Source organism: Ceratotherium simum, chromosome 14, assembly GCF_057802395.1.
Source record: "Ceratotherium simum simum isolate JZ-2026a chromosome 14, ASM5780239v1, whole genome shotgun sequence".
Lineage (NCBI taxonomy): Eukaryota > Metazoa > Chordata > Mammalia > Perissodactyla > Rhinocerotidae > Ceratotherium > Ceratotherium simum.
Genome location: NC_141913.1, coordinates 21,923,721 through 21,995,809, shown reverse-complemented (window position 1 = coordinate 21,995,809; position 72,089 = coordinate 21,923,721). Strand labels below are relative to the sequence as shown.

Genomic DNA, 72,089 nt, shown 5'->3' with positions numbered 1-72,089 from the left:
ACATTTCTTTCGTAAAACGAGGAGTCAGACCAGATTAAATATATAGTTACTTTGTTATAATTTTCTATGATTCTATGTTAATTAAATATGAGTGAAATGATAATTCAGTGTTAGTAAAACATTGATTTCCAAAGATCTCCTAGTCAAAGAGATCGTATTTCAAATGTTTGTGTGGTGTGGTGTTGTGTCAAGAGTGAGGCAGGGTAGCTGCATTAGTTTGGTGTTAGCTCCATGCCTACGTGAAGCTGGTAAAGCCCTGATAACACGTCTTTAATGGAAAATGCACAAGTCTCAGTCTTGAAGTCTCGGGACTCTTCTGATGCTTTGATTTGTATTATTTGTCTGGATATGCACCTGAAACTCAATTACTTAGGAAGTTCCCTTTTGCTTTTTTTTGGGGGGGGGGTTGGCCCCGTGGCTTAGCGGTTAAGTGCGCGAGCTCCACTACTGGCGGCCGGGGTTCAGATCCCGGGCGCACACCAACGCACTGCACGGGCCATGCTGAGGCCGCATCCCACATGCAGCAACTAGAAGGATGTGCAACTATGACATACAACTATCTACTGGGGCTTTGGGGAAAAAAAAAAAAGGAGGAGGATTGGCAATAGATGTTAGCTCAGAGCTGGTCTTCCTCAGCAAAAAGAGGAGGATTAACAGGGATGTTAGCTCAGCGCTGATCTTCCTCACAAAAAAAAAAAAAAAATTTTTTTTTTGTTTTGCCTGAGTTCCTTTAGGAAAGCTTCCAATAATATTTTTGGCAATTTTTAGTCTTTTGTAAAATCTTACCACTTTTTCATAGCCTCAATGATCTCATCATTTCTTTTCTTCCTCAGCTTAAATTTATTTATTCCTTGCTTTAATCCATTCCTCTGTAACTCTCAACTTCCTTTCCCTTCTCGTCTCCTCTGCTATCACTTGGCAAAACCCCATCACCGCATAAACCCCATTTACCACCTATTTCATCACTTTTATGTGAGCCCTGGAACATGGCTCAAGAAAAAGGATTTAACCATGCTGATTTTCAGTCCTGATCCACAATTCCATCCTGTTACTTAAGTTCAGGATTTTTCAAAAAGTGAGACACGGCCAATTGGTTGACACATAACCAATTAATTTGAGGAGTGGCAACCTGTCTAATTAATGAATTAGAAGACAATGAACAGAAACAGTCAGTGTGTATTACACGGAAGAATAGTAAGTATTGTTTGTGAAACTTTGTTCCAGATTACATGTATGAATTGTGTACCAGTTCACAACATTAAAAACATTTCTTATTGTGGATTAGAGCCAAAATTCAAAATGCTGACATAGTCAATTTTCTATTTTACATCTACTCTCTGCTCAAATCTCTAAACCACTTTCCTCATGTAGCAGATAACTTTGCATCTGATTTCAAAGACAAAATAGAAGCAGAAGAGAACTCCCTCATCTTTCCACCACCAACTCTATCAGACTACCAACAGCTATACCGTATACTTTGACCTTCATCCTTTATAACGGATGAATTTTCTCTGCTCCTATTTAAGGCAACGTCTCCATTAATACACTGATTCCCATGATCTTTTGCTTCCTCAAGATCCTTTTTCATGAAATTAAACCTCTGTTTCCTACATCATCAATTAAATGCTCTTGCCTGGATCATCCCAATAATAAACAGAAATACTTAACACAAGTAATGGTTAACATGCATGTAGTAGTTATCGTATGCCCTATCCTATTGTAAAAGCTTTACATACATTAATTTTTTATCCTCACTTAGATCAGGAGCTATTATTATTCCCATTTTATGGATGAGGAAACTGAGGCACAGAAATGTTAAATAACTAGTTCAAGGTAGCAGTACTAGGCTGTGACAGAATCAGCATTTGAACTAGGCAATCTAACTCCAGAACTGACTCTCTAACCACTATGTAATTTGTTCCATTCATGTGAATAAAATAGTTGACCTCAAGTTGTCCTTCAGCTATTGTCTCATTTTCTCTGGCCTCCCTTTATAGAAAAGCCCATATAACAGAAACCCAAATGATGCTGTTACAGATGGCTTTGAGCTCCACAGGACAACCCCTCTGTGCCTGATTTCAGCATAGCTGAGGTTGACAGCTCCACACATCTGCCAGTGCTCATCTGAAGCTCCTGCTTCAGTGTCTCTCAGTGTGTGTATAGGTGCAGCCCAGAAAGTCAGAGGAGCTATTGCTTCTCAAGGTCCACCCCCACCCAAAGGGGAACAAGAGTCAGTGGATATATGGGTTCTATTTCTTAAGGCGACCCTCCAATAGTTCCTTGCCTTGTGGTATCCATGCAATTGTGTAATCTCCTCCAGTGGAATGAGGGAAGGACCTGTGACTTGCTTCTAATCAATAGACTATAGCAAAGGTGACGGGATGTCACGTTGTGATTATGTTATATAACATTCTGTTTTAGCAGACTGGGGAAAGATGTTTTCCTTGCTAGCTTGCAGTAAGCAGCCATATTAAGGAAGTCCATGTGACAAAGAACCGAGGTGGCCTCTAGAAACTGCAGGTGGCCTGTAGGACTTAAAGGTGGCCATCATCCAACAGCCAGCAAAAAGTAGGCCCTCAGTTATACAGCCATAAGGAAATCTGCCAAGAATCTGAATGAGCTTGGAGGTGGATCCTTCCCCAGTTGAGCCTCTAGATGAACATGCAGCCCAGCCAACACCTCAACTGCAGCCTGGTAAGACTAAAGCAGAACAGCCAGCTATCTCACGCCCAGACATCTGACACACAAAAACTGTGGATAACAAATGTGTGTTGTTTTAAGCCTCTAAGTTTGTGGTAGCTTAGAGTTACCTGGTAATACACTGTCTTTCCAGAATACAACTCTGAAGTGCAATGTAGATCATTTCTCAGAGTCACCAGTGGGATAGAGCCCACTGCATTAATCAACTCAGTAACACACCCTTTATCGACTTTTGTATTGTCCCAGTCTCACTTTTCCATTTCTCTGATTCTGTCTCCAGCATTATCTCCTAACAGACTAGCTTCTCTCACATCTGTGTTTCAGACTCTGAGTTCAGGGGAACCAAAACGTGATAGGTGGAGGGAAGCAATGATCTGAGAAAGAGTTGTCTCTGTCTCTATTTCCTCATCACCTTGCCTAGCATCTCTTTGACTCTCTGCAATCATGCCTTCATCACCACTACTTCAAGGAAACTCATTTTCTCATCAACATCAATGACTTATTCATGTCCAATCCAATGTTCAGTTTTTAGTCCTAATCTTACTTGACCTTTCAAAAGCCTATGCCACAGTTAATTACTTCCTTCCTGTTGGCAAGCTGTCTTCCCTTGGCTATGGGACCCAGGTTCACGGAGTGTTCCTCCTCACTCACGGTCACTCCTCCTTAGTCTAGGAGAAGCTGGTTCCTCTTTCCTTCCTGATTCTTGGAGTACCTCAGGGAATCTATCTTCACTCATTCTCTAGATTTTCTCTTTCAGTCCTAACGTTTTAAATAATACATCTTAACTTGGATATATAATCTCAAAATTTACAGGTCCAAATAAAAATCCTTTATATCTTAACCCAAACCAGTTCCTTTCCCAATATTCCTTATTCATTCATTCATTCTGTTCACATTCTTGCTTAGTCCAAAGCCCTTGGTAGGCTCTCTTGAGTCTTCTCTTCCACTCACCTCCCATCTCCAACCTATCAACCAGTCCTGTGAGAGTCTAACGTCAAGCTATACCACAAATCCAAATTTTATCACTAGTTCTATCACTACCTTTATAGGCCAAGCTACCATTGCCTTTGGTCTGAACTACTATATCCGCCGATTTTGCCCTCTACAATCTGTCTTCTTGTAGAAGCCATAAGTGATTTATAAAATGTATGAATCAGATCATGCCCTCCCACCTCAAAGCCTTTCAATGGCTTCTTATGAACAGAGGGGATTAAAATAAAACCTAAACTCTTTAACAAGGGCTACGAGTGTTTTGTTTTTGTTTTTATATTTTTTGTTTCTTTTTACCACTTCATGTGCTAGTACCCCTCACTCCACTCCAGTACCTGTTGGCTTCTCTGTTCTCTGAACATACCAAGCTGGTTACTTCCAGGGCTTTTACACTTGCTGTTTTTTCAGGCTGGCAAGCTTTTCTTCAGGATCATTGGTCCCTTCTATCATTCGGGTCTCCAACCAAAGTTCACATCTCAGTAAACCTTTCCCACACAGCCTCTATAAAATATCCATTTCTTAAGCTATTTAAACTAGCTTGAGTGTTAGGACTATTTGGTCTTCCTAAAAGAGGTGTGAAAGAAAACTTGTGGTTTCAGCAATCATGTCTTCACCACTGTCAATTATATGTGGCTTAAGAAAATTTTTATTGTCCCGGTTCAGACTGTGGGATGGAAAGACAAAAAAATAGGTAAAGCATGAACTAAGGAAGACATTACAAACAAAAACAAAACCCACAACCTCCAGGTAAAGATGAACAGAGCTATCTCAAAGGGAAGTAGGATTTTGTTTCAACACTGGCATAAACTGCTAATTCACCAGATATTGTTTTGCAGGCAAAGGAAACACCTATCTTTGTCCCACGTTTACTGCGTCATGATGCTAAGTCTTACATGATAGCTTTGGCTTTCCAAGTGGAAAAAAAACACCAAAATTATACGGGGATTTTTTTTTTTCTTTTTGACAGTGTCTACGGACATTAATGTAAATTGTAAAAATTGTGTCTATTGTAAGCAGAGGAAAATCTTAGTGACATAGACAGTTTATCTGGAAACCACTTAAAACACCAAGCCCCAAGAGTTAGAATAAATACTCCTGCCATTGAGGTGGGAGATCAGAAGCATTGGAGGCTTTCTAGCATGAATGTTTCACCAAGGATAGGACACATCTAGACTGGAATGGGTGTGTAGGAGAAATACTTCCTTGATATAGATTTCTACTGGAATTTACTTAAATCAAGGGAAAGACTTTTAAAGTAAGAATAAAAGAGTACAGATAACAATAGTCTAGGCAATAAATGGGCCAGAAACTGCAAGATATTTCATCATGCCTACCATGAAAGGACCTGATGAAATACACAAAAGCAGACTTCAGCCTTACTTGTTAAAGCACAAGTTAGATTATAGAAGTTCTGTAAAGAGTTCTAATTAAAAAATTAGAAATGAAGATGTTATTTCTAAATCAAAATGAAATATTTAACAAAAAATTATTTGAGAACCTCTATCGTAGGAAAACCCAGAAACTTGAATTCTTCCAAAATTAGTCTCATCATTTCATTTGTTTTGTATCTCTGTAATCACATTTCAGGATGAGCAAAGAACCTCCAAGTTGCTAGTGGTACATGTGCTACAGGTCAGGAAACCACATTTTGAGAACCGCTTATCTTGAGCAAGAATCTCATTCCCGACCTGCACATTAGAATACTCTGGAAGCTTTTAAATAATACTCTTAAGAGAGCCCCTCTCCCAGAAATTCTGATGTAATTGGTCTGAAGTGGGCCTGGGTGTTCATGTTTATTAAAAGCTCCCTTGGAGACAACAACATGCAACCAGAGTTAAGAACTACTATTGTTGGTGATAATGCTCCTAAATTTGGAGCTTGACTAACGGAGGTAACAGACCTTGGTCAGTCCTGGCCCTGTTGTAGCCTTTTTAAACTTTTCAGTCAATTGCAAAGCTGGGTCTTTCTCTTACATGACTATACATTTCATCTTGCATCCAAAAAGAAACTTTAAAAGGGTCCTATGGCTCAAAAGATTAGACAATAATAATGTACTAGAAAGGTGCCCTGGCCTCCGTCTTCCTACTTGCAAATCCAATCTATGAAACAAAGATTTTAATAGCTCCTGTGACACTGGAACCACTTTTATAATGACCATTAGCCCATATAAAGATGAAAAGGAGGAGGAAAAAGAAGAAAGATCTGAGTTATGTTTTCAATAAATAAAAGATAGTTCTATTCAAAGTGTACAAAATTCGAGATTATTTTAATAAATATTTAAATAAGATATATTTATTACACATTATATATAAATAATTTAAATATTTATTAATATGTAGTAAATAGTATTACAAAACAGTAATGAAAAGACAAACAACCCAATTGTACTTACAAATGACTAATAAACACATGAAAAATTGCTTTACATTATTAGTCATCAGGGAAAAGTAAATTCAAAACATGAGATATCACTTCATCAGAGAAAGTAAATTAAAACATAATGAGATACCCATAGTGGTGGCTAAAATGATAAGACTGACAAAACTGTGTTGACAAGGATATAGACCAACTAGGACTCATATATATTGCTTTGGGGAATTGGTCTGGCAGTTTGTATTAAAGTTAAGTATAGCATCTGCCTTATGACCTGGTAATTCTGCGACTAGGAATATACAGGAAAGAAAGGAAACCTTATGCCCACAAAAAAACTTGCACATGAAGGTTTATAGCAGATTTATTCATAATAGCTAAAAACTAGACGCGATGTAAAAGAGAACTAAATATATTGTGGTACACTCATATAATGCAAAACTACTCAATAATAAAAGGGGCAAGCTACTGATATACACAACAATATTAAATGAATCTTTAAAATGTTAGGTTGAATGAAACACACTAGACACAAAAGCATACATACCATACTTAGCCTCTAAGATGGTGCCCAAAGATCTCTGCCTCCTGGTAGTCAAGTCCTTGTGTAATCACACTTCCTTGACTTTGGAGTGCTCCCATTGACTTGCTTCTAGCCAACAGAACTTGGCACAGGGGATAGAAAGTCACTTCTGGTATTGGGTTACAAAAAGACTGAGGTGTCCATTTTAGGCACCATATCTTTCTCACTGGTTCTGAGGGAAGCCAGGTACTTATGGCGTGGGCTGCCCTCGAGAGGCCCACGCAGAAGGAACTGATGTCTCTGGCCAACAGTTATGAGGGAAAGGCTGCCAAAAATCACATAAGTGAACGTAAAAACAGATCCAGTGGAGCCTTGAGATGACTGAGCCAGAAACAGCCAGCTAAGCCATGCCTGAATTCCATAGAAACTGTCCGAAATAACAAGTCCTAGTCGTTTTAAGTGACTAAATTGTAGAATAATGCAAAAGTGATGTACAATAGATTAAAAGTGATGCAATGTCATAGAGAATTAACACAATGTGTGATTCCACTTGTGTGTAATTCCAAGGAAGTCAAAATTACTCATTATTGATAGAAAGCAGAACGGTGGTTGCCTCAGGGTGGAGATGGGTGTAGACTTGGGTGAAGAAAATGTTCTATATCTTGATTTGAATGATGGTAACACAAGTGTATATATTTGTCAAGACTTACTGAAGTGTACACTTAAGTTCTATGAATTTTACTCTATGTAAATTATACCTCAATAAAGAAAAAAAAGTTCGGGAGCGTCATTGTTTGACCTGCTAGGTGAGGTAAATTGGGACCTACTAATGTGTATAGATCACTATAATTGGATCAAATGGAAAAGGAAAAATCTTTCCCAAAATTCTATGTTTTTACAACATGGATAAGCCAGAGATTGGAAAACTATATGGACCTACCCCAGGGCGATTATGTCAAATACGTTAACGGACAATTTAAATCTTCAGCTGGAATCTCTAAACAGATGGAGTTAGAGTACCAGGTCAGGTTGACTGAGATCCTTGTTATTTTTGGACTAAGTCTCTTCATTTTACTAACATCATGTTGTTGCTGAAACAGTCTTTTATTTTGCCTCAACAATGGCCAAGTACAAAGATTTATTGTGAGCTAAAGAACAATGCCCCTAATTGTTCAAAATTAAAAAAAGGCACTGAGGGGAGGAATAAGCTAGAGGCCTTGGACAAACTTGGGGGAAAAAACCTGACGTATTTCTGGCCAATTGGCATAATAATAGTACTTCCTTCTTCTGTGAATAGATGAGTTTGGAAAACTGTCACTGGAGAGTCTGGTAGAGCAATGCTCAGACCACCTTTCTCTCAGGGAATAATTTACAGGTTATAATAAGGGAATGTGGCAGAAAATACGATGTTCTTTGTCTTATGTCATAAAAACTTGTGTATGCTTATCACTTTCCAATATGTCTCTGGAGAGAGAAAACTTGACTCTCAGTGTACCAAATGAGAAAGGAAAAGTTGAGATTGGGTGACATTGGTGTCACTTACCTTGGGAATATTACAGAAGGCAGGCCACCATAAAGGAGAAAAGATGTCATAACCATGTCATGTCAAGCCAGGGGCTTATCCATTCCCAACTTCTTTTTGTCCACCCATCCTAGGATGAGAGGCATGAGGGGTGGCACTGGTCTCCAGTCTCTGCTTAGACTTTTGGAACAGTACAGCAGTCGAGATCAGATAATTCCTCATCAGACAGTTGAGACGCTGTTCCAGATAATATCTAATCACTACTTAATGTTGTCTTGAGTAGAAAATAAAGACATTCTTACAGACGCTGTCTCTTTGAGTTTGGAATCATTTATTCTAAAACTTATTAAAAATATTTATTTATCACTTTGGGGGTCTGGCAGGGAGATTTTAGTCAAAGATTCTCATTTTAGAAGTGAAGTATTATAGCTAAGATTAGGACTTTCTCTGACAACATCTAAACAGAACTTGGAATCTGGGAAAAACAGTCAATTTTATTGAGTATGTCAGGAACACTGCAATCTTATTAGAAAGGGGCAGCAAAATAGCCTTTCTGATACATGCCTACATGCCTGCCATGAATATTACTTCAGTTTTTTTTTTTGGCTGAGCTAACATCTGTTGCCAATCTTCCTCTATTTTTTTTCCTCCCCAAAGCCCCAGTACATATTTGTATATTCTAGTTGTAGGTCCTTCTAGTTCTTCTATGTGAGCTGCTGCCACAGCATGGCCTACTGACAGACGAGTGGTGTGGTTCTGCACCCAGGAACTGAACCCTGGCTGCTGAAGTGCGGCATGCTGAACTTTAACCACTAGGCCATCGGGGTTGGCTCTCTTCTGTTTTTTTTTTTTTTTTAATGTTCAGGCAGGACCCTTGCATTAAGTTTGTTTAGAGGAATAGGGATCTTGTATAACCCTACATAGATGTGTGCAAGTTAAGACTAGAGCTTATCAATTAGAGAAGTGTGTAGCTTATTATAACACTGAAAAGCGAACACAAGTATGATACTTGAAAGCAATGCAGGAAAGAACCAATTGTTGTGGCACTGGCCTGCTCAGTGGACACTAAATAGCTAATTGGTGGAAAGCTACTCCACATCTAGTGACAGAAAGGGCTTGGGAAACTGGGCAGGCTGAAAAGAAAAGACAAATCAAGATTAATAAATCTTGAGTAAATAAAATTAATGAATAGATACTTAATAATAAATAAAATAATCAATTAACAGTAAGAAATTAATAAATGCAGAATTAAATAATTAACCATAGGGAACTAGTGAGAAAAGCTTCTTTTCTATTCCTGAGCCAGTTGATAGGCATTTGAGCTGGGAGATATGACACTTCCCCAAGCTGAAGCTGAGGGATGGTCCCGTTAGACTTCTGGGAAGAAAGAAGGCTGATGGAACAGTGAATCAGAGAATGACGTGGGGATAAATGACACATGGGATCTGGAAGTCAGCCCTCTCACACCTGTAGCCTTCATGCTTGAGCAATGCCCTTTGAACAGACAGACACACACGATGAGCTCTTGGGGACGTGAGAATGTTCTGGAGAAACTACAGCCTCACCCAATGGGAGGAGATTTTCACTTTGAAGCAAACTGAAGTGAAGGATTATGGGATGATTCCAAGATGAGAGGAACTAAAAATTCACCCTATACCAGGGCTTTGTTATACTGCTGTTGTCCGGTTACTGTAAGAAGTTATCACTCACACAATGGGGTTTTGTTTTCTGTGTGAAAATCGTTATTCCTTCCAGCCCGGTGAGAAGTTACCAGGAGACTATTCCTCTCTCCTTAAAAGCCCTGCTTGCAGGAGAGAGGATATTTATAAGGGCTTCTGAAGATTTTATTGGAGGAAGAGTTAACTCATTTTAACAGTTCTTGAATCATTAGTGAATAAGGAGAGACTGAAAAGGAACCTTTCTGAACCTGTTACACCCCATCCAGATGGGACTATTGTCACAGTATTACTTATTTTTTATTTTATTTTATTTTTTTAAATTTTTTGTTTATTGCAGTAACATTGGTTTATAACATTGTATAAATTTCAGGTGTACATCATTATACTTCTATTTCTGCATAGATTACATCATGTTCATCACCCAAATACTAGTTACAACCCATCACCACACACATGTGCCGAATTATCCCTTTCGCCCTCCTTCCTTCCCCCTTCCCCTCTGGTAACCACCAATCCAATCTCTGTCTCTATGTGTTTGTTTGTTGTTGTTATTATCTACTACTTAATGAAGGAAATCATACGGTATTTGACCTTCTCCCTCTGACTTATTTCACTTTGCATAATACCCTCAATGTCCATCCATGTTGTCACAAATGGCTGGATTTCATCGTTTCTTATGGCTGAGTAGTATTCCATTGTGTATATATACCACATCTTCTTTATCCATTCGTCCCTTGATGGGCACTTAGGTTGCTTCCAAGTCTTGGCTATTGTGAATAACGTTGCAATGAACACAGGGGTGCATGTATCTTTACGCATTGGTGTTTTCAAGTTCTTTGGATAAATACGCAGCAGTGGAATAGCTGGATCATATGGTAGTTCTATCCTTGCTTTTTTGAGGAATCTCCATACTGTTTTCCATAGTGGCTGCACCAGTTTGCACTCCCACCAGCAGTGTATGAGAGTTCCCTTCTCTCTGCATCCTCTCCAACATATGTTGTTTCCTGTCTTGTTAATTATAGCCATTCTGACAGGCGTGAGGTGATATCTCTTTGTAGTTTTGATTTGCATTTCCCTGATAGTTAGAGATTTTGAACATCTTTTCATGTGTCTGTTGGCCATCTGTATATCTTCTTTGGAGAAATGTCTGTTCAGGTCTTTTGCCCATTTTTTAATTGGGTTGATAGTTTTTTTGTTGTTGAGATGCGTGAGTTCTTTATATATTTTGGAAATTAAGCCCTTGTCAGATGTATGGTTTGCAAATATTTTCTCCCAATTGTTAGGTTGTCTTTTTGTTTTGTTGATGGTTTCTTTTGCTGTGCAGAAGCTTTTTAGTTTGATGTAGTCCCATTTGTTTATTTTTTCTATTGTTTCTCTTGCCCAGTCAGACATGGTGCTTGAAAATATGTTGCTAAGACCGATGTCAAAGAGCGTACTGCCTATATTTTCTTCTAGAAGTTTCATAGCTTCAGGTCTTACTTTCAAGTCTTTAATCCATTTGGAGTTAATTTTTGTGTATGGTGTAAGGTAAGGGTCTACTTTCATTTTTTTGCATGTGGCTATCCAGTTTTCCCAACACCATTTGTTGAAGAGACTTTCTTTTCCCCATTGTATGTTCTTGGCTCCTTTGTCAAAGATTAGCTGTCCATAGATGTGTGGATTTATTTCTGGGCTTTCGATTCTATTCCATTGATCTGTGTGTCTGTTTTTGTGCCAGTACCATGCTGTTTTGGTTACTATAGCTTTGTAGTATATTTTGAAATCAGGGAGTGTGATACCTCCAGCTTTGTTCTTTTTTCTCAGGATTCCTTTAGCTATTCGGGGTCTTTTGTTGTTCCATATAAATTTTAGGATTCTTTGTTCTGTTTCTGTGAAAAATGTTGTTGGAACTTTGATAGGGATTGCATTGAATCTATAGATTGCTTTAGGAAGTATGGACATCTTAACTATGTTAATTCTTCCAATCCAAGAGCACGGAATATCTTTCCATTTCTTTGCGTCTTCTTCAATTTCTTTCAGCAATGTTTTATAGTTTTTGGTGTACAGATCTTTCACCTCTTTGGTTAAGTTTACTCCTAGGTATTTTATTCTTTTTGTTGCAATTGTAAATGGGATGGTATTCTTAATTTCTCTTTCCGCTACTTCGTTGTTAGTGTATAGAAATGCAACTGGTTTTTGTATGTTGATTTTATATCCTGCAACTTTACTGTATTCGTTTATTACTTCTAAAAGTTTTTTGGTGGATTCTTTAGGGTTTTCTATATATAAAATCATGTCATCTGTAAATAGTGAGAGTTTCACTTCTTCCTTTCCAATTTGGATCCCTTTTATTTCTTTCTCTTGCCTGATTGCTCTCGCTAGGACTTCCAGTACTATGTTAAATAGGAGTGGTGACAGTGGGCATTCTTGTCTGGTTCCTGTTCTTAGAGGGATAGCTTTCAGTTTTTCACCATTGAGGATGATATTAGCTGTGGGTTTGTCATATATGGCCTTTATTATGTTGAGATACTTTCCTTCTATACCCATTATATTCAGAGTTTTTATCATAAATGGATACTGTATCTTGTCAAATGCATTCTCTGCATCTATTGAGATGATCATATGATTTTTATTCTTCATTTTATTAATGTGGTGTATTACGTTGATTGATTTGCAAATGTTAAACCATCCCTGCATCCCTGGAATAAATCCCACTTGATCATGGTGTATAATCTTTTTAATGCATTGTTGTATGCAATTTGCTAGTATTTTGTTGAAGATTTTTGCATCGATGTTCATCAGTGATATTGGCCTGTAATTTTCTTTTTTTGTGTTGTCCTTGTCTGGTTTTGGTATCAGGGTAATGGCGGCTTCATAGAATGAGTTAGGGAGCTTCCCCCCCTCCTCAATTTTTTGGAAGAGTTTGAGAAGGATAGGTATTAAGTCTTCTTTGAATGTTTGGTAGAATTCACCAGGGAAGCCATCTGGTCCTGGACTTTTATTTTTGGGCACAGTATTACTTAAACCAGATAATTCTGAATTTGAGAAATGTATAAATGTCCCAATGTTGTATGACTGTTGCCAAGGTTATAGTGAAATGCTACACCTCTGTGGATGGGAGTGAATTTTCTCCTAAAGGGAATGGATAGTCCCACTTTCAATTACTCTGAGTAGAAATAAATCCTACGATGAGATCTGAGGACCTGAGAGACCCAGGGCAGGCTAGGAGGAAGAGGAAAATTCTCTTCCCTGGGAAGCCAGGGTCATTTTTGGTCTAGACTTGGGTTCTTTTTGCTGCCGGGAGCATTCCCATGGGGGTGGCATTAGAGCTAGGAGGTGTGCTTGCCATGGGAAGACAGGAGAGGAGGGAGGCAGACAAGGATTCTGGGATGGCTCTTGTTCTGGGTAGCAAGGCAATATTGAATGACTTCAACTTTCAGTTATCCCCAAGTCTCCAGCAGTCTTTGTGTGTGTATGTGTGAGGAAGGTCAGCCCTGAGCTAACATCCAATGCCAATCCTCCTCTTTTTGTTGAGGAAGATTGGCCCTGGGCTAACATCCATGCCCATCTTCCTCTAATTTATATGGGACGCCGCCTCAGCATGACTTGACAAGTGGCGCGTCGGTGTGCGCCAGGGATCCGAACCTGCGAACCCTGGGCCGCCGAAGCAGAGTGCCCACACTTAGCTGCTGTGCCAGGGGGCCGGCCCCACCAGCAGTCTTTTTAAATGACTAAAAAGCCACGGCCATTCTCAGTGGTGCTCTGCGAAATTAGTGGAGAGCCTCCAGTGGCACTTTGGGAAAGGTGGTCCGGGAAGAGCAGCGTTCTCTCCTGGAGGCCAGGAGTTGGGGTGAGGGAATCCAGCCCCATCTGCCGAGTTCCCAAGCATGAGGGAGGAGCCATTTCTAAAAGACCCAGTGGATACATTCAGGGGAGCTAATTTCTAAAAATTAAGTCTGCAAAGGCTCCTGGCAATTGAGTACGTATTTGTACAGTATTCCTCACTGTTGCTCCAGCAAGTAATTTGTTCAATTACTGTTTATTACTGTGACTATTATCCAAAATAATATTCTAAGAGTGCTTCTGAACTAACATCTCATGGCAGAATTCATTTTGTGTCACAAGAAGGACTATTCAAAACCAATCTTTTACTTGGTTTTAATTTAAGTTTTCATAAATTTCTCTTCTTTTACTAGCAAATTTGTTCCAAGCATCATACAATTGTTCTGGTTGGATTTTATAGGCCTGTTTGAGGAGACCCACACTTGCCACGTCACCACCCATGTAAGCCACGGAGGTGAGTAGGTGTGTGGGACCGGCACCTGTTGGCGCTGAATTGTGCAAGGCGGCCTTCTCAGTGGGCCGGGAGTCAGCTCCCACCTCCTAAGGTCATTACCCTTCCTGTGGCCAGAGATTCCTCCTAGGTACAGAGAACACTTCTTAATGGTCTTAAGTTTGCTTTCTACTGAAAATTTTACAATTCACTTGGATTCCTGAAGTTTTGTTTTAGCTTACAATCACTTCTCATTTTTGATCCTTTATTATTGCTTCTCTTACTCTTTAAAGTAAGAAAATAACAAGGGAAAATAATAAGTTTCTTTCCAATTTTTGTACATTATCCTTTTAGTGATGACTTCCAATCAACCTTGCAATTTGGGGAATAGGGTACTAAAATAAAGACATTGCTGAATAACCTTTAAGCTTTATGATACCTCGTGATGATTTAAAACTAATTTTATTATAGAAGGCATCCAGTTCTAACTATGTTCAAACTGAAGCTCATATTTAATTTATATCCATGTCATATTTATGTTTTAACTACCTATAAAGATTCTTCTCTAAATTTTAAAAATGCACTGCTTTTCATTAAGACTTAGACTAATATACTCATGATGGACAAGTACATGTTATAGCAAACAGGAAATTCCAAGATAGTTACTAATACTATATCCAGTTATCATTCAGTATTCATATTGCACCTAGAATTTTGCAGTACAGATTGAAAATATACCAATATGCTTTCTTATAGCATTTCTGGAATAGATTTCTATAACTTTTAATTTGTAGAAGCTAAAAATGGAAGCTCAGAGTAACTGTCATAAAGCCAGTAGGCTTACCAATCTCCTCAGTTACACAGCACAGCTGAAACAACCAGCTAATAGCTCTTATAGTTTTAGTCACTTGGAAGACAGTAATAATCAGGTCAGATTCTAGTAGATAAAGTTGAAATCACTGAAAAACTAGGATTACCTAGAATAAAGAAAAATACTTCAAGACTTTTATTCCGTGAATATTAAGGGAAAGCCATATCAGGGCATAAGCAGGTTCATTAATGAAGTTAATGATTCATTAACTCAGCCAAAGTGACAATTCTTAACTGTAGTTAGTAATCCTTTTTACAGATTGGGTGAGTAGTTCTCTATCTCTTTCAGGATGAAATTCAGCTCCTCAGCCTGATTTGTCATGAGCCTATCTTTTTATTTTTTGCTGAGGAAGATTCGCCCTGAGCTAACATCTGTTCCAATCTTACTCTATTTTGTATGTGGGTCGCTGCCACAGCATGACCACCCACGAGTGGTGTAGGTCCACACTTGAGAACTGGGCCCCACCCCCCAAAGCAGAGCGCACCAAACTTAACAGCTAGGCCACGGCACCAGGCCCCACGAGCCTATCTTTTTAACCTAATTCCCAGCCACAGGATTTCTTCTGTCCAGTGGTTCTAAATGAACTCCGTCTGTTTTCTTGGCGTGGGATGCCCTCACAAGACTCTCCAGAGCTTCACTAGCCGTATTGCTTTTGCCGGGCACATGCACCTACCCTTCCCCTTTTCTCTGTTGGTTCTTATCTCAAGCATTTTGCTTCTGCAAACTTTAGATGACTTGGATCCTCTAAAATTTCTTAACACTCCACCCCTTCGTACCTCTCTAACAGTGAATTAGGGTTGGGGGGCAGAAATTAGTGTTTGCATCTCTTTTTCTTATCTGTATTAGTCAGCTCCGGCTGCCATAACAAAATACCAGAAACTGGTGGCTTAAACAACAGACATCTGTTTCTCATAGTTGTGGAGGTTAAGGGTCTGAAATCAAGGTCTGGCAGATTTAGTTTCTGGTGAGAGCTGTCCTCCTGGCTTGTAGATAGCTGCTTTCTTGCTGTGTCCACACATGGTGGGAAAACAGAGAGAGAGAGAGACAGGGGGTCCTTTGGTGTCTCTTCTTATAAGGACTCTAATCCCATCTGATCAAGGCCCCATCATTAAAACCTCATTTAACCTTAATTACTTCCCTATAGGCCCTATCTCCAAATACAGTCATATTAGGGGTTAGGGCTTCAACACACGAATTTGAGTGGACACAATTCATAGCATCATCTAAATTACAGGAAATCCATGATCCACCTGTGTTTCTAGAGGCTAGCTGGGGCCAAACTTTGAGAGGCTGTCCCTGAGGTCACTGGTGAAGGTGAAGTTTTGTCCGGTGGGAGACAAAAACAGTTGGAGTGGAGAGAAGTTTGGAGAACTTTCTCCGAGATTGGAAGGGCTCTTCCATACAGAGGTCTCTAGAGTGAGAAAGGATCTCTGACGCAGGCCCCGGATGCCTCAGAGATGGGAATGAGAAGCTAAACTCAGTGTCTGAGTCCTGATAGCTGGGGCCTGTGAGTTTCAGGGACACCCCTGTCGTTAGGAAAACACTTTCGGGACTATCTGAGGGTCCTGGCCTTGGAACTTGTGCATGGACTTTGAGGAGCAGCAACCTATATCTAAGAAGGAGCTTCTCTGGAATCCAGCATGTAGGGGCTTAGCCGGCACAAAATTCAACCCACAGAGAAATACAGGGCTGTGCTGTTAGTGTTGTAAACTACTCTCTATTAACAAAGTTTAGCATCCTGGGCTTTGATTGCCCTTATTCCCTCCTAGAGTTAGATTTGCTTAGGGTAGGAACTGGATTTTTTGCGTTTGCTTTCTTCCAGCCCCTCACACAGTACCTGGTCTACTCAGGGCCCTGATACTTGTTTGTTGAATGATATTGAATTTGTAAGCCTCATTTCTGAGTAGAGTTTTGGGTGGATTTTCCTTTTACCACAAACTGAAAAATTGCATCTCAGTACAATTACCATGTAATTACTAAGTCAACAATTTACATATAAGAACAAATTATTTCTTAGAAGGCTCGTATAGGGCCACAAAATTGGCAGTAAGAAATAGCTCTAGGTGTAATCCCTCATATTTTGGGTGTGTAAAAATGGTCAGATATCAGAATTTCTTTTCCTTGGTTTTAGTTTCTGGTATACCAAATGCCAGCTTATTCATGCCGCTTGGGATAATTTTCCCTCTGTCGTTTATCTTATCACGTTGGTCAAATTTGGAAAGAATACATATATTTTGTATTAACCAGGAGCCATTGCCCAGAATTTGATCAGGAGTGGAGGGAGGAGCCGCTGATCCAATCACAAGGGTGTTCCTGGCACCCAGGAGCGCCCGTGTTGGGGCAGGGATCCCCGCGGGCGGATTTGGGCTCTGCAGTGGGAATGCGGTCGCAGCGTCGGCAGGGAGGACGCGGCGGGACGATCCGGGCGGCAGGGCCGCGCGGCGGGAAGGCGGGGCGCAGCGCCGCGGGGCAGACGAGGGGCGTGGGAGAGCCGGCAGAGGGTGGGCCCGGGACCGCTTTCCCGCGAGCGAGCGCCCGGCGCGGCCGCCGGGGAGCGGAGGGGCAGGCTCGGGCAGCTCCCCAGCGGCTCTCGCGGTGATAAAACTTAAGAAATAACAAGGAGGGGCGTCTCGACGTCTCCTGGGTCCAATCCCATCTCAGGAGCGAACACGTTCCCGGGCAGGCAAGCGTGAGAGAGGCCGTGGCGACTTAAAGACGAGCAGCGGCGAGAAGCGCTCCTCCCGCGCCGCTGCACCCCCGCGGGCTCTCGCCTCTCGGCACCCCGTGTCCTCCTTCCCCGGCCGCGCGCCCCGATGGCGGCCTCCGGGCCCCGGAGCTCCGTGCGCGGAGCCCTCTGCAGGCTGCTGCTGACCCTCGTGGTGAGTGCGGGCCCTGGCGGGGCCCGGCGCAGGCAGCCACCCGGAGCCGGGATGGGGCAGGGTGTGGATCCGCCCTGGTCCTGCGCGGGGGGCGGTAGGGATGAAGCGGGCCCAAAGGCGCCGTCCACGGCGCAGCTCAATCCTGCGGGACAGGAACAAACCCACATTCAGGCCCGAAGGGGTGAGGATAGGAAACTTGTCTTGGACGACGACTCAGGATTGAGCCTTTTGTTGGCGACATCACGTTCGATTGTTTGAATGCGGCTTCGCTGCGCCGTTACGGGCGGGCAGGGGGTTGGGGTTCGCGCTCCTCCCTTGGCTCCCCGGGCTAGTGATAGTGGTTGGGGCGAATTTGGGGGAGACGGAGGAAGAATATTTGGTCCGGTATTTCAGGATCCCTGAGTGGGCAAAATAGAAGTGAGATGGGGTTCAAGGGGCTTCCGGCTGGGGACGTTAGTGAGTGGAGGGGTTGGAGCAGTGCCCCTGGGTCCCAGCGTGGAGTTGTCTTTGAAAAACGGCTTCCAGGTTTTGCCTCCGCGAAAGATTTTTCAGCCGCTCACCCAAGCTGACTTTCCTCGCCAGCCACCTGGCCGGGGGGCGGAGTGTGCCTGAGGCACCCGGGGGTGGAAAAGCTGGATCAGGGCTGGGGTTGCGGTCCGTGTGCGATGGGGGTGGCTTGTGGGAGGCAAAGGGGGTAGGGTCAGGGTGGGTGGGGTGGGGGCATAGGCGTGGGTTGGGTTGTACTTTGTCTGGCTCCGGGGAGGACTGCACAAGCCCAGAGCCCAGCCTGGGGTCTTCTGTACCCGGGAAACCTGCGACAGAGGATGAGATCCGCCTGGAGAGGAATTTGGGGACAATTGTCCGAGACCTCAAGAGACATAAAGCGAAAAATCGAGACCTCTGACGGCGGGATTACGCGCGGAGCTTCAGACGAGACCAGGGTTGCTCTGAGGACGTGCTGCGGAAAGGAGCCGCGGACCCGCGACTTCCCGGCATCCAAGGACAGGCGTGGGGTCTGGCGGCGAGAGCACCTGCCTGGCTGGGGAGAAGGTCGACTCTGGCTACACAGATTCTTGTTGCTCCTCCGCCCCCAAGCCGGGCGAATGGGTCTAAGCTTTGTGGTCTCTGAATCAGCGAGTTATGAATAATGGCTTGGTAGTTATGATCTAAGATATATTTATGGACAAGGAATTGTACAAATGAGCGCATCGACCTGCCAGGCAGCTGTTCCAACAAAATGTCTGAGCTGATGAAATGACTCTTTATAAATGGGAACTGCTCTTGACGTGTATTCTATGATATATTTGAAAGCGTTTCCGGCTTTTGTGGTTAAAAGTATGAATTTAGAGTTTGGTGTTTTCTCTGCGAAACGGTTTTGAGAATGGGGAGGAAAAACTGCGGAGGTGCTGTGTTCCCAAGATTTCCCATATTCGCTGGAGGGGAGGGCGTGGAAGTCAAGGAGCTGTCGGATGACAGGCGGTGGCGGTGAGGGTGCTGGGGTGTGGCAAGGCAAGAGGGTGCTTGTAAATCTACAGAGAGATAGCATCAGCTCTGGTATATGACATACTCTTTTAGGATTATTTTAAAAAAGAATTTCCTAAAGTTTAGATTAAATGGTTTGTCTGGAGACTTGAATACTGGAGAGTGTATATAGAATAATTTCTTTCATCCCCAATTCCCGGTTAACAAACACCTTCAATTTCTGTCCAGATGGGTGAATTAAGACCTTTATTGACCATCCTCCATCTATTTCGTTTTGACTCATACGACCCTCAACTTTTTAGTATAGTATTAATGGCGTAACATTTTAGAAACATAGTTCTCATTTTATAGATACCTTAATGGATCTCTCAAAAACAATTCCTTGTTTGAAGTGAGAGCTCTTCAAAGCAAGTCTTTAACACAAAACTGAGACTTTTAACATGTCCGCCTTCCCACTGAGCTGTCCTGTAGATTGAGGCATCTTCCCATTTGTGCTTTTCTCCTCCTGCATCTGCATCCCTTTCCCACTCCTCTATCATCAGTACACTCTCAACTCCTACATCGAAGATCAATACAATTCCTAATGATCCTCCCCCTATGCACAAAGGAAGGGGGGAGAAAGAAAGAGAGGAGAGAGGGGAAACTAGAAAAGAAACATCAGCCCATCCCACTATTGTTGAAAGTACTGCGTCTCTTAAAATATTTCTCCTCTTAATGTAACGAAAACTGTTAGGGATGGTGAAAACTAATTGGCATTAGCTCAGTTGCTCCAATGTCATCTGCCCAGTTGCAAATAGTGAGATCTTTTTAAATATGTTTTTACTATTGTTCGCTATATCAAATCCACTTTGGGAATTATATTATGTTATCTATTATGTAAGTGGTATGTACTTGAACACATTTAATCTACCATTTTGCTAAAAGGGTTCTTCTTCAAAAGGAATTGAAATAGTGTTTTTCTTTATAACATACTTTTTCCCTTGGAGTGTATGAATTCTACCTGCAACTTATGTGGACAAATGGGCATTCTATCTTTTCAGATTTTATAGCGTTAATTAATGATAATAATTTGACTCCTTTACTAGACTTTTATTTTTTGTTGATCTTGATAATATTTTACATATTCATTTTTAAAAATAAGAGTATAATAATTTCTGTTATCTTTTGCATTAGTGAACAAAAAGATTAAGGCAAATAAAGGAAGGAAATGAGAACTAGTTTATTTTAAAACCATGATCTTAAGGAAGTCAATGTTTTAGAATGTATTTAGATCAGTGCATTGTCAGCTACCTTTTTAGAAGGAGATTGTTGATGTTCATATTGAGATACAGCTAGATCCTGAAGCACCTTCTGAGTCACTAAGTAGACATAAGCCCATGCACATTTTTTGGTCCTGTTGTAATCACCTTGGCAGTTGGCATTCCATATATGGTATCTGTGGGACCTTTGGTTAATCATGCTTTCCATTTACCTAGAATCTCATCTTACAGAGTTTGGTTAGAAGGAAATTTAGTTGAATCATCAAAGTACTGAGAATACAGAAAGGTAAATCTTACAATTTACCTTTGAGGTGGTAAGAATTTGAAAGGTAATATTTCCATCTTGTGGAAGGCAAGTGTTCATAGGAGAAATGATGAATTTACAATTCCATAACTGTTATGCTCAGTCAAGGAGATCCCCTTTATTTTTCAGATATTCCATGAATTTCTGTTCTTTAGCTTCTTTTTCCTCCATTGAAAAAGGGTGTCATTTTAGAAAGCCTACCTGGTGTATTCACTGTAAAATTGAACAACAGCACAGAAGTGAACCAATTGCAGATAACCCCTTTAGTTTCACTCTCCCTTTGGCATTAGATTTTTCTGTCAGGATTTAATGATTTGTATGATAAGCTTTCTATCATACAATTAATAAAATTTGTATAGTACTGTAAAATGAAGGAAAGCAATTCATTTTTCCCAGACTGCAGTATGCAATACTTTATATTATCATTTTTTTAAACTTAATTTGTTATATTTTAATTTAAAGTTGCTTGCAACTCAGGGTTTTGTAAATCAGATGTTTAAAGTTGCCCTGGAGTGTTTTCCATTAAAAGAGATTTTTTCGTACCTTAAATAGTCAATCCATAATTCATCAATCTTTAAAAAATCTTTTTTTGTCTGTTGTGTTTTTTTATTGGGCACTCACCTATACAAAAATTATTTTAAAAGTAACTTTAAAAGGTATTAGTTCATCATTGCTAATCTAATGGTGCCTTTACATTTTTTACTTTATTTTATTGTCAGTAACATATCCAATCCCCACAAATATAGTACCAAATTACTTTATAGTTTCAAGAAGCATGACATAACTGAAATCTATATATCAATATCATCCCTTTCAAAAATTATATTAATGAATTAATTGTACATTCTTTCCAATGATGTGCTATGCAGCAATGAAAATGAATGGACTACTGCTATATACTCAGCATGGATAAATTTCAAAAACATAATTTGAGCAAAGAAATCAAGTTGAATACAATTACCATATGACTGCATATATTTAAATACCAAAAATTTGCAAAATAAGCCTGTGTCTTTAGGTATGCATACACATGGGTAAAATTAAGCAGAGCCAGGGAAGTAAATTGATTAACACAAAAATCATCCATTAGTGATTACCGGAGTTTTGGGGGTTGAGAGAGGGAAGAAAATGCAATTGGAGAGAGATGTACAGGGATTTCGAAAATAATAATGTTCTATTTCTTAACTTTCAAGGTGAGTATCTTAGTGTTCATTTTATTATTTCTTAAAACTCACCTGTATGCTATATATAGTTTTTGTATTTATAATATGTTATACAAAGAACATTAAAAAAAAAAGAAACAGACAATAGAGAGGATCAACAAAACCAAAAGCTATTCTTTGACAGTAAAGACAAACCCTGCTATGATTGAGTCAGAAAAAAATAGAAAAGGCACAGATAAAATAGTATTAGGCATAAAAAGGAGGCACAGTTATCGAAAGGACAGATGTTTTTAAAAAATAGATAATAATATCAATCAATTATTCCAATTAATGTGCAAACAGACAAAATGGGCAATTTTCTACAAAATACAAATTACCAACATTGACTCGAGGAGGTATACAAATTCTAAATAGGCCTATAACCATTAAAGACATTGAATTAGAAGCCAAATGTCTCCACACACTCACCCCTTCACATCCATCAGGCCCAGACCTGTAATAGATGAGTTCTTCCATAATTATATGGAACAGATCATCTCTACCTTATATAAATTATTTCAAAGAACAGAAAAAAGCAGAACTCTTCTTAACTTATTTTATGAGGACTGTACGAAGTTGAAAAGTAGTAGCCTGAACTTGCTTATGGATGTGTATTTGAAATACTAAAATAAATAGCAGCAAACCAAACCAATAATATATTTAAAAAATTATAATCTCCATGTGAGGTTTATCCCAGGAATGGTAAGACGGTTTCATGTTAGAAAATCAATTATTGTATTTTAACATAGTAATATATTGAGAGAGAAAAACTATATGTTCATTTCAAAATAAGTGGAAAGTTATATTTATTGTTATAAGAAAATTCTTAGCAAAATAGGAATATAAAGGAATGATCTTTAACATAATGAAGCGTACCTAACAAAAATGAATGAATGAGAAAGACAGAAAGACAAAGAAAGGAAGGAAGGAAGGAGAGAGGGAGGGAAGGAGGGAGGGAGGGAGGGAGGAAGGAAGGAAGGAAGGAAAGAAGGAAGGAAGGAAGAGAGTAAAAGAAAAAAGGGAAAAAGGAAAGAAAAGAAGAGACTCAAAATTAATGGTGAAATGGTAAAAGCATTCTCTTTAAAGTTAGAAACAAATCCATAATGGTCTCTATAACATTTCTATTTGGCATCCTACTGGAGGTCCTAACAAGCACATAAATAAGATACAATATGTAATAGCAATAATGAAAGAGGTTAAGGATCTAAAGAAGAGAAATCTAATTGCCATTTTGCCAGCTGTAGGGTTAGCTACATGGGAGATCCAACACTATCTTGACAAACTGCTAGAACTAACAAAAGGAAGCAAATTTCCTAGATAAAAAAAAAACCTAAAAGAATTTTTCATGGAATTGGTCAGCTTATCATAAAAAAATTTGTGAAAGAGTAGAAGGCTAAAAAAAGCGAAGATACTTAAAAGATGATGGAGAAGATGATGGAGATCAGGATCACCATAACAAATACCAAGACTTGTAGTAAAGCTGTATTAATTAAAACTATGTAGTATTGATGTAGAGATAAACACATATACTGATGAAATAGTGCAGAGAGCCCAGAAATAGATTCTGTATTTGCCATGTCATGTCTATGATGGATGTTGGATGTTAGTTAAGAAAGGAAGAGATATTCAGTGATGGTTCTGAATCAATTGGCTAATCATATGGCAAAAGATAAGATTAGATAGCCTCAGTGAATCGTACACAAAATACAATCCAGATGGGTAAAAGATTTAAAAGTTGGAAGTAACTTTACAATTTATAGAAGAAAATATCGGGTAATATATTTATGATAGAGAGAGGAAGAGTATACAAAAGTATAAGCCAGAAGAGATGACTAATAAAATTGACTACTTTAAAAACTAAAAGAAATGATTAATACATTTGACTGCTTTAAAATTGAAGCACTGTTTATCAAAAGACACCACAAAAAGAGTGAAAAAGCAACCCACATAAGCCTACAAGTAAAAAATAATTTAAAAAGGGAAAACAATACAGAAATGATTAAAGGAGAGAAATAGAAATTTTATGGAAGATAAATGGCAAGTAAACGCAAGAAACAATGCTCAGTCTCATTAGGAATTAACAAAATGCAAATTAAAAGTCATAAGATTGGTAAAAAATTTAAAAGTCAAGTAGAGTTGATAGTAGTAGAGGATATGAGAAATAGATCTAATATTCTGGGGGCATTAATATAAGTGATATTAGTACTTTGGAGAGCAACTTGGCAAGAGTTAATGAAATTATGGAGATGCTCCTCTGTTTCTATTGCAGGTATATATCCTGATTTCTTGCACCTGCAAAGTGGTTGGTTGTAGTATCATTTGTAATAGAGAAAATAGAAAACAAGAAAACAATCTAAATGACCATCATAGGGAATGAGCAAAATAAACTGTGGTATATTCATGGAAAAATCTTAAACATATTGAGTGAAAAAAGCAAGTTGTAAAAGGATGTGCATAGACACGTACTACACACAAAATCAGCTTATATTTTATGGGCACATGCATATATAACAAAAGTATAACACCTACAGAGGAAGTATAAAAATCAACTTAGAAGAAACTATTCCCTGGAGAAGAGAAATGGAAATGAAATAGAGCATAGGACTCTAGCCATGTCTGTAAATTTTAATTAAAAATGAAGCAAAAATGACAAAATTGTAATTAAAAAAAATCTGAATGGGTACGTGAGCATTTATTATATTATGTTCTATTTGATTTAAATATTGCATAGTTAAAATATTTTTTAAAAAGTTGTGGTTAAAATATAGTGAACATGACTTTCTTTTGATATTCAAAAATACTATAGAGTTGAAATATATTTGGACCAATGGGTGCATTATTGAAGAAAACCATTTTTCACCCCAAGGTAACAATTATATTCTTAAGGATAATATTCAATTGAGCATACATAATATGGTTGAATGTTTTTAAGGCCAAACAACTTACTATTTCATTATCACAGTTGACAATCAGATTATAACTTTCTGAAAATGCCTTTTTGGCTTATTATATTTAAATTAAACAACACTATTACACATTGACCTTATTTGTCCATATTTTTGAGTTGTTTTCTTTTACCCTAACTAATTCAAGCAAGAGTAGTGTAGATCTTAGAGAAGTGCAGTAACATTTAGAGCAGATACTAGTATAACACACATTGATTATGTGTGTGTGTGTATATATATATATATATATTTACAGTTATGTTACCATGACTTAAAATCTTTTAATTTTGTACAGAAGTCTCTTTTATATTTGATTATATCAGAAATGAATACTTCTTTGTGGTTATTATTTGATTTTATTTTGCTAAAATTACTTATGTGAATTTGTAAATTTGAAAGAGCCTTTCCCTGCCAATTTGTAGAAGTGAGTGTGGAAAGGATCATTTTTATATTAATGAAAATGTATACTTTTTTGTTTTACACAGCTTTATGAAGATATAATTTACATTCCATAAAACTCACCCATGTTAAGTATACAATTCAGTGAATTTTAGCAAATTTACAGAATGTACAATCATCACCACAATCTAATTTTAGAACATTACCATCACCTTAAAAAGAAACTTCATGCCCGTTTACAGCCACTTCCCATTTCTATCCCCAGCCCTAGGCAACTAATCTACTCTGTTTCTATATATGTGCCTTTTTTGGACATTTCATATAAAAGAAATAATAGAATATGTACCCTTTTGTGTCTAGTTTCTTTCACTGAGCATGATATTTTTTTAGGTTTGTCCAGGTTGTAGCATGTATCAGTACCTTGTTTCTTTTTACAACTGAATAATATTCCATTTTATGGATATATCATGTTTTGTTGATTCATTCATCAGTAGATGAACATGGGGGTCATTTCTACTTTTTGGCTATTGTGAATAATGCTGCTGTGAATATTAATGTACAAGTTTTTGTACATACAAGTTTTGAGTTGACATAGGTTTCCATTTCTTTTGGGTAGGAGTGGAATTGCTGGATCATATATTATGTTTATGTTTAAGTTTTTAAGAAACTGCCAAACTGTGTTCCAAAGTGGCTGTGCCGTTTTATATTTCTACCAGCAATGCATAAGGGTTCCAGTTTTTCCACATCCTCATCAACACTTGTTATTTTCTGTGTTGTTTGTTTTAGCTGTCCTAGTGGGCATCTCATTGTGGTTTAGGTTTGCATTTCCCTAATGCCTAACGATGTTGGGTATCTTTTCATCTGTTTATTGCTTATTTGTATATCATCTTTGGATAATGGCTATTCAGATCTTGCCCCCATTTTTTCTGTTTTTTAAATTATTGTTGAGTTGCAAGAGTTCTTTATATATTTTTATGTATTTTGGATACAAGTCCTTTATTGTTATGTGATTTAAAAAAATTTTCTCCCATTCTGTGTGTTGTATTTTCACTTTATATTATCTTTTGAAGAGCAAAAGTTGTAAATTTTGCTTAAGTTCTATTTACCAATTTTTTTAAATTGCTTATGCTTTTGGTGTTATATCTAAGAAATCATTGCCTAACAAAGATCATGAAGATATGCTCCTTACTTTTCCTCTAAATAGTTTTAGTGCTTATATTTAGATCTATGATCCATTTTGAGTTAATTTTTACATATGGAGTGAGGTAAGGGTCGAAATTCATTTTTTTGCATGAGGATATTGAATTATCTCAGAAGCATATGACTATTTCTTTCCCTTGAACTTTCTGAAAGTCTTTGTCAAGTATCAGCTAACCATAAACATCAGGGCTTATTTATGGGATTTCAGTTCTATTCCATTCATCTATATGTTTATTCTTATGCCAGCACCACTCTGTCTTGATTATTGTAGCTTTGTAGTAAGTTTTGAAATTGGGAAATGTAAGTCCTCCAACTTTGTTCTTTTTTTTCAAGTTTATTTGGGTCTTTGAGTCCCCTGTGTTTCCATAAGGATTAATTGTCAATTTTTTTAAAAAAGCTATTTGGAATTTTAACAGGGATTGAGTTGAATCTGTAGATGAATTTTAGGAATATGTCTTCTGATACATGAAGATGGGATAACCATTGTGAATGGAATTATTTGCTTAATTTTGTTTTCAGATTTTTCATTGCTTCTGTACAGGAATGCAACTGATTTTTGTATGTTGATCTTGTATCTTGCAACCTTGCTGAACTCATTTATTATTTTTGATAGTTTTTTTAGTGGATTCCTAAGGATTTTCTATATACAAGATCATATCATCTGCAAATAGAGACAATTTTACTTCTTCCTTCCCAATCTGGGTGCTTTTAATTTAATTTTTTTGTATAATTGCTCTGGCTGGAAGCCCCAGTACAATGTTGAATAGAAGTGGTGAAAGTAAGTCTCATTGTCTTTTTCCTCATGTCAGAGGAAAGCAGTCTTTCTGCATTAAGCATGATCTTAGTTGTAAGTTTTTCATAGTTGCTCTCGTTCCCTTCTATTCCTAGTTTGTTGAGGGGTTTTCATCATAAGCGGGTGTTGGATTTTATCAATTGCTTGCTCTGCATCTATTGAGATGATATATGGCTTTGTTCTTTATTCTTTTTTTTTTTTTGTGAGGAAGATCGGCCCTGAGCTAACATCTGCCAATTCTCCTCTTTTTGCTGAGGAAGACTGGCCCTGGGCTAGCATCCGTGCCCGTCTTCCTCTAGTTTATATGGGAGGCTGCCACAGCATGGCTCAACAAGCAGTGCGTTGGTGCGCGCCGGGGATCCGAACTGGTGAACCCCGGGCCACGGCAGCAGAGCGCGCTCACTCAACTGCTTGCGCCACCGGGCCGGCACCTCTTTACTCTTTTTTAAAAAACCACTCCATTGAGGTAAAATTGATGCACAAAAAGCTGTACGTATTTAATGTATACAACTTGGTGAGTTTGGAGATAAGTATATACCTGTGAAATCATCACCACAATCTATGCTATAAAAATATCCAACACCTCCAAAAATTTCCTCCCACTCCTTTTATTTTAGTATTATTATTTTCTTGTGATAAGGACATTAACATAATATTTACCCTCTCAGCAAAAAATTTTAAGTATACAATACAGTATTGTTAACTATACGCACTATGCTATACAGATTGGATAACTGAAACTTTGTTCTTTATTCTGTGTGGTACTAATGTGACCTTCTTCATTCTAGGTCTTCAGTTTTACTTGTGAAGCCTGCAAAATGGTGACATTTAATATACCTTCTAAACTAGAGGCAGACAAAATGGTCGGCAGAGGTGAGAAATTTCAAAACAGTATTTTTAAATCAGAGATTTAGTTTACCTATGCTGGAAAGATAATGTTATCTGGTCTTTGCCTTTTGGAGTTAGCCTGAATCTATCTATAATTAGATATAATTCAAGATAAGTTTAAATATATGTTTCTATTCTTTATAATTCCATTGAATTTTCTGTGGTTGATTCTAGTACAAATGTGCTAAGCCGTGATTTTGTAGTCATTTATATTTTAACAGTGTAAAAAATACATAACAATTACTTGTAGAACATAGCCCTTTCATTGCTCAAGGATTCTGGCATTAGAGAACTACAGCTAAGGAGCTGAATCAGGGCAATATTTTTATCAATGCTCTAGCTGCGTTGAGGAACATAACAAGGTGAGCCATTACATTCAAAACTAAATTTAATCAGCTATTTGCATACTGAGATGTTGGGGAAACTCAAATTTTCCCAAAGCTGGGAAGCTCTGCCCAGGTTGACCTTCCATGTGGTACAGAGAATATTGGAGGAAAGTAGCATGATTTTTTTTTTTTTTTAAGACATATAGCTTGTCCTAGAGACACCAAACTTACTTTTCAACAAAGCGTCCCATTTCTGGTTAAAGTGCCTCATTTAATTTTATTAAACACGTGTCACTATTATTCCTATGGGAAGGAGGAAAGGAAAGGATGTAAAGAGTGGTCAGGGGCATTCCTCTAGGGAAATAGACCAGAGGTTAATATTCTGCCGAACATATGAAGATGAGAGAAATATGTCATTACTCCTAAAGATGTTCACTTCTTTTTGATTAAACATTTCCCTCTGTGACAGATTAAAACTTTATACATGGGTCACATATGAATCCTTTGAGAGATTATTACTTGAGAGATTATTACAGTTTGGTTTCTGTTAAAACAGATAGTTGAAGAGTGGCATGGATTTGATACTTTTGATATAAGTATCAAAACACTTATATTGATACTTATATCTTATTACTTTTTACTAGGGAAAATTCCCAGGGAGAGAAGACCCCATATAGAGTTTCAGTGGGGAGCCCTGGAAAGCTAAGGAATGGGAACACAAAGAGAACTGCAGTTCCAGGGGGCAGGGGTGGTGGGGTGGAGTGTAACAGAAAAGTGCCAGTGGGAAGAATTCAAAGATAGATTTTTCTTACGTGACTATTTGCAAAACTCATACACTCGTGTTGCTCTTTGGGCTTTGCTCTTTGGGCTCGTGTGTATAACTTAGGGCTGAAGACAGGTGTCTCTTAAAAGACTCAGATTATATTAAGAAAACTTTTCTGTTTATTCAGGCCTGTATGGGAGCGTGTAGCTCAGCTTTGTCATGATTGCAACAAGCACACCTCTTTAACAGGAAGATCATTTTCATAAGTCTTTTAGAAGCATATAAAGGTTTATTTAATACAAGTATACAATCAAGAATTATTATTTTTTCCTTGAAAGTAAGTGATCAATTTTTAATACATGTAAAGAGATTGGTTAAGATATTTGGTAAATGCAAAGTGATTGGTTTATTTCATTCCACTTCATGATTTTGAAGAAGATTGGATAAACTTTTTAACACTTTTTTCTTTCTGCATGTGTTTCTACTTCACAACTTGGAAATTTTTACTTGCAGTTAATTTGAAAGAGTGCCTTGGGTCTGCAGACCTCATCCAGTCCAGTGACCCTGATTTCCGAGTTCTAGATGATGGGTCGGTATACACGGCCAGTGCTGTTGAGTTTGATGAGAAAAGATCATTCACCATATCGCTTTCTGATACGAAGAAACAGACACAGAAAGAGATACCTGTGCTCCTGGAACATCAGAAGAAGGTATTCAAAGTGCATTGATATTTTCAGATCATGTTTTCCTTTTCATTTAAGTATTGATTAAAAATTGCAAAAAGAGGGGCTGGCCCAGTGGCATAGCAGTTGAGTTTATGCGTTCTGCTTAGACGGCCCGGGTTCACCGGTTAGAATCGTGGGTGCGGACCTACTCACTGCTCATCAAGCCATGCTGAGGCAGCATCTCACATAGGAGAGATACAACTCTACAACTATGATACACAACTATGTACTGGGGCTTTGGGGAGAAAAAGGAAAAAAGAGGAAGACTGACAACAGATTTTAGCACAGGGCCAATCTTCCTCAAAAAAAAAAAAAACAAAAATTAAAAAAAAATTGCGAAAAGGACCAAAAGATAAATAGGGTTTTTTCCTCTTCTTCTCCCTTCCCATCTATTTGCTTTCCCTCCTTCCCTTCCTCCTCCTTCTCTCTCTCCCTTGCACCCTCTTTCTCCCCACCCCCTTTCTCAACACTGGTTATTCATTGGTTCTGGATTTTGCTTTGTTAAATCTAAATGATGTCTCCTCTGTGAAGGCTTCTCCCACCTCCAAAGTCTAATTGCATTTGTGTGACAGTGTCAGTGTGGTTATCCCTCTATTATAGCATTTGCAATCTTTTATTAGTGCATGCAATTTATCTGTAGTTGCTTGAGGGCATGAATTGATCCCTTTGTGCTTATAGCCTCATACCTGACCCATAGTCAATAGACGTATGCTAAATAATATTAAGGGCAGTGGTTCCCAGTGAATAAGAGGTTGATTTCAAGTGCCACAGTGATTCTGATGTTAAAATGAGCTGGAAACCCTGGAGTATGTGTAAGTAGGAATAAGAATGTGTATGGCACGGTATTAGCCGTCACTTGGGTGACTAATCACTGCAGTTCTAGGTTCCACATGATGAGGAATGCCATTATGAAAGTAGTCACAAAAATGATTAGATGTTTAGACTGGATTACAAGTAATCGATGTTGAGTGTATTAATGATAAAGTTAATTTAAATGACTGTTTAGCACTTTAATAATTATTTAATCAAATTATTTATTAATTAATTCTCAAGAAATAAAATGTCTTCCTTGCTACACCATGAAATGAGACAGAAATCACTAAAAGGTCTGATAGAACTTTTTGCAATGACGGATATGTTCTATAATCTGCTCTGTCTGATATGCTAGCCCAATATTAATGGCTACTGAGCACTTGGCCTGCGGCTAGTGCAACTGAAGGACGGAATTTTGTATTTTATTTAATTCTAGTTAATTTAAATTTAAATAGTCATATATGGCTAGGGCTACCATGTTGGAGAATGCAGATAGAGTGTTAAGGCAGTGGAGAACATGCATTTTCTTGCTGTGGTTCGCCTAAGAGTATGAGGTTTTAGCAGAAAGAACAAGTAGGTGCTGTCTATAGATTGTTATGAAGAGGTTGTGTTCTCTTTCTCTACGGGGGAAAGAACAAGAAGAGCTAAGAGTTCAGGGATGATTTTCCTTACCTGAAAGTACGCTCAGTGTAAGAAAGGTAGACAAGAGGAAATTCTCTAGTTTATGAAAACTTGAAATCTGGTTACATTCATTCTTACCCTTCTACTGCAAAAAGACCTTATTATCTGGTCTTTAGCTTCAGCACGGAAATTCCTGAGACTGAGCGTCCAGGGAGGTGTTAGGATTATCAGCTGTCCACTATTTTACCACGAAGTAGGCTGTGATGCTTTTGTTTATTTATTTTCTTCCTCTAAATTCAGGTGCTGGGGAAAAGACATCCTAAAGAAACTGTTCTCAGGCGTTCCAAGAGGAGATGGGCACCTATTCCCTGTTCAATGCAAGAGAATTCCTTGGGCCCTTTCCCTCTGCTTCTTCAACAAGTAGGTTTTACTTGCCTTCTGAGTGGGAGTGCTCTAATTCCAAGAATCTGTTTTGTTCAGGTTTAACAACTCTTTAAACATTTAAAAATAAACAGATTTGATTGAAGATCTTCATGAAGTATAATAAAAGCGAGTAAAATGAGAAAAAAATCACTAAAAATCTACTACTAGTATAATATGAGAAAGACTGCAGCCATTAAATGATCTTTACTAGTTTATCCATTCATTTAGCAGCTAGTTCTTGAGCACCTAGTATATCCTGTGGAGGGCACTGCTCTAAGTACTGAAGCTAGAACTAAATTTAGTCATGGCCCTTGTTCTCATGTAGTTCATTAGTCTAGTGGGGAAGATAGAAGTAGGCACATGATTACAATAGTGAGTGATGAGTGCTGTGATGGAGGTGGGTTGGGGTGATCTGAGAATTCGTGGGAGGAGCACCAAGTTCTGAGATGAAATGGGGTAGAAAACAAGAAAAGGCTTGATGGAGGAGACATCTGAACTAAGTCCCGAAGGATGAGGAAGTGTTGTGCAGGGAAATCATTGTGGGAGAAGAGGGAGGAACAGAGGTGAAAGTGACCATGACTCCTCAGAGGAGCTCTGGGTAGCTTGGTCTTCATGGGGATGATGGGGGTGGAGCAGGGAGATGAGGCAGAAGAGGCAGGTAGAGGTCAAACCATAATGGGCCATGTGTGTTCTGTTAGGATGTTTAACTTTTTCCTAAAAACAAGGAGAAGTTTTTAAGCAGGGTCAGGTTTACTTTTCATAAAGAGTTAAATGGAACATACAGAGTGCAAACAATTACTCAAGTAGATCCTTGGCATTGTGCCTGCCTTATCCCCTTAAATTTCTATTACCGTCATTAACGTTTAATACCAATGCCGCGACCTGTGTCCTACTTGGATACATTTTTGACTATTTTTCTAGTGTCTTTCACACTTATTTTTTATTCTATCCAGTGCTAGACCCTTGTTTCTTCTTTTTGATTATTGTACTTTAAGCACTGATGAGATATATTAAGAAATTATTTTTGATTATCAAAGTTATATTGATCGTTGTTAATTTTAGCCTGTGTATTCCTGAACCAGTCGCCACCTCTCAGTCCTCATTTCCTTGACATCTGTACCTTTGACACAGCTGACCCCTCCCTCCTCTTTGAGATGCTTTCTTCACTTGGCTTCTAGGCCACCGTTCACCTTGTTTTCCACCTACCTTGCTGGCTACTCCTTCTTAGTAGGTTTTGCTGGTGCTTCCTCATTACCACCTCCGCCACCACCTTCCTCAGTCTCTAAACTTTGGAGAGCGGGGCTTAGTCCATGAACCTTGTCTCTTGCTAATTTATATTCACTCTCTTGGTGACCTCATCCAGTCTCATAGCTTTAATTACTATTTATACATTGTAGACTTAAGACTTCATATTTCCAGCCCAAACTACCTAACTGATATTTCCACTTGGAAGTTTAGTAAACATTTTAAATTTAACATATACAAATCAAATGTTTGGATTTTCTCCTAGAAACATCTTTCCATCTCAGTTAATGGCAGCTCCATCATTTCGGTTGTTGGGGTATTAGAGTCTGATAAAGTTTTAGTTGTAAAGAGCATGTTTCTCCCCAAGAAATTAACAGATAAGGATTTATTACAGTGTATCAAACAGTTCACAGACTTGTTGGGAGGGCTGAAGAAACAAACTTTAGGTTGAACTTTCAGGAAGGAATCCCCAAGATACACCACAGAATTTGCAGCCAAAGGACGTGCTATTTTCTCCATGGTGGGGAAGCCACTAATTCTAGAACCAAAGTGCTACTACCATGGTCAGGAAGCTTCCATGGTCAAGAAACCACCAGTCAGGAAGTGGCTCCTCCAAATGCAGCTCTAGAACACCATCTTAACTGCTGCAATCAATGTCAGCAAAAAGATTGATCCATATGCTCTCTCTCAAGACCCACAATGTTGGTGAAAAACTACCAGAACTTCTGCTGCTGCAGAAAAAAAAAAAAGAAAGCAATCTAAACTATGATGCCAGCAAAAACAGCAGAAGCAGCAAAGATGAGGTATCTACCTCACTTATAGCCTCCAAATCTCATAGCAAGCACATCTGATTGTCCATATTTAAATCCAGACCTCTAGTTTCAAGAGATTCTGGAAAATGGAGGGTTTGGGGTTTGTTTCTGTTTAAATCTTTTTAGCATCTACACTATGAGAGGACACAGTAGGAGGATAAAATAGATGTTGAGCCCCAATTTACCATATCCATCTGTTCTTTTCAGTTAAACTTTTAATTCCAGTATTATTATAAGATATTGGTATAGCTGCATTTACCAAGATCTCAAATTACAGTGGTTTTAGCAAGATAGAGATTTATTCCTCTCAGGTAAAAGTGTCATCTGGGAAAGAGGTTATAATTTGAGAAAACACTAGGGACCCAGGCTTCTTTCCTTTTTAGCTTGGCCATGCCTGCAGGCTCATGATGGCTCATCGCTGTGTCCAAATGAGAGAACACATTCCTTCACCTTCTAGAGCACAGTCTGGATCTTGCATATATTATTTTTGCTCACATCCCATTGGCCTGACCTTTTCCCGTGGCCATACCTAATTACAAAGGAGATTGAGAAATGTCTTTATTCTGGGCAAACTTGTGCTCAGCTATAAATTCTAATACTAAGGAAGATTGGCAGAGTAGATATTAGGGGATATTGGCACCCTCTGACGTAGCGTCATCCTCGACTTCCATCTTCACACCACACATCCAACTCATCGGCAAAGACTGCTGACTGTACCTTCAAATTATATTCAGAATCTAACCACTTCTCACGACCCCTATGGCTACCATGCTAGTCTAACAAACTGTCATCTCTCCCCTGAATTTTGGTGGTAACTTTCTAAATGGTCTTCCTGCTTCTTCCCTTACCCACTCACTCACCCAAGGCTGGTCTTAACAAACCACCAAGTATCACCCTCTGAAAATGTAATTCAGATAATTTTACTCAGGTCTAGATCATCCAGCAGCTCCCCATCTGACTCTAAGAAAAAGCCAACATCCTTGGAATCACTTACATGATGTGGCCCCCTATTGCTGTATTCCTCCTCGTCTCCTACTTTTTTCCCCCAGCTCTCTCTGCTCCAACCTCAGTAGCCTTCTTGCTGCTCCTTGAACACTCTACGCACAACCCTAGGCTGGAGTGATACCTTTGCATTTCCTCTTTCCTCTGCCGGGAAGAGTGTTCTCTGTTTATTCTCATAGCTCATTCTTTTAATTTTTGTCAGTTCCCCTCCCTAAGGAGCATGCCAATTGGCGTTCTTCTCACCAATATATGAGAGTCCCTGTTTGCCTCACCTCTACCAAAAATGGGTGTTATTGTTCTTTTCTATCTTTGCCAAATCACTAGATGGGAAATTATACCTTATTGTTTTTAATTAGGTTTTCTTTGGTTACTATTTATGTTGAACATTGTTTTCATTAAATTTGAATAGTTTTACAAAATCTTTTGCCAAATCTCGTTACTGTTTTGTGTGTTGATGAAGTGACAAATGTGATTGTTATTTTATTAAGACACCTCTTTAAAAATGAAAAATATAAACACATAAGCTGCATTTTTCAAAATAGCATTTTGACTGTAGTTTTTTACATATGTGTATTTTTCCTTTCAGGTTCAATCTGATGCAGCACAGAACTATACCATCTTCTACTCAATAAGTGGGCGTGGAGTTGACCAAGAACCTTTAAATTTGTTTTTCATAGAAAAAGACACTGGAAATCTGTATTGTACTCGGCCTGTGGATCGTGAAGAATATGATGTTTTTGATGTATGAATATTATTGATACACGTGACTTTAGATGATTAAACTGTTACTTCTGATACTCCATCTACCCTTTCTGTCTTCCTGCACTCTCTTCTTAGAGGGTTTCCTAAAGTCAAAGGACATATATTGTGCAATATTTTGCAATACTTGGTCTGCTCTTTATCTCGACTCCTTTTAGGTAAGCCTGAAACAAAGCAAAGAGCTTTAATTGCATTTGGATGTAAATTCCAGTAAATTTCCGGGAGTTGGTTTTGCTTATGAGATACTCATTCTGTCTCTGGTCATGGTACAATTTCCTCTCTCCAGGACGTGGCCACAGTTGATTGGAAGGGCCCTCTTCCCTCTTCTGCTGTAACTAATTTTCTTGTCTTCCTTCCACCTGTACGATTCTCTGATCATGTCTGAGAACTAGATGAGGAAGCAAAAATGGGAGACTAAACCTAAACAAGGGATAATAAGCCAGCATTCTGATATGAAGGAGCTTACAGTCAAGGGGGAACAACTCAACACAATTTTCAATTTAGTATGGTAAATGCTCTGAGGTCATGTGGTCATCCCTGTGGTGCAGGGAGAATGATTCTCCATAGGAAAGAGGGATTCTCTTCCCAGAAGAGGGAAGAGATACTGGGTAAGCAGATGTAACTGATGTCCACCACATGACATTTCTTTGCTTTTGGTTAGAAAATTTTCAACTCTGTTGTAATCACATGCCAAACAGAAATACATTCTATTTGACATTGCATTGCCTTTGATTAATTAGCAATGCAGAAATTGGTAAATAAATTTTGTTATAAAAACTCTTAAAATATGTGACCTATGAGGTAAAACAATAGAAGGGGTTGGTAGTTACAAGATTGGGAATCATTGCTTCATTTAGATGATGTAGTAGGGATTTTTCCCATTGCAGTGAATTTAGTTGTTCTCCCCAACATCACCTTTTGATTATGAATAAGGACTATAATTTGAGTCTCTATATTCACATTTACTTCCTCAGTCTAATGGACAGAGTTGTCCCTGACTTTGCTGTACTCTGAAGTTTTATTTGAAGTGTAGCCATTTCTACCAAATACTGAATGCTCTTTACTATCCTTAAAGTGTTTCTCTATTTGATGCTTTGATGATTAAAAAAACATTGAATAGAAATTTTAAGTGGTTTATTATTGCAAGATTTGCAAAGAAGGTAGTAGATAAAGCATAGTATTCTCTCTTGCTAGACTCTTATATTAATGGACGATTGAACTTGCTTTTTCCTGTTTTACAGTTGATTGCCTATGCGTCCACTGCAGATGGGTACTCAGCAGACTTACCTCTCCCACTGCCCATCAGAGTGGAGGATGAAAATGACAACCACCCTATTTTCACAGAAGCAGTTTATAATTTTGAAGTTCCAGAAAGTAGTAGAATTGGTAAGACCACCTTTTTTTATTGAATTTTTTTGTGCATGTTTTCTGTTGCCATTTGTATTTTGTCTGTTATGAAATGTATGTTCATTTTCTTTGCTCTTATTTTCCTTGGTGTTTATCTTTTTCTTAACTACTTTTTTAATCTACCTAAAAGTGTTCTTTACGTATTAAGGACATTAACTTATTGTCACATAGTAAATATTTTCTCAGGGTATTGTTGCTTTTCAGTTTTATTAGAGCTTGTTTTTGAGGTACAGAAGTTCAGGACTTTCATTTAGTTAAATCTATCCATTTTAGACTTGGAAAGGCCTTTTCCTTTTAGACTTTATGATAAGACAACTTTTAAGAGTAAAAGGTATTATGTTAAATATGTTTGTGTACTTTTTTTGAGACATTGAATTTGTAATACTCAAGGCCAGATCACCCTGAGATAATACTGGACCATTATCTATTTACCAGAATACATTTAATCCCATCAAATCCAAACAATGTGTAACTTACAGGATATTACCAGAGTTTGTAGTGTTGTCAATATTATACCAATTAATTATAAAGGCAGGTAACAGTTATTCAAGTTTTGTACCATATTTGGTTTATATATTTTATTTCATTTTATCATAATGTGGGTTCATCATTATTGTCACCTCCAAGAGAGGACATGCTAGGTAGAATGTACAATAAAACTAAAATCAGTGTATATATTTTTATTAGGTTTTATTTGGGGAGGTGTTGAATGACACCCACTGAGGATATAATTTTTTTAAAGCTCTTATTTCTATTGTCTCTTCTCTTAAAACTACTACCTTACTACTTTCAATTTAGAATGAATACTGGAAATAACTTTAGAGAAACTGCTTATATCACATGCTTTCTGTCTTAAACACTTGCTCTCATATGTGGAAAACCAAAGTGTCTCAGTTCAGTTGGCCTTTAAATGTGGCGTTCATGATGCCTTCAGGGACCTGCAATATGGAGAATAACCACTCACAGTAAAGTTGAAAAGAGGTGGACTCAATCATAAACGATGACTTTGCTAACTCGCCTATTAAGGCTTCTACTAGTTACTTAGATCTTCACTGCATTATTATACCTGCTACTCCCCTTCATATTTTACCTTAATAATTTGATGTCATAGATGTTAAACCTCTTTATTATTCACATGCTACAATTAAAAAAGTAAAAATCATTGGTTTGGAGTTTAGGAAACCTGGTTTTTGATTCAGGGTCTGCTATTAATTCACTCTGGGAACTCGTGGAAGTCCCTTGGAGTTCTCTGACCTGTAAAGTGAGTTAACTACACTAGATGACCTATAATGTTTTTAGCCTCACAAGTCTATGACTCTGTTACATTTTTCTTTTCCCAAAGAGGGATAGTTGGTTTCAAACTCTTTCTTGAGGATTCTGTTCTCTTCAGTAGTAACAGAGAAGAATCAAGGACAAACACTTTGATGCCCAGATTAGCCCAGGTCCTTTAAGCATCTCAGACCAGTAAGTTCAGATCAATTAAGGCTGTGATACTCTGAATTAATAGTTGTTCCTTGAGTTTGCCTTAACTCGCACACAGAAGGTTTGGACAAATGGTGCTCAACTAACACTGAAGTATAGCACTCCCGGAAAGGAATTCTGAAGATTTTAGGAAGATTTTCTATGATAAGTAAAGCAGTTCTGTATCTAGAGGATTAAAATAGAGTTTATGTCTTCCTGACTGTCAATAGAATTGCAGGAAGAAAATGTTATGCCTTAAAAAGATTATAAACTTTTTTCTATGAAAAGATAGATGAATAACATTTATTTTCTTATAATAAGATTATTACTTCATGCCTTCATATTGATCCACTGCAGAAATCTTGTCATTACTTATAAATATGTAATTGGACATCCTCCACTATATATATAAATGTAAATATAATATATATATATTTATTTACACACATATACATATACACATGCATACACATATATAAACTTTAAGGATATATTTTAGTGACAAAATTATTTAAAACTAATATTTCCTTGTCTTAAGGCTTTTATTTCCTTTAAATACAATATTTATGTGTGATTGTATTTCTATGTATTATTCCTCAGGCCAGCCTTATATACAGGGCTAAGGCAAAATGGATCTATATATTACATTTTCATGGGCATTAGAATGCTATTCTTACACTATAAAAATACCACCTGTATGTACTCTTTGATACCTAAAATCCTTTACCAGGGCAATATTCTTACATTCCATAAAAGTGGCAAATATTAATAACTCTAACTGAAGAAACAATTGACTTAAATTCTCTCTGAATGGTAAATACTATGAAATCCCTTCCTGAGGATTAAGTGGGGCTCGGAGCAGTGGGATTTGGGTACTAAGCTGGTGAAAAAAAATGAAGCAAATCAGAGACTAGCAGAAACCAAAAACATCATAGAAAGGAGACTGGGTTGTGAAAGTTCAACTTGACCATCTATAAAATTTTATCCCAAATCAGTCTTAATTTAGCTATTAACCAAAAGTTTAATTTTTAAAAATCTGATTTACTTGGGAGACGTGGCTTGTCTCTCCAGCTGGGTTTGTTATTGCAATATGTGGGAATATGTGTTGAAGTTTTTCTTAAATGCCGTTGAAATAAGTTTTTAGTAACTTACTATCAAACATTTTAAACTGTGAGCAAAGTAAAAATATACCATGATTCTCAGCATCCAAGTGTTTCGTGTTATGAATTTGAAGTCATATTCATCAGTACTATCTAAAGATGAAATATTTCTGGTAAGAAATATATTTTAATTTAGGTTCCCACCATCATTGCTAAAATTTGAAAACTGCTCCTAAACATATTTTGCAGTTCTGGAAATTGAAGACTCTTCTTTTGAACATGTAGGTACTACAGTGGGCGTGGTTTGTGCCACAGACAGAGACGAACCAGACACGATGCATACACGCCTGAAGTATAGCATTTTGGAGCAGATGCCAAGGTCACCTGGGCTCTTTTCCGTGCATCCCAGCACAGGCGTAATCACCACAGTCTCTCCTTATCTGAACAGAGAGGTAGCTTTCACACTCTAGAGAATCTCATTTTCCTGGGAGTTGGGCACCTCCCCCCCCATTTACTGTAATTTGCTATCTATCTGTGGATTAGGAGTTTCTAATTTTATTTTATTTAGGCCTAAGATAATAAGAATTCCTGGCCATGTTACCTGTTTTTTATATTACTTCTATTTCCTTATGTAAGAGAAGCCATAAGGAATAGAAATAGAGGTAAACTGATGTTTAGAAAGAGTGGGAACAAAAGATATTTCTTATGAAAGTTGTTATTATTGAATATTATTTTATTTATTTATTTATTTCCTGTGTGTGGCTGGTTAGTTCCAGCTCAGTAAGGGTGTGTAGGACATTTAGCTTCCTCATGTAGGACAATTAGTTATCCTTGTTCCATGAGTGTAGATCATACTTTGGTCCCTATTCAGATATTGTAGATATGTGCTTTTTATCAGGAATAGATTAGTTGAGACAAGTTTGATGAATTATTAAAAATCTGTAACACCTTTTGGAGTATAGTGTATTGTCATGTATATAGCGCTTTATGTTCAAATTCTTTATGCATAATTTTATTTGATCTTTATAACTTCCTTGTTTGCTAAATGGATTATATATCCAATCTATAGAGGAGAGATGTAACAGTCAGCAAGATTGGTTAACTTGCCCAAGTCAAATTATCACACTCAATCTTCTAATCTTTTGTTGTTGTTGCTCTGTCCGTTTTCTCAGCCTACATTTAACTCAGAGTCATGCGTTATTGACTGAGACACATTAATCAATTTCATATGTCCAAAATAGTTTTATTGGAACACTTCAGTGGTTCCCACTACAACTAGAATAACATAAATAGAAGGATCAATATGACTGGGAGAGATATTATAAAGAAGAAATCAATGAGATTTGATGCCAAAGAAAAAAGAAGGGATGGTGAGAACTTGTAAAAAGGAATCAAAAGTAGTACAGAAGTTTTATTTACTGTTATTTTTATTTTTGTGTATATGTGCAGGCAGGACATTTTATGCGATAAAGCACATAATGGTAATAATGAATGGGAAAGTTTGAAGGAGACAATATGAATGTGTTTTTGTATCTGTGGAATATGTAGAGATGATGTGGTAATCAAGTGAAAGCAAAGATTTTTTCCTCATTTTTTTTTACAGATTGAAAAATGAGGCTTAGAAAAATTAAATAATTTAAGGTTATACAGCTTGTAAGATACAGATTTGGGGTCAAACCCAGGTCTGTGTGCCTGATCAAAAAAAATCTAAGAGAATTTTGTGGAGAACAATGCAAGAAATAAAGAAATGAACAAGGGAGATAAAGAAACAGTGCATTTAGAGGAAGAGAAAACAGGGTATCAGAGAGTCCTGGAGCCTATGGGAGGAGCATTTCAGGGCGGGAATGTCGATTTTCAATGTGGAAGAGAGATAAGTTAAATGAAGACTCAGGAAGAAATAGAAGGAAATAGAAAAATGAAACAACAAGAAGAGTAGCTAAAGAATAGTAAGACAGAAGAGAAAGGCAACCAAGATGATTGTGTCAGAAACTAACAACTCCATTTCATTGTCGACACACCATCTGCAAACTTCATTCACAGAAGTCAATAGTGACCTCCTAATTGCCAAATCCAACAGTTACTTCATGCCCCTGTCTATTGTTGGCACTTACTGAAACTCTCTTCCCTTGGATTTCTGGTTCTCCTCCTTCTTCTTTGATCTTTTGTTTTTAGTGTCCTTTGCTTAGTCTTCTTATTTCCCCCATATCCTCAGCTCTTGTCATCCTTTAACCTCTCCTAGATAATCTGATTCCTGCCATTATTTCGACCGCCACCTACATACTGATGGCTCCCAGACTGGTATTTCTGACTATGATCTCTCCCATAAGTATAGGGCTATATATCCAGGTGCCTTCTAGACGTTTCTCCTTAGATTTCCCATAGCCGCATAAAATTCGATACGTGCCAAACAAAACATTGTTTTTGCCCCTCCTTGCCAACCTTGCTAGTATTCACTTGCTCAGAGAACTCTCTCTCTTTCTGCATTTCCTTTATTGGTTGATGATACCCCCGTATGCCTATCTATCCAAGTTAGGACACTTGAGCATCATTCTTAACCCCTCCTTCTCTCTTAACTTGTATGCAGAATCTGTTATCAAGTCTTACTCTATTGTGACCCCCACCTAACTTTCCTGTCACCCTTATTCTCTTTCCTCATTTTTACTGCCTCAGATTTGGACCACCTGTCTTTGACTCTTTCAGGAACTCTTTAACTGGTTTCTTTGACTTCTAGCTCAGCTCACTCCAAATTATGCTCAACCTTAATTAAGAATATTCTTTCTGAGACTCAAATGTTCTTATTTTGCGCTCTCCCTATGACTCCCATAAAATCTTTCCCTATTACCTGCTGCTTAAGCATAAGTCTAAATTCTTGTATACCTCTTTGTAATTTAACCTCTGCCTACTTTTTCAGCTTTATCCCTGTCTACCAAATTCTTAGTGTGTATGCAAATGTGCAAATCAAATAAAAGCATGGATACTCATAAATAGAAGAGTGTACAACTGAAGTTGCATTTATAAATCTAAACAAAGCTTTTCAAAACTAATTAAATATTTGCTTTGTTTTAAGGTTGTAGACAAGTACTCATTGATAATGAAAGTACAAGACATGGACGGTCAATTTTTTGGATTGATGAGTACAGCAACTTGTATCATAACAGTAAAAGATTCAAATGACCATATACCCACTTTCAGACAAAATGCTGTAAGTATATAATATCAAAATCTAACTCTACTTTGTGTATTGTTATTTGTTATTTAATCTGAATTAATAAAACATTTATCATAATTTGAAATATATGTTTATTTTATAAATAAAATTAAATAGCAGACACATAAATATCTTTTATTTATTCATAGTAGTATTTGTATTATCTCCCTCTTGTTAAAGGCCAGTAACATTAGTCTCCATTGGTACTGAAGTTCTTTCATTTTAAAGATAACCCGTAATGAAACAATACTCTTTGTGATTTGTGGTTTTAAAATAATCTAGGCAAAAACTATAAGAACAAGCACTTTCAGAGTGGAAGAAACATTATACTTTCTTTGTAAAAGTTTTCTTTATATAGTAAGTTTTCAATGAATTCTTTCCTTTTCAGTATGAAGCATCAGTAGAGGAAAATACAGTCAATGTGGAAATCTTACGAATGCCTGTAGAAGATAAGGATTTAATTCACACTGCCAATTGGAGAGCCAATTTTACCATTTTAAAGGGCAATGAAAATGGATATTTCAAAATCAGTACAGACAAAGAAACTAATGAAGGTGTTCTGTGTGTTGTAAAGGTACAGTAATAACAGATAATTGACAACTTGGCAAGTTAAGTTTTAATCAACTAATGATTTAATCAACTAAATAGTTTCAATTCATAGACTCTGCAAGTTGGAAAAGAACTTCGTCTATTTAGTCCAACTGTTCCCATCTAATGTCTGCCTTTCTTCTGTAATTTTTTTTGCCAGTTATTATTCACCTAACTTAACGCTTGAACATTCTCAATTATAAGGATCACCATTGGCAACTTATTCCATATTTGTAGAGCTCTGATTCTCAGAAGTCTTTACTTCTACTGTACCTAAATTATTCTCCTTATATCCCATGTCTTTGATCTGGGTTCTATTGCTAATGCTGTATGAAACAGGTATAATTCTTTTGAAAAAGCTGTTATGTCCATTTGAGACTTACCTTCTCTAGAATAAATATTCCCAATTTCTTTAACTGTTCCCTACATGATATAATTTAGAAGCTCATATTCTTCTCACTCTCTTTGTCTTGAATATATGCCTAGTAGTGTCTAATCCCTTTAAAGGTGCATTGAAGATGAAATATAATATTACATTAGACAGAACTGAATGAACTTAATCTTTCTTCTATGTATTGTATTTTTGGTTGTACTGTTACATTCTAGGGTCCAGGTTATGAGGGCAGAAAAATCCCTGTTTAGGAAGGATCTTTGGTTTTATATTCCTAGCCCAGAACAAGAAAGAAAATTGTCCTGTGGGCAGGTATAGGGGTCATTCATTGAATAAAGGAAGCTTATATGCCAATAACAGGAAGGTGGAGACTTTGGTACATAAATATCTCTATTTGTAATTATTTCCTCTGTAAGAATTTCCAGAAATTGGGTACTAAGACTTGGCGAGTTCTGTCCAGATGTCAGTAGTCAAATATATTGGTTCCAGATGACTCTCAACATCAAACCTCTCCCTATTTCAGTTTTCTATAACATGATCTGCTCAAATTGAATACTAAAACCAACTACTTAAAAAAATGAAGTTTTATAATTGAGAGTAATAGGAGAAGAAATAAGGAAACAGTACTGATCATTTTTTCTCCTCATTGGTCCAATTCCATCCAGTCTTCATTTGGACTCCCCAGAAAGCAGAGCCCAAAACAAAGACCTCAGTGAAGGTAGATATTTAGGAAGTGGATTCTAGAAAGCCAGAGTAAAAATGAGAAAGTAAGACAGGAAAGAATGAAAAGCAATTCAAGTCTGCATTGTTAAGTTAGTCACCTCTGGTGTGCAACCATACAATGAACCGTGTAGAACGTACTTCAGAATTATATCCTCAAAGATTTGTTCCTGGGGCATTATCCATCAGCTCTCATTCTCAATACCCATGCCCCACTGGTTGAAGTTTACCCCAAGGGAGCCTCAACTCTCCTGTACTTCTGGACTGGGCTGTGCCTGCCCACTTTCTGGCTTTGGAAAAAACTTTGAATCTGAAGAGCTGCATCTTGGTGTGCTTGAGATGTGAATCTGTCAGTGTAAATGGGAGGTGTCCATCACAGCTGCAGCTAAAGTCAGGGGTGGCTGAGGGGCTGTGGTGTATAATTCTTTTGAAAAGGGCCGCTATGCATCTATTATAGTTTCCAAAGCTGGATACACTTACGTAGTACAGGCATTCACCTCAAAATTGATGTGATTGGCAACAGATGTTTTGTAAAAGATTTCTTCTGGACATCCTTCTCCATGCCCTACCCCCCATCACCTTGACTCATTCTGGAAATAAGTCAAAGGAGTAGTTTGAGATCTGAGATGGACACATCATGTCAACTGCAGTAGCTCAAGTTGGAGACCCAAGCTCAGACCTTTTAGTGTGCTCTCTAACTGCTGCTTGGTCAGAGGGCTGCTCCTCAGGTCTCTTTCATTCAAAGCCATTAGTTAAACTCATTATTATTATTATTATTTTATCTCAATGGTTTTGTCTTGCTTATAGAGGCAAAATTTAAGTAAGATTAGCAATTAAATTTTTATTGTGAGTTTTTTTGACCAATACAAAATGATCTTTAGTAAACTTTCTCAAAAGAATATATTCTAAAAAATTAAATATGTATATATCAACACATTCAATTTTTTCATACTCAGAATTCCAAGGAGTAGAATCCAGGGAGTGAATTTTTTTCCCCCCAAGGAGTGCTAATCACAGAGATATTAAGATAATATTTCCAAGTATCTTTAGAAATTGTAGCCTATCTCCTAGAATATTTGTCACCCCATATGACTAATAAACATCTGTTTCATTTCTGGTGAACAGCTTCTGGGTACCACCCCAGGATTCCCCAGGAGGGAGAGCAATTAGATGATGATACTTGACTGCTTTGTCTCTGGCTCAGTTTAAGTTAGTTTAACTTATGAAGAATATAGAAAATTTCTTTCCTAATAAAATATGTATGCATTTATTTCCATTATTTTTAAATATAAGATAGTTGCACTTACATTTTATAATTACATCCTAGTTCATACATCTAGGAAATACTTTCAGAATTTTAAAAATAGTTTTCATATACTGAGCACCTTTTATGTCAGAGAGAATGATATTAGGCACCTTTGTGAGTTATAGTTAGTTGTCACATCCCCCACAATATCTTAGGATAAGGTATTATTATTATCCCTATCTTTTTTTAGAACTTCAATTCATTTCTACTGCTCTGCGTTTACTCTTTAAATTTTCTCCTTCCTCTGTCATTATCAGCTCCTTTGCTAATCTTACCTTCTCTCTTTCTTTGAGCCATTCATAGTATTCTCTATGTTTTGGTCAATAAAATTTGCATTTGCCATGTTATGTCATCCTTTCTATATTTTATGCAAACTCTTAGAAAACCTGAATTCATCACAGAGCTCCTTTGATAGCCACACTGGTCTTTAAAGGTATCTTATCCTTTTCCTTGACAAAGATTTGTGTTATAGATTTGTGTTATAAATCTTAAGTTATATCTGCAAGTACTTTCTAACCTTGATGAGGTATATTCTATTTTAAAATAAGCACTGTATAATCAGGGCTTTTGAAATCCATCTTTTTGTCATGTAGGCTACATAGCTGATGATGAATATTCTCCCTACTGGTTAAAGTAAAGAATGACGTCAATGTGTTGATTGCCTTAAAGGAATCCTCCTTTTCCACTGCTCTAGTTCTTCCTTGTTAGCCATGATTATGTTCAGGATAGAGTACACTTGGATTACGTTCAGGATAGAAGTTCACTTCATTCATTCCTTTATACCCTAAAGGATTAAGTAATCAGTAGGTTAAACCAAAGATTGATCAGGTTTACTTCTTTCAATTGAACAAAGCTTCCAAGCATTGCCTCTTTAGTTGGTGTTTCCAATTATTGCATTATATTGGCTGTTAATAAATGCACCACTTTTCCCCTTCGCCTGTGTGACAGCTTGATAGATTACTAAAATTTATAGTGTAAAGCACTTACTATGTGTTCTAATGTTAAATGTCATTCTTACAACATTTGTATGGAAGAGAAAACTTAGTCTCAGAGAGATTAAGAAACTTTCCCAAAGTGACACAGTTAGGATGAAGTAGAGACAGGATTTGAACCTAGGTTTCTTTGATTCCAAGTATATGATCTTAAGCACTATGTCAAATTGCTTTGCATAGCTATGTGATCTTGGAAATTTACCCTATGTATTATCTGTAAAATACAAATAATACTTCTCTCTGTCTCCTTAGTAGCTATTCAATTATAATAAGGAAAATGAAAGCACTTGGTAAACAATAGGATACTATTATTATATTTTTAAAAGTCTTAACATGTTCTTGGGACTAGTGTGTTAATTTTCCATAATAGGGAACTTTCCTGGAACTGTAGAGCATGAGCTGATACAGTCTTTAGCTGAGTCCTGGCTAATCTTTCCATCTCGGTATATTCTTTCTATTTCAGCAGCAGCAACAGCAGTGCATATGGGCTTGAGTGAGGAAGACATTGTTCTCGGTCATTCTCTACGTAGAGAGTCCTCAGTTCCACAACAATACAACATTTCATTTTCTAGGGAGTTGTTAGCATCTCAGTGCAGATATAGGATATTTTTGAACATTCTTTTTCAATTGATGCAACAAAAAGTGATGGAAGAGAATTCATATTTTTTTGTTAATCATTGATTTCATCCCACCAGATTTCAAATCTTGCAGAGTTTTAAGCCGCTAAAACAATATCCAGCTTAAGCACCGAAAAATTCCATAAAGAAATTCTAAGGCTTTAGCAAGTGGCTCTGGATTGAATAACCTCCTCCAGTGCAGCAGCTGTTTCCTGAATCTCCATCCATTTCTCATTGCCAACAGATGCTCTCACTCTCTGCATGATCATGCCAATGTGTAATTTGTGAGATAGTGTTCATCAGCAAAGATATTAATCCTTTTCCCTCTTGACTCTCCTGTTTCTGGGATATTCATAAAAAATCAAAAAGTTTCACATACATTTTGTGGATTCTAAGATTCAGAAATCTTCTTGACTTCCTAGTGGACTCATGTTATTAGTATCTCAGACTGATAATACCTAGGTGTGGGGAAAGGTTTAAAAGAAAACTTTTACTCATCAGTTTTGATTTTGTTCAATGTTCAGCCAGTGATTGTTTTGGTAAGCAGAAAGAGAATCAAAGAAAAGGTGCTTCAACTTTGCAGTACAGTGTAAAATAGTATTTTACGGATTTTGCTTGAGTTGCTGTCTAAAAATCAATTATAATCAAAGAATTGATTTAAAAATTTTTAGAGGCTGGTGAACTAATTAAGCAGCATGGTATAGCTGAGGGATTATAGTGTGGCAGTTAAGGAAATGACTCAAGCCAGGCTAACTGGCTTCAAACTCCAGCTCAAATGAGTATCTTTTGGTCTTGGAAAAATCAGTTTATCTCCTCTTCTCTGCTTTCCTGCTCTGTAAAATGGGGATGATGATAATAATAGTATCATTAGGCACGTCATAGTTGTCTCACTCCTCTGCATTTTCATTATGAGAATTTCGTTGGATAAACTACAGACAACGCTGAAGTATAATTCTCAAATTGTCAAAAATGTATTTCTCATGAAAATAGACAGTGAGCATGGGTAAAAGTTTTATTTAACTCAGTAATGAAGGAATCAGCGAAAAGGCAAAGCAGATTCCTAAGAAGAAATGAGGACCTGGATTGATTTTGATAAAAGGAAAAGCTGAAATAAGATTTCTTAGTTACATGCCTTATAGGATAATTAAAACATACATTTGGAATGTTTTTTCTATGAGAGAGAAAATAAAATCATTTCACTTTTTTGGTTTTGTTTAAGTCAATATCTAATTTTATGAGAGCTATAAAATATCTAGGCCCTAGTCAATAGTAAATAATAAGCCAAAGTTGTGTTCCCCTAGAGAGTCAGATGACCCATTGGGGGGTCTCTAAGGGCCATAAGAACACTGTCATCTTTTTGCATTATCTCCAGGTTCAGAATCACATTCCTTGGTAAGAATGAACTATACAAATATTTCAGGAATTGCTTTTCCATAACTCTATAAAATCACCTGCAGAAACTTTTGGACCACTCTTGTTAAAGGTTTAGTGAAGACTCGCCATTTTTTTAGCAAAGGGTGAAAGTCAATATTGACTAAATGGGAACTTAAAATTTATGCAGCACTGTTTATATTTACAAAAGTTCACTTGCTATTAGAAATACCAAATGTATTTTACACTGATGCTGATATGCATGTACTTTTTTTTAAAGCCACTGAATTATGAAGAAAACCGTCAAGTGATCCTGGAAATTGGAGTGAGCAATGAAGCTCCATTTACTAGAGATGTTGCACTCAGAATGACCACCATGAGCAGAGCCTTGGTCACAGTTCATGTGAGGGATCAGAATGAAGGGCCTGAATGCACCCCTGCAGCCCAATATGTACGAATTAAAGAAAACTCAGCAGTCGGGACAAAGATCAATGGCTATAAAGCATATGACCCTGAAACTAGAAGTAGCAAAGGCTTAAGGTACAAAGAAAACTATAACCACACACTAATACAACTATATTTGTAATAATTGAGACAGTAACTTATTTTAATACGTGTTATATTGCTAACGGCTATTTTTATTTTTTATTAATAGGTACAAAAAATTGCGTGATCCTAAAGAGTGGATCATCATTGAAGAACTTTCGGGATCAATCACAACTTCCAAAATTCTGGACAGGGAGGCCATGACTCCGAGAAATGACTTATATAATATTACAGTCCTGGCAATAGACCAAGGTAAAAAAAAAGTTTTAACATGATATTTTAGAAAAGAATTGGATAATAAACTGCAATTTATTCTTAAACAGAATTATTCTTGTGATAGGTATATAGAATTCTTAGAAATTACTTTAAAGACTATTCCTATTTCTCTTGATCCTCTAACAAGGTGAAAGTGCATGGCAACAAGAAGCCATGTCTTGTTCATCTTTATATCCCCTACATGACGGGACCTTAAACGTTTATAGATCTCTAGGTTAGAGGACAAAGATGAAACTTAAGTCTAGGACTAGATGAAATGGTCTCACTAGACTCTTCTAGATCTCTTTATGTCACTTTAAATTGAGCCTTTAAATAACACAGCTGATTATTAGGTCAAAATGATCCTTTCCTTGAACTCTGTTCGTTCAAGTAACCCAGAGTTTCTCAGCCCTGGCTTCATATTAAAATCATTTGGGGCACTTTAAAAAAATGTCGCTGTGTAGACACTACCTTAGACGAACTGACTCAGAATCCCTGATTCGGGAGCCTGAGCATCATATATTTTATTTATTCATTTATTTTTTGGTGAGGAAGATTGTCCTTGAGCTAACATCTGTGCCAGTCTTCCTCTATTTTGTATGTGGGACGCTGCCACAGTGTGGCTTGACGAGTGGTGTGTATGTTCGCACTCGGGATCCGAACCTGTGAACCTCAGGCCCCTGAAGTGGAGCGCATGAACTTAACCACTACATTACTGGGCTGGCCCCAATGTCATATATTTTAAAAATCTCTCTTGGTGGTGACAGTGTGTACTGAGATGAGAATAACTTTTCTGTAGCTACTTTACTGCTTGGTAACATCTGCACCAGAAGGAACCCAAGGAAATAGAGAGTTTGACATTCAGCCATTTATTTTCATTGTTCGGTAGTAATTTTGGTAAAAGGTTTGTTGGCAGTTGTAGCTGATATTATTAACAGCAGTACTCATTTTAGATGATCTACAGGTTTCACGTATCCATCTATGTTCTTATTTACTGTTTCCTCTAGTAATCAGAGTTTATTAAAAAAACATTATATATAGAATATAGCTGATTTTTTTCCTTAGAAAACTATAAAAGAATTTATAAACTACACTAAACTTTTTTCCTTTCTTCCTAGATGGTAGATCATGTACTGGAACACTTGTAGTTAACCTTGAAGATGTGAATGATAATCCACCAGAAATACCTCAAAATGACCTAGTAATTTGCAAACCCAAGATGGGGTATACTGACATTTCAGCTGTCGATCATGATGAACCTATCCATGGTGCTCCATTTTATTTCAGCTTGGCAAACACTTCTCCAGAAATCAGTAAAATATGGACCCTCACCAAACTTAATGGTATTTAATAAAAAATAATGATGTATATGCTCTGAAATAATGGAGAATAGATTTACTTGTTTACTTTAATATTCTTATTAACATATTTTAGAAGACTAACTTAACCTTTTACAAATATTTTAAGGGGTCTGTGTTATCTATTTTATATAACATGAAAGACATCATAATTTTTACAAAGGTAAAATTTACGTTTACAACAAAGACAAAAGCTTGTTAAAATATTGTTCCACTTATCATTAAGACAAATTGTTGTTGTGTTTTTAAAGCAACTCTAGTGAGGTGAGGAGAGAACAGAAGATGGGCAGTTTAAATTTTACTGTAAGCAAACTCTGGAAATGAGGAGTCTGGGTGTATGGGACAAGCACTCTATGGTATTCTGGAAGGAAAGATGGTGGGGTATAGATAGAGGCATGGTGTTGGAGCTGTCAGGGCTGCCTTCTGTGATGGTGGTTTCTGGAGGGCATAGTATTCCATATTTCAGCCACGGTTCACTGCTGTTTTGTTACTATGCCATGCTCTTTCATGCAGCTGCACTTTTGTCTATGCTGTCCCTTCTGCCTAGAATACCTCTCTTTCCATTTCTTAGCTTGGTATTAATTCATAATATTTATGGAGCACCTACTATCTACCAGGCACTGTTCCAGACTCTGGGGATGTATAGAGAGATTAAGACAGAACTGACTCCGGCTCAGATGCTTACATCTATGAAGTCTTTCTTGACGTAGAAGTGGCACTGTGACCTTTTCCTACATTTTTTATAGCTCCTTTCATGTTGTATTATCATCTATTTACCTTTCTCCTCCAGTACATGTGTTTCTCAGGATATTTATGGTTCATCTGTGTATTTCCAGCACCTAGCCTAGTGCTTAATGGTTACTAACTGCTTAACAAATATTTGTTTAATTAATAATTGATTAATATATATGCATAAAGAAGGAAAATACAAGGGGAATAAGTAATCAGTGTTGTTGGAGTTTAGAAGCTTTTGGTAGGAATGCCGGGAGATTGAGTGGGAGGAAGGATGGAATCTGGTGGTGAAGGGCCTTATGTACCAGGCAGAGGAGACTGACCTCTGTACAGTAGCTGACAGCAGGTATGCATTGGGAGTGTGCTAGTAAGGCAGTGCTGTATCCAGATTTCTGTCTTCAGAAGTTGACATTGGTGACAGTTAGGAGGACTATTTGAGGAGGGCAGAGTTGAGTGGCAAGGAAATTCAGAGGCTGCTGCACTAGTATGAATGAATGAGACATGACATGGCTCAGCTTGTGGTCTTGAGGGAGCACAGGGATTTGAAGGGTTTTACCTTAGGCCCAATATGATCCTGAAGGGTTCCAAATAAGCCCAAGTAGTAATTCACGTGCCTTTGGGGAGCTTTAAGTAGGAGGTGCAGCCAAAAATCTTTAAAGTTCTTAGCAGCTATAACAGTGCGTTTAAGAAAGGCTTAGAGGGCCGGCCCCGTGGCTTAGCGGTTAAGTGCGCATGCTCCGCTGCTGGCAGCCGGGCTCGGATCCCGGGCGAGCACCGACGCACCGCTTCTCCCGCCACGCTGGGGCCGCGTCCCACATACAGCAGCTGGAAGGCTGTGCAACTATGACATGAAACTATCTGCTGAGGCTTTGGGGGAAAAAATAAATTAAAAAAAAAAAAAAAAAGGCTTAGAAATTACAGATGACTTGCAGGAGGTACATTATGCTACTTTGTCATTTCACTTATAGCAAAACTCAAAGGTTGTAATTGTCATTGAAAGTATGTGGAGGGCCGGCCCCATGGCTTAGCGGTTGGGTGTGCGTGCTCGGCTACTGGCGGCCCGGGTTTGGATCCTGGGTCGGCACTGACGCACCGCTTCTCCGGCCATGCTGAGGCCGCTTCCCACATACAGCAACTAGAAGGATGTGCAACTATGACATACAACTATCTACTGGGGCTTTGGGGAAAAAAAAGGAGGAGGATTGGCAGTGAATGTTAGCTCAGAGCTGGTCTTCCTCAGCAAAAAGAGGAGGATTAGCATGGATGTTAGCTCAGGGCTGATCTTCCTCACAATAAAAAAAAAAAGAAAGAAAGTATGTGGAGCTTTTGGTCAGTTGATAATAAAGTCAATAAAATAAGATATTAAGACTATTGGGGAAACATCACAGTTGATAAAAATGTATAGTTATGATATAGATGTATCTGTTTTTGTGTAAGCCTTATACATAACCTGGGTGACATTAATTAGCTTTCTGGTATTGAGATTACTTCCGGAGGGAAGGCATTAATAACAAAGGGTCTATTGTACTTTGAAAAATTACCTTGTACATAAGGATAATGGACAGGTACCAGAAGGTAAATGGATAAGAGAATGTGAACTTAAGACATCCTTATGTGTAACGATTGGTGTTAATTCTTTATAAGAACCATAAACTGTTACTACAGAAAAATGCTTGAAGTGTATGTCAAGAGCAAATCTAGCATCATTAGTTTGTAGATAAAGGAATAGATAAGGGAATATTAATGTTGCTGAAATGCTACTGGGTCATTCCAATGCCAAATTATTTCTTTAAGGCTCTCTTCTAAAAAGTTATATTGGGCAACACATATACGGTAATATTGGTGCTTGAAAAAGTTGAAGGTCATCATCCATTTTTATTCATTTCATATGGCAGGTGGTTCCTTGAGAATAATATCTTTAAAAATAAGTGTGGGGAAACAAATGCCAAGGAGGAATAAATGTTCATTAAAAATATAATTCTTTTATTTTCTTTCAGATACAGCTGCCCGTCTTTCATATCGGAAAAATGCTGCATTTCAAGAATATAATGTTCCTATTACTGTAAAAGATAGAGCAGGTCAATCTACGACAAAAACCTTGAGAGTTAATCTATGTGACTGTGTTTATCCAAGTCAATGTCGGGCGACTTCAAGGAGTGCAGATGTAATCCTTGGAAAATGGGCTATCCTTGCAATACTGCTGGGTGTGGCATTACTTTCCTGTAAGTCCTTTTACTTACTTAAAGTTAAAATGTATAATAAATATCTGAGTGCAAGAAAAGATCTACAAAAAGTAATCTTGTTCAACCATCCATCAGGTGTGAGACCCCTTTACAAATTCCTTTTGTGTTATTATCTGAGTTTTGATTGAATATTTTATGTGAGAGGGAGCAAGAACCTTTTTGAGATAAAAGATTTCATACTTGGACAAAACTGTTGAAAATTCCTTAGATTGTGCCCAATCTGTCAACGTATAGCTTTTATTTCTTGGTGCTAGTACTATCCCTTTTAGGTCTAAATGAAATAATCTAAATCTTCTGCTATATTGAAGTCCACTAAAAGCCACTTTCATTTCATGCCTTCTCACCATTCAGCCACAGACTTATGGGAGACGTTCAGATAACAGCAATATCTCTTCTTGGGTATATCTTGCCAGTTTGGAATTCTGTTAACCTCCTTCTCACCAGTTGTGTAGTTCCCAATGGTATCATATTTTTTCCTCCCTTTTTATTTCTATCCAAACCTCCAGCCTAGATTAGCTGTTGTTCCTTGGTTCTGTGATAGGAGTAGTGGTTAAGAGTAAGATTCTGGAACCAGACTGTCTGGGTTTGTGCCCCAGCCCTATCATTTGCAAGCCATGTGACCTGGGGCAGGTTACTTAACTGTGCTTCAGTTTCCTCCTCTGTAAGAGGGTATAATTATAGTTGCCTACTTTATGGGGTAGCACTGAGGATTAATTGAGTTAATGCATGTGAAGAGCTTAGAACAGTGCATGGTATATTTCCAATAAGTATTCATTATTTTTCATCAACTCAACAAAATAAATATATATTGGATACCTACTACATGCTGGAAACCGTGTCTGGGTGCTTGGGATTCATCCATCAGCAAAACACACAAAAATGTACAAACAAAAACAAACAGTCTGCCTTGTGATGGTAAACAAATAAATTAAATTTTGTAGAGGAAAAAAATAGAGCAAAATAATTAGGATCTGTAGAGCTGTAGAGAGTGTGTGGGTGAGTGCGGGGGATTGGCGCTAGTGATTGCAATTTTCATTAGATGGTTAGGTCAGGCCTCACCGAGAAGGTTACCTTTGATGATTTTTGAAAGAAGTGAGAGTGAACCAAGTGAGACACCTGGGCAAAGAGCCTTCAGTCAGAGGGAAAGTCAGTTCAAAGACGGTAAGATGAGAGTAAGCATGGAGAAATGAAGGAATGACAGGGAGACCAGTGTGGCTAGAGAGCAGTGGATGAGGAGAAGAGGAGTGAGAAATGGAACCAAAAAGGTAACAAGGGGCCACAGAGAATAGGCAGGGGTTGGTACATGTTTTCTGTAAAGGGCCAGATAGTATATATTTTAAACTTTACAGGACATACGGTTTAGTTGTAACCAATCAAATCTGCCCTTGTAGCAAGAAAGCAGCCATGGAATATATTTAAATAATGAGCATGGCTATGTTCCAATAGAACTTTATTTATAGACACTAAAATTTGAATGTCATGTAATTGTCACATGTAATAAAATATTATTGTTTTGATTTTTTTCAACCACTTAAAAATATAAAAACCATAACTCATGGATTATACAAAAACACATGGTGGGCTGAATTTGGGGCGGTGGTTTGGCAATCCTCGGTACAGGGGCTTGTAGAACATTGTAAAGAATGTTGTTGTTATTACTACTAGTTTTATTATCACATATTTCAACCTCCCACAATTATGATGTAGAATGAAAATTCTGAATAGACAAAGTACAAAGTAGGTTTTAAGATACTTGGAGATAAATCTATTCTGGGAAAAAAGTCTGTTTTGTCATGTTTTCCTAAAGGCAAACCATCCTTTTGGGAATCAGTAAATCTCTTTAAAGTTTCCTTTTAAATAAATGTCATTTTTTTAAAAATTTACTACTTAACTCATGATTCTAAGTACTTCAACATGATGGGTAGAATTCAAACTCTTAAAAAGGGCTATAATCAAAATATACATATAATCACTTCAAATTTTAAACTCTAAGCTAAATCATGGCTTGTGAATTTAGCAAGGCCAAGGTAATTCATGGGACACCGTGCTTAGTGGTTTAATTTTCCTCCTGTGTGCCTTAGGTAATAAGAAATAAAAGATGACTATTTTATTCTATATATGTTAACTTTTTTGTTTTTTTTTTTTGTAACTTAGGTGTCTTGCTAACTTTAGTATGTGGAGTTGTTGGTGTCAGAAATAAGAAACATTTTCCTGAAGATTTAGCACAGCAAAACTTAATTATATCAAACACAGAAGCACCTGGCAATGATAAGGTGGTAAGTAATTTTTTTAAATAACTATTTATCTCTGAGTATCTCCCCAAAATTTTTTAACTCATCAAAACTTAGGAGTTAATTTATATTTTTAATTTGGTCAGATTTTGTAGGCATAAGTATTTTATCTGTCAATATTCAAATATTTATGTAGCAGTATTTATTAAACTTCTTAAACCAGATGTATTGTTTTAGTTATCTTTTTTCCACTCTGTAGTGTTATGATTTAAAAGTTGTTCTTTGATGTTGTGAATTTATAACAATCTTTTTGGCTGTTCTCTACAATGTATATTTCCAGATATTATTTGTTTATCTAACTCTTTGACCATTTATAATGGGAAAAATAAACTTGCTAAAAGTTCTCAAGATAAACTAAGAAAAATATCAAAGAAATATATGTTTGAATAAAGTGTGTGTGGGGGTGGGGGGGTAGAGATTGGAAGATTACTGCTACTCTCTTTCCTTGTATATTTCTTGGGACCTCTGAGGAGCTGGGCACCACGCTTCTTGTTTTTTGGGAAGTACATAAAAAAAGTTCTTACAGGCCATGTTCTCCCCCTCAAAAAGATTTCAAATTTATTTATGAGAAATACAAACTACTTTCATGGGAAAAATAAATAGGAACATGACAGTAAACCACTAGCACCAATATGATAGAGCACGGTCTGAGTTCAAAGATACTTATGATACATGAGTATATTCATGTCATCTGGATCAACCAAAGTCCCTGTGAAAGAGGTGCAGATTACTCTATAATTTAAAGAATACGAAGGGTTTGAAAGTGAAGAGATGGTGGGAATAGCTAAAGAGAAGGAAAACAGGCAACAGAATAAGAAAGGAGATGATAAAGTTTAGGGATTATTTAACGAATAGTAAATAAATTGACTTGGAATGGAAGAAGTGATGAGTTGGAATAGAGACTTGAAGATTGAGGTAGGCTTTGAGGGGAGAGGACGTAAGAGAGGAGAGGGAGATGGGACTTTCGTATGTCACACTAAGGATTTCGGATTTATTCTCTTGTTGAGAGAGCCAGTCAAGGCTTTGCACGGAAGTGGAACAATGTGAGCAGTGTGATGCTGAATCAGGAGGGTGACTAACAAGAATAGGACGACATTAGGGATGGGGAAGATAAAAGATTAGGATCTTTTGATAATTTAAGCATGAGATGACTCTATTAGGATGATGGTAATTGGGATATTAAAATAGGGATGGATAAGGAATATTTTAAATGTATAAATGATAAGATTTTTTACTTTTGAGGGACAAAGTAAAAAGTGGAGTCAAAGTGACAGATACTATAGCCAGGGACAATGAGGATGTATTAAGCCTTTTCTATCTCACAAGGCGAAGATGCTTTTCTTATTGACTATTTCTCTCTTTCACCTCATCCCCAATATCGTGCCAAATCATAGCTTTGTCTCCATGTGGAACCCTGTAATTATCTCCCATTCAGAAAATAGTTTCAGTGCCTTGATAGTCCTTGTATAGATAGTAAATTTTATTATATATCTGAGAATGGAATGAATGGGTTTTACTTAATATTTGTTCTTTGCCATTTGAAGCTAGAGCTGATCAGACGCTTCACTGTATCATAGTCACACATATTTACCTGTTCTCTGTTAGGAACACTGCTCAAAAGGACTTGGAATTATTAGTTTATACCAGAACATAATTTTAGACATATTTTTACAAAATGTAACAAAATTTCATAGTGAATATATAAACCCATTTTAGTACGATGAGTAAAGGTGGTGACTAGTTCTGGATCTGAGTTCAAGTTAAAGGCATTCAGATGGGGTTAGGAGTTGGGTGACAGATCAGAACTGGAAAAGCAAATCTGTAAATCACTGGGATGGAGGGGGAGTTGTTGATACCCTGTGAGAATAAACTTTGGGGAATGCACTTGGAGGTGGGTAGGAAGGAAGGGAGGAGAGAGAATGTGAAACAGCACTCTGGGCTCAGCCTCGATTTTAGTTTCTTTTCAATTCTCCTTTCATTAGCTTAGAAATATGACCTCTGAACATGTATATATAGTGACAAAATTGTACCATCAAGGAGATTTGATCATCAGAAGTTTTGTCTTTTGTAATAGAAATTTACTATAGCAGCAACCTAAGCAAACGTATAGGGTAGCGGTGCCACCAACTGGCAAATTCTCTTCTTTTTTTCTGACATTTTTTCCTAAGGCAGTGAGATAGTGTGTATGACATTTACAGATATATTTCAGGTTCAGTAAATCATCTCAACTTGAAAATCTTCCAGTTTAGTTAGAGGATCTGCTTGTTAAATAGGAAAAAGAGTAAATTGGCGAGAAGATGGCACAATGGAGCCTGATTATAATGGAGGTCTTGTCATGAAAGTAACGGTTTAAAATGAAAACCGCCACGCTGAGGTTACCATTGTAACTAAACGTCTCACCTATGGCCTAGAGGGTTGGTGTGAAGTTCCAGCATTACCTTAATGTTTCATCAACCAATCTTTTTCATTTTAAAACATTCCCTTGACTCTGTCTTTCTCTAGTTCCCTCCATATCCTTCTCTTTGAAACTGATCTTTTGGAAAGAAAGATTTATACTCAATTTCTCTATGACATCATTTCCTGTTCACTCATTGGCCACTTTTTCACTTGAACCCAATAGGTTCTTACTTTATTTGAACCAGTTCTTATCCTACGTTGCTTTTTTTCCTACAGTATTGACCTCCTCACCATAATCCTTTGCATGGCTTCAGAGTCGTGCCTCTTCAGTTCCCTCTGTTATCTCAGTGGCTATTCCAGATCAATTCTGTCACAGCTCTCATTCCTTCAGCCACCTCTTAAAATGTGATTTTTTGTGCGTGATTTTATTCTTAACCTTTTCTTTGGTCTGCAATTTTCTCCGTGTGATCTCATTTATTCCCAGGGCTTCAACTACCACCCATAGGGTAATGACTCCAGAATTCTATCTCCGGCTCGGATCTCTCACCTGAGCTCCGGATCCACATATTCATATACTCATCTTGGACGTCCCACAAGTTTCTCAAGTTAACCATGTCCAAAATTGAATTGCTCACCCTCCTCTTGCCCATAAGCGCTTCCTTCTTCCCTATTTCGGTGTGAATTGTACCATCAATCTAGTTGCACAAGCAGAACACATAGAAATGATTCCGGGACTTTCCCTTTGCTGCCTCATCCACCTCACCACCAATAAGCTCTCTATGGAGTCCATCCACTTCTTTTAATCATCACTACTTCTACTTTGGCTTAGATTCTTATCATTTTTCACCTAGAATAATACAATGACCTCTTTGATCTCCATGACACTAAACTTGTCTTTTTCTTATTTGTCTTCCACATTATTGCCTAGAATGATTTTTTACAATATGTTCCTCCCTTGTTATGAAAACTCTTCTTTGAATCCCCATAATCTCCATGACGGTCAAAATTTTTTAGCATGGCATATAGACCTTTATGTCTTCTGGCCTTTTATAACCTTTTCAGTTTTCTCTTGTTCTTTGAACTCTATGTGGTAGCCATTCTCAGCAGGTTGAAGTTGAGGTCCCCTAAAGCATCCTGTTTGCCTTTGTCTCTAGACCATCCTGCAGGTAGTGTATTCTTCCCCGCATTTCTCATAGGAGTCCCTCAGCTCAGAGTTTTCCCAGACTACCTCACTTATCCTTTCTGGGTTTGGATTTTAATGCTCTTTCTCTGTGCTCCTATAGCATTCTGTGTTCACCAATATAACAGAATAATTACATTCTTAAAGTAATAATCTGTTTTCTGCCTCACTGGAATAAGAGCTTCTTGGAGCCACTGAGGGACCATATCCATCTTTGCATTCCTAGACTGGGCACCTAATTGCAAAGTGATAAATGTCTGTAGAATGAATGAGTGAATGAATACAACATTGAGTAAATGTTCTCTCTCCCTTGCCTTCTTGTGACTTTACTTGAAATCCATTTCTTCCCAATGTGAATGGTCTTATATTATTTTATTTCAGTGTTCTGGCAATGAGTTTATGATCCAGACAGTCAACAACTCCAGTCAAGGCTTTTGTGGGACTGTGGGATCCAGAGTCAAAAATGGAGGACAGGAAACCATTGAAATGACGAAAGGAGGGCACCAGACCTTGGAATCGTCCTGCGGGGCCGGACATCATCACACCCTGGATTCCTGCAGGGGAGGACACGTGGAGACGGACAACTGCAGATACACTTGCTCAGAGTGGTATAATTACACCCAGTCCCGACTTGGTGAAGTGAGTTTCCCTAAGTGATTTGACCCCGCAATTTAAATGTCCAAGTAGAGAACAATAGGAAATTGAAATTAGCATATATTTTTCAGAAACTACTTTTCTGTGTTCTTCAATGTGTCTTCTTTCTCTCTCACTCTCTGGCTATTTTGTTCTCTGCTCTTTGATTTTGTTACATTATTTAATATAAAAGGGATTTTACTTCATCTGTCGTATTTCTTTTAATTCCTAAGATCTCATGAAAATTGGAGGTTTCTAATATCCCTCACTAAAGTTACATTTCATTTTTAGGTATGTGTTTACCTCATGAACTCTTTTAATAAATAAAGAAGAATATGAAAAAAAATCTCATTCCTCACAATCACAAAACTCTGCAAATCAAATCTGCATTTCTCTGTGAAAACAAAGCATCTGTACACAATTCTAGGATGAACATTAAATAATATGATCTATATGAACTATTTTTAACGTAAAAAGCACCATGCAAAGATAAAGTATTTTTATTCAGAAGAAAGCAAGGATGAGAAAGGAAGGAGTGGTTAAATAAGGGGCTTTCAATCCTGGCAGCACATCAAAATCTCCTGGAGAGCTTTTAAAAAATACTAATCCCTGTACTCCACCTTGAAAGAGACTGATTTCATTCGTTTGGCTTTTTTTGTTTTTTTAAAGCTCTTCAGGTGATTCAGATGTGCAGCCCAGGTAGAGAACCACTGGATTAAATATTCTTTCTGGTACTAAGTTTTCACTTCTTTTATCAGAGGGTTTCAGTACCATTGTAACAGAAACACTGCACCAGAAGCCCTTAATCCTTTGATGGGCTGCAAATGGGCAACATTCCATGACACGGCTGTAGCTTATTATATGCCCATAGCATAATTTTTTTTTGTCAAATTCAAGTGTTAATCCTTTCTCTGTTTCTAGACAGTCAGTATCATATCAGATCAGGTTGAGAAGGAGTGAGGCTTAAAAAGCACTCTTAGGAGTGTTATTCAATGTGCACATCACGTAATGGGATGTGAGGCTAAAATGGCCATGAAGAAAGACACCCGATAATGTAAGCCAAGGAAACAAGCTCTGGGTTAGAGAGGGATTGGGCACACAGGTGAGAAAGGGAGGAGGCACAGGAGTTGACAAATCGACAGACAGGCCAGTGACAGATAGTAAGGGTAGATGTGGCTGTATGCTTGGCTTCTCTATTCTAAAGGCCCAGTTTTTGCAACGTGGGTTATGTTGATTATTTTTAATTTCCCTGTGCATCTCTCATTTTGTCATGTTTTGGCTATCTTGGAAACTCGATTCCGAAGCCAATGCGACAATTCTTACCTAGTTTATAAATGCATATAATAGCAATTTTGGTTAACATTATTAAACATTTGCTATATGCTGGGCATAATAAGGGTATTTTTCATGCATTCTTATTTTGTCATTTAATAACAATCTTGTGAGACAGTCACTGTCTGTATTCCCATTTTAGATGTAAGGAAAGTGAAACTTAAAGATGTTTGGTAACTTTCTCAAAGTCATAAAGCTAGCTAGTAAAGCCAGAGCTATGACTCAAAATCAGGACTGTTTGACTATCCAAGCTCAAATTCTTAACCACTTTGCATATTGTCACCATGCTGTGGACTAGCCTGGACACTAAATATAAAATTTAGGAATAAGCATTTAATGATGATTTAAATGTACTTATATATATTTGTATATATAATTTTTTATTTGTATAAATGATTAGAAATGTAAAATATACTGACTTTATGGTATGGTTGTGATATCGACCAATCATGTGCATTTTTTGTGTGTAGGACCCCATTAGAGGACACACTGGTTAAAAATTAAACATAAAAGGTAAATAAAAAAATAAATTTTGTGTTCATATGTTTGTGTGTTTAAAACAATAATACAATTCCTTTTCGTATTTTACAGAAATTGCATCTATGTAATCAGAGCGAAAACCACATGCCGTCTCAAGATTATGTCCTTTCATACAACTATGAAGGAAGAGGATCTCCAGCTGGTTCTGTAGGTTGCTGCAGTGAAAAGCAGGAGGAAGATGGCCTTGACTTTTTAAATAATTTGGAAGCCAAATTTACTGCATTAGCAGAAACATGCACAAAGAGATAACGTTGAAGTGCTACAATTAGGCATGTCTTTGCCAGACATTCTGGAGGATTCCAAAAGGGATATCGTAAAATTCAATTTCAATTTCTAATATATATATATGAATATATATAACAGTTTTTCTAAATTGTGAATTGTGCTATTTACCAATTTGTATTTTTATAGCAATTTGTTGCTTATCTTTTCCAAGAAGTTTAAAACGTTAAAACGTATTTTGCCTTTTTTACCACTGAGTACAAAGACAACTAGCAAATCTCATGCTGTAGCGCTAAATTAAGGCCTATAAAGGATCTGCTCTCCTTTACAGATATTTTCCTAATAAATATGTTGGGTAAATATTAGTCCAACAATAGGTAAGCTGTGCATGTTTGAATATAGCAGAACAGCTATCTGGGCTAGAAATTCTCTTCTTGTTCCAGATTTAGATTTAAGTGGAATAGGATTATATCAAACACTATGACAAATGATGTTGGATGTTTTAGTTCTAAAAAGTCAGTAGCACCTAGTCAGTAGCCCCTAAGACTACTAGAATTTTGTTTTCGTTCTGGTTAGCAACAAGATCATGAAGAGTAGTCTTATCTACTCGATTGCTCTAGTAGGGTCTCAAAAATACATAGCCACAACTTGAAACTATACTAGGAAAGTGTAGACCGAAAATTTGTGTTGTTTTTATGTTTTTGAAAGTGTGTTTTATGGTTTACAAAACAATTATTATGAGGAATATGTCTGTTTCCTTATTCTCAAAAAACAAAACTATATTCACCATACAGAGAGTTATTGCCAATATTTTAAATGGAAAAATACTAAGATCTTCTATTGAGATTGTAATCACAAGTCTTAACATTTTTTCTCCCTGAGATTCACGACTGCTGTTGATAACTCGCCTGTAATGAAAATTATGCTGAGAAAAAGCTGCTTTTCTTCTCTGGGATATTGTACTTTCATATTTTCATTTGTGAGCTTAACACGTATGACTTTATTTTCTCTCAGTGGTAGTCATTTGCGATTAGAGTATGTTATCTTGAGGTGGATGTGGTTATGCTATGTAGTCTGAATAAACAAACTCCCATGATAGTTTTGGGTAGCAACGAGGGATAAGCGTGCATTTCCATTCACTATCATTATCAAATAAAATATATTGCTCCTTATTAAACAGGTAAATATTACAAAATGCTGTAAAGAACCAAAAGAATGTAGTGAAACTTAACCCCTAGGTGCAATTTAATACCTTCCAAGATGTTGCTTGAATTTAGTGCTTCTCAAATTTGTTCATGCGATAGAACCCCTGGAAGGCCTTGCAAAATACCCCATAGCAATGCTGTTTAAACTCAAAATAACTAATATCTAATCTTATGATAAATCTAATATCACATTATCGTATACTCATTTCAAGTGACAGTATAAAAAATAGACAACAAATATTTGGTATCACTAGTTGAAGAAGATTTTGGAAGAGAAACAATTAAGACTAAATTAACATAAAAATTTTGCAGCTATAAAGAATTGAGACTTGTTCCCTAACCCCTCACCCCACCCCCAAAAATTTGACTTTGGAGGCTGAATTTATTGAGCTAGCCCATGAAGTGGCAATGTTCTGTAAGAATGTAGTTTGAACTGACTGTATGTACACACATACACATATGTGACAATCAATGCAACATTTAAAATGAAATGAAAAACAAAGGAGATGATAATCATTTAAAATGAGGCTGGAGTCTGTCCTACAATGGAAATAGAGTGTTTAAAAAAGAGAGAGCCTCTCATGCTTAGTTCTTATGTGTTGCATGATGACTAAGAATAGCAGGAAATACTTCATGTACATTTGTGTAATTTGTTTAAGACTGCATACAGCTAATTAAACTTTCTTGGTTTCAGTGGAAAGAAAAGAGGGAACCAGGTGGAGCAGTAGATTTGCCTTGCAGTCTATTTCTGCATCCACAGATTGGGTGCAAACTGGTGAATGGCTATCACAGCTGGGGTTTCCTGACTTCTGGTGGCTAGGTTCCAGAGATGAAATGTTTTTTCAGGGAGCTATTACTAAAAACTTTATGTAAGCTAATTCTGGTGAAAGTAAATCATCTATCACCATTTTCTTTCTCTCTCCTACCAACCAACATTTTAAAAAAATTTAGAGCCAAATAACCATGTCCTCTTGGTCAGATTTTAGGGGATAAAGGGAGCTGAGGGGGTGCAAATCTTACTGAAAGGGTTGAGTGGGGCCTGACTGTCTTAAGACCGAAGCCCACAAACCTGTCACTGTTTGCACTGTGTTCTAATCAGAGCCTGGGAACTGTAAAATGTCATTTTCATACTCACTGCTCTGTTTTTTTTTATTTTTTATTTTTGTGAGGAAGATCAGCCCTGAGCTAATATCTGCCAATCCTCCTCTTTTTTTTTTGCTGAGGAAGACTGGCCCTAGGCTAACATCCATGCCCATCTTCCTCTACTTTATATGGGATGCCGCCACAGCATGGCTTGACAAGCGGTGTGTTGGTGCACGCCCAGGATCTGAACCGGCGAACCCTGGGCCACCACAGCGGAGCGTGTGCACTTAACCACTTGTGCCACCGGGCCAGTCCCCTCACTGCCCTGTTTTAAAGTAGTACTAGTGTGATTGAAGGAAATCCAGCCCACCTATCAGGCCCCCAAATCTCTCTCCCAATGTTGTCAATAACACTTAGGTGGCAAAAGACTCCAGGCTGTCAATCACCCTTTAGTATTAATTAATTTTTATGAGATTGATTTCTTACGAGGATTTTTAAAATAATAAAAGAAATAGGAATTTTGAATAGAGGAAAGAAAAAGATAAAGTGGTCATTTGGGGACACAGGGAACTTTGGGAGAGTACAAGCTCAATTGGGTTATTTGGACAGTCAGAGAACAACATGAAAACTCAGGCCTTCAAGGGCAAGGAGAGAGGCCAACAAAGGAACGTGAGGGGTAGTAAAGGCAACATTATTTGCTATTTAATTTTTCCTAGGCTAGGCCCTTCCTTTTCCTTCTTGTTTCTAGCCTGTGGCAGCTGCATTTGATTTTGGTGAAGTATCACCAACCCTTCCTCCCCACCTCACCTTATTTGGAGTGTGGAATCGAGAAGAGAGCTGACTGCGTGGAGTCTAAGGTATTTACAGAATGGGCCTGAACCGGTTGTGCAGAACAAACAAGGCATTCAGAGGGAATGTTTATTCCTTATGGAGCCCTCTGGGCACTAAGATAGAAGGTCTTCAATTAAATGTGTGTCTAAAATTTATTATTTGATGCTACATTTTCTGTTTTCTAATTTGCCCTGAAATCTAGATTTTTAGACTTATTCTTTTGAAAGGGTAATTTTCCTTTTAAAGTCTTCTTATTTTTAACATGTAGTATTCTTCTTTCCTTATATGTGTAAGGTGAAAATTATGCTGTTTTAGTGTGAAAGAAAATATCTTTTTAAAGCTTTCATTTTTTTCCAGCAAATGCTCTTGAATTTTAAAGTAAACGTACAGATTGTTTTTTCTTATTTTTATAAAGAAGCAGTTAACTGTCTGAAATGCAGTAAGGTTTGTTTTGCAACATTTCTAACAGAGCTTTAATTTTGCTATTAAAAGAAGTTACTTTGCTTTTAAAGAAACATGGCAGCTTAAAATAAGCAAAAATCGGATGTGTAAAGTAGTATTTACAGATATAGGATGTAATAAAACAATGTTCACTTGATTTCTTGTCTTTGCTGTGTTCAGAGATTAAATGATTCTAAGGTGATCATATTGAAAAATTGTGCTTAAGGCTGGCATGGAAATAGAGATCCTCTGTAATGTCATCGTTGTATTACTGGCGGATATTTTAGAGATCAGGTCATTATCAAATTGTCAACATCATTAATATATATCATACTGTTTGGAGGGAGGTTGCCATTTGGAGCACAGCTTTATAAACAGTATCTATCTGTCTCTATCTCTATATCTATCTATCTATCTATCTATCTATCTATCTATCTATCTACCTGTCTATCTATCTTATTTTGATTGGGCAAAGAAGTATTAGAAGGTGGTTGTAATTGCAGAGTGTTCCAGAAATAACACACTGATACAGGATTCTTATTTGGAGAAGCAGTGTAGTCAAAGGGAAACATTATGAGTTTTTTAAAAAAAAAAGCAAGCAATATTCCAATCTTGGTTCTGCCACTTACAGGGTATATGACCTCTGAGTTTTAATCATAACCAAATTATGTGCTGTGTGCTCAGTGCAAGTCTTTTCCCTGTGTGTGTGTGTGTGCATGTGTATGTGTGTGTGTGTGTGTGTGTGCGCTTCCCACAAATGTAAGGCTGACCATTTCAAAAATTTGAGTTGTATCAAAGCTTTAAATTTTAATATAATATGAACTGCAATTTCAATTTCAGGAACTTTTATTGTGATCATTATTTCTGCCTGCAAATATTTGGCTTTAAGAATGTTTGCTAAATTTCTGTTTGTGATAGCAAAACATTGGATAGATTCCAGGTGTCCGGCAGAATTGGTTTGGTTAAATATTGGGTCATAGTGGTTGAGAAGAGTAGACTCTAGAGGCCTACTGTTTGAATGTGAATCCTGGCTCTGTGACTTAATGTCTATATGACTTTAGAAAGGCTACTTATCCCCTGTGTAAGTCCTAGTTTTCTCATCTTTAAAATCAAAATAACAATTCCAGCCGCATGGGGTTATTGGAATGATTAAATGGGTTAATATATTTAAAGCACATAGAATATTGCTTGTACATAGCAAAAGATTTATAAGTGTTAGGTATATAGGCAGTAAAATTATATAGTTGAATATACCACAAGACGATATCTAATCTCTTTTTTTTCCTAATTTTTTTTTTTTTTTGTGAGGAAGATTAGCCCTGAGATAACATCCGTTGCCAATCATCCTCTTTTTGCTGAGGAAGATTGGCTCTGGGCTAACATCCATGCCCATCTTCCTTTACTTTATATGTGGGACACCTGCCACAGCATGGCTTGATAAGTAGTGTGTAGGTATGTCTGCGCCCGAGAACCGAACCTGCGAACACCGGGCCGCGGGAGTGGAACGCACACACTTAACCCGTACGCCACCAGCCCGGCCCCAACATCTAATCTCTTTTTAACAAAAAGTTTTATGCTTATATAGAGAAAAAAGGAAGACCTTAACAGATTCTCTCCAGACGATGGAATTATGGTTGATTTATATTTTGTGTTTATTTTCTACAATGAACATTGGTAACATTTTTAATTTTTTTTTTTAAAAGGATTAAACATTTGTTGAAGGTAGATCTCATGTTACGTGTTTTCACCACATTGAAAAACAAACACATACTTCCCTTTAAGATAAACTGTTTACAGTGTTCTTCGGGCCAGGTGAGTTCCATGAGTCCTCAAGGTAGGAGAGGCTTGGTGTTCTGTCTTCGCCTCCTGCTCCCAGCGTCCTTGGCTCCTTTTCAAGCATCTACAAGAGAGTGGAGGACACATCCTTCAGTCACTCAGATCTCTTCTGTGCCTGAGCGCAGCCAGAAGACCCCTGGGGCTGCACAACTAGGTGGGCAGTGTCAGAGAAGCACATTGTTGCTATTACATATGACTTCCAAAGCAGAAGGATCTTCAGAAGCCAATTTGAAAAATGCTCCACATTGGCAGAAATGCTTGCAACCTATCTCTTCTGTAATCATTCTCCATCTCCAGTACACAATGCAAACATAGTGGGAGGAAAATATAGACTTTGGATATTATCAGCCAGTATTTTACATCAGGCCAAGCTAATAGATGCAATATGTTTCCAGAAGAAACCTGAATATTTGTTACTAAATTCTCAAATTATTTTTATGGATTTTATTGTTTTCAAAATACATTAAGGTAAATATATGCTGTGTGATATAAGTGTATATACATTTATTTTATTAAAAGATAGATTTCCATTTTAATCTTAATGGATTCGCTTCCTGTATAGAAGTAAATCTGAGTCTGTGGAGTTCAACTGCACTACTGGTTACAGAGTTGTGCTGAGACATTGGCATTCTGGCTCATAGACGATGCAAATTTCTCTGACATGATGTGATGGGTTCCAAGCTGAAATGCAATTTCAAGAGATTCCTAATATGTTGAAATTTCTGGTGTTTTTCCTTAATATGAATCATCATAGACAAGTTAAAGCAGATGTATAATAATATAAGGTTATTTGGGGAAATACAAGAAAATGGCTTGAATATAGTAGGCATAGAAGGAGGAAAAAACAAAGTAGAGAGAAAAAAAAAGTGATGTGACTTTTATTAGAATCACATTGGTTTGGCTCTGTTTTTTGTTCTGTGATTCTAACTTGGTGAAGCTGGATCTATCTGATCCACAGTGAGAATGGTGCCTCAGAGTTAGACACGAATACTTTCCTCAGTCCAATTCTCAAAACACTGTATTCTTCAAAAGGAAGCCTTATTCACCTCACCCTCTTGATTCAGAGAGATGATGTATCATTTAGAATGAATTTTGTGTTATATATAATGTTAGCCTAGGCCACAAGTATTATCCATGGTCACACATGCAGATGTAGAAAATGTCAGTATTTTTTCATAACTTAATTTGCCTTTGTCGTGACACTCCCCTCACCCGCTAATTAGCTACGTGGCAAAAAAGAAATAAAAATGTCAATTTTATCAGATTAAAATTAGTGTTCTCTCTCACTCATCTATTCATGGATTGTGTCCAAGTTTCAGCGAGTTTATGCTACGTCACCCAGTTGGGAATCTGCATGAAGAGTTTCTCCTCCTGAGATCTTCAGCAGGAGGCCCCCTCTCCTTTTTTTTTTTTTTTTTACTATATTTACTAACACTTGAAAAAGTTATCAGCTCCTCTATCTTCTGACCAGATTTACTAGGTAATCTAATCGAGCAAATTACGATGTGAGGCAGCCAATTAAACTAATTTCCTATCTCCAATTTACACACCATCACGCACACCAAATGTGTAACAATAGAGTAAGATTATTATCTTGATAGATGAGGCTAAGACAACATTAGAACAATGATCCAAAGAGAAGGACCAAAAAAACCCCCAAAACACACGTGCATGCAAACAAAACATAAGCTTCAAATTTGAATGCAATTTATGTTCTAAATAGGTACAGAAATTGTTTGGTTCAGCACGGGAAAAGTATTTAACTTGCCAAGTAACCTGGGTAAACTACTTAATCTCAACGTGTTTCAGTTTAAAGCAAGGTTCTTCATTTATTCATTCATTCATTCATTCGTTGACAATTGTTTCTTCGTCAATAAGCACATGCCAGGCACAGTTCTAGATGCTAAAGATATAGCAGTGGATAAAATAGCCAAACTCTGTCTTCTTGTGACAATTAAATCCCAAGAAGGGAGGGGAGACAGATCAACAAACCTACAAATACGTGTATAATATGTCATGCAGCAAGAAACGATATAAAGAAATAATACAGCAGAATAAGGGGCATAGAGAATTACGGCAGATTATTATTTTATTGAGTGGTTACAGAGGCACTTATAATTAGGCAACATTTGAGCAAAAACCTAAAGGAAGTGAGTGAGCAAGCCACGTAGATATGGGGGCAAGAGAGGGGAGAGAACGCTCTGGGAAAAGGAAGCAACTGACACGAATGCTCTGAGGTAGGATTTTGCTCGGTATGTTGCATAAAGCTGGCGCAGCTGAAGTTGAGTGGAAGAGGGGAAGAGGGCGAAGAGGTAGGGAGGTGGTGTCATAGTAGGAAGCCACATCGTGTAGGGTTCTGTGTCTATAATAGTGGTCTGAGACCTTACTTTGAATAAGGTAAGAGCCTGTTGGAGGGTTCTGAGCAGAGGAGAGACATGAGTCACAACAGTGGCGACCCCATAGGTGAGATGAGTTAGGACACGCAAAAGGTTTTCTTCTTCCTCTTACTTCTCTTCTTCCTTCAGTCTTCTCTTCCCTTTATTTTCTTCTCCTCCTCAGACTCTTCCTCTTGCTCATTTCTCCTTCTGCTTTTTGTCTTATGTTTACCGCCTCCCTGAGTTAGAACTTAGTTTGCACCCGAGCTCGGCCAACTGCCCGATCCTCTTATTTGCATGTCACGGTGCGGGTCCCCATGTGAGTGACTTCGGAATACCACAGAGAATACATAAAAAGGCATGAACCAGCAAGTGTTTCTGAGGACCTAAGCTGCCAATATTACCATCTGGGGTCTTGTTCCTCTAACAATGGGGATCTAACTTGTCTTCTAACATGTCTTTACAGCTATGAGCCTGATCCAATTTCAGATCTGACATTTGCCCTCCAGCCAGCTTACATTACCTTTGAATGTTTGATCTCCACCCCAAGCAAATCCATTCTTGCTACAATGCTTGCAAAACATCTCTCTTAAACAGAGCCCTTACTAATCTTATATCATGGTCTGGGCCCTCTATATTCCACAGTCTAGATTTTCCATTCATTTCTGCACCAACAGTCCTATAATTTTCCATGCTGGTAAGAAAGGTAAAAGATGTAAATATTTATACTCCAAGGAGCCTATCTAATAAGCATACAGAACAATCTTCTTGATGATTAAGCAGATTAAAGCAAAGACCTCAAGGAGATTAAATTTGGCAGTTTATCTAACTTTTATTATAAATTAAAAATCTCAATTGTGTTTACTGACATTCACTACAAAGATAAATGAGGACACTTGTCAAATTGTCTTACTACAGAGCTAATTTTGCCTCTGAGTTTATTTTTGCGTCCAAATAACATGTTTTAGATAATTTCAGGAAGGCATAAAACATGACTAGTGTATGATACAGTGATTATTAATCCATTTTATCTATTCTTAATTACATCAGCTGTACCCAAACTCACAGTTAACTCACACTTTTCTTGTCTTTTCTTTACCCCCTCCATCTCTGTTTAAAATCAAATGCTTTGTGCTGGCCCCGTGGCTTAGCGGTTAAGTGCGCACGCTCCGCTGCTGGCGGCCCGGGTTCGGATCCCGGGCACACACCGACGCACAGCTTCTCCGGCCATGCTGAGGCCACGTCCCACATACAGCAACTAGAAGGATGTGCAACTATAACATACAACTATCTACTGGGGCTTTGGGGAGGGGAAAAAAAAAACATCTTTAAAATCAAATGCTTTATTTCGCACACCATAAAAGCTCAAAGCAGTTCACGTGCGGTAGATCGCTGTTTATAAGTGCTTTCTTCCTGCTGCTGTTGCTTAAACCAAACATGAATCAAATAAATGTACTTGAGATGGTTTCTCTTAATTTATTTTTTATACCTTGCCAACATTGGTGAAAATCCCAGTTTTGAGCTCTGGTCTATTTTTCTAAAATTCTATTTTAAAATTAATGAGGTTAAGATTTCAGGATAGGGGCCAATCTAAGATATCAGGATAGTGGCTTTTTTTTTCCCCTGCCCCTTTATTTTCTACCTAAAATAATACTTGCTAAACATGCAGATATCGTCCACA

General features: G+C 37.5%; 1 protein-coding gene across 2 annotated transcripts; it reads left to right on the top strand.

Annotated features, from left to right (window-relative positions):
- Window positions 1–17,427: 17,427 nt before the first annotated feature.
- Window positions 17,428–66,354, top strand: DSC3 (desmocollin 3). Of its 2 annotated transcripts, XM_014781310.2 has the most exons (17): window positions 17,428–17,786; window positions 28,159–28,243; window positions 29,861–30,057; window positions 31,807–31,926; window positions 35,575–35,730; window positions 36,989–37,133; window positions 40,001–40,167; window positions 42,783–42,917; window positions 43,312–43,497; window positions 49,189–49,448; window positions 49,564–49,706; window positions 50,828–51,052; window positions 53,797–54,021; window positions 56,197–56,318; window positions 60,292–60,549; window positions 62,346–62,388; window positions 62,467–62,611. In XM_014781310.2, exons 1-16 carry the CDS (start codon window positions 17,721–17,723, stop codon window positions 62,370–62,372), a joined length of 2,517 nt encoding a protein of 838 aa, XP_014636796.2. In that variant the 5' UTR covers window positions 17,428–17,720; the 3' UTR covers window positions 62,373–62,388; window positions 62,467–62,611. The 2 variants fall into 2 exon arrangements, with proteins under 2 accessions (XP_014636796.2, XP_014636795.2); XM_014781309.2 differs by lacking the exon at window positions 62,346–62,388 and having other exon boundaries at window positions 62,467–66,354.
- The last annotated feature ends 5,735 nt before the right edge of the window (window positions 66,355–72,089 follow it).

Bases quoted from the DNA above. Each gene is read 5' to 3' on its own strand.
- DSC3 (XM_014781309.2), top strand. From the start codon at position 17,721: ATGGCGGCCTCCGGGCCCCGGAGCTCCGTGCGCGGAGCCCTCTGCAGG. The intron at 42,918-43,311 runs GTAAGTATATAA...TTTCCTTTTCAG, and splicing joins CCACTTTCAGACAAAATGCT to TATGAAGCATCAGTAGAGGA. The intron at 56,319-60,291 runs GTAAGTAATTTT...ATTTTATTTCAG, and splicing joins CACCTGGCAATGATAAGGTG to TGTTCTGGCAATGAGTTTAT.